Source organism: Ranitomeya imitator, chromosome 9 (assembly GCF_032444005.1).
Source record: "Ranitomeya imitator isolate aRanImi1 chromosome 9, aRanImi1.pri, whole genome shotgun sequence".
Classification (NCBI taxonomy): Eukaryota; Metazoa; Chordata; class Amphibia; order Anura; family Dendrobatidae; genus Ranitomeya; species Ranitomeya imitator.
The window spans coordinates 41,908,620-41,980,708 of record NC_091290.1 but is presented as its reverse complement, the minus strand read 5'-3'; the positions used below and the strand labels follow the sequence as shown (position 1 = coordinate 41,980,708).

The window sequence follows — 72,089 nt, the reverse complement described above, 5'->3', positions numbered from 1 at the left end:
AGAAACACGGTTTAGAGCTCCCCCTTCTGGTCTGGAGTCAGGAAAGGTGTTGTATGCCAGTGTACCTGCTAAGGGAATCCCTTCTTGCTTCCATGCATGGCATCACTCCCTGTGAGGGAGGTATTGCCACTGTGGCAACTGATCTCCTGGGGTGCCACACATGCAGCCGCGGGGACTCGGACATAGTATTAGAGCATGCCTAAGACACTCTATTAGCACTCGAGCATGCTCAGATAACACCTTATCAGAGCACGCTCGCTCATCAATACTCACCATCCCTGGGTCCGTCGCCAGTTCTCCATTGATTTACTAGCCTCAGTGTATTGACATCACATCGGCTAAAATAACCACTGGAGCCAATCACAGAACTCAGCGGCTTGGCAATGTAAGCGGCATGATCAACTGAGCTCAGTGATTAGCTGCAGCAGTCATTTGAGCTTTCAACATGATGTCACCGCTGTGGCCAAAACAGTGAGAACTTAGTAGCGGTGGAGAGCTGATGATGGACCTGGGGAGGGTAAATACTGTATGATTTTATTATTTTACAGTACTGGAAAATCCCTTAACTTACAAAAACAAAAATCGGACACTTTAAACAAATGTGACAGATTGGATACATGAATAGTGGCACTCCGAAGATGATGATGGAAATCGAAAATTGCCATACAAAAGGGGTAATGAGATTGTTGCACATTGTTGAACCTTATATGAATGATGTAAATATTTCTACATTTTCCGGGTCCTATACTCATGTAAGCACATTACCTTTAGAAAGGAAAAAAAACCATCTAGATATACCAGGCCCTGCCACAGCACGCAGCATTCCTTTCTTCAAGTTCCAACACCTTGAAGAACTTCTAACAAGTAAAGTGATCAGTTTAACTATATAGAAAACTAGACCAAAAGACTCATCAATCGTGCAGAACTTTATTTTTAAGGCTGGGCCTAATTGGGGGACATTTGTTCTTTTGGTGCAGGCGCTAAGTTGCTGTAATTGGGACATAACATGAGGCAGCATGTAGCTTTGAAGAGGGACAATATGGCCTCGCTTATTTATTCCTGGTCATCCTTTAGCCAGTCACATAACGCCGAGTTATAAGTCTATGTGGTTCTTTGTGATATCCACAAACTACATTCTGACCAATACTTTTTGGGGTCTTTCACCTTTAATGCAAATACTTTTTGTAATATACAAAATGTATGCCGGTGAGTCTACCTGCCCGTAGGAGGTATTGGCTTCTTGCTGATGATGGTGCTAGGGAGCAGAATAGAGATGCATGGCAGTTTTCTGTCCATTTTACAGCTGTGGTCTAGAGAATGGAGAGTGGTGGAGCAGGGAGCCAGCGGCTCCCTGCTCCACCATAGGATGAAACCTTATGGATATCATGCTGACAGCATCATAGATCAAAGTGGTGCTTGCCCAGAGATGTGGGGCACCCGGCCAAAAGTCTGGGGCATGTGCACTAGCCTGGATCTTCAGCGCTTGCATCGCCACTTCTTAGGCTGCCGTCACACTAGCAGTATTTGGTCAGTATTTTACCTCAGTATTTGTAATCCAAAACCAGTAGTGGAACAATTAGAGGAAAAGTATAATAGAAACATATGCACCACTTCTGTATTTATCACCCACTCCTGGTTTTGGATTACAAATACTGATGTAAAATACTGACCGAATACTGCTAGTGTGACGGCAGCCTTAGGGGCAAACATTTTCAAAAGGGAATATTTTTGTTTCCATATATTTTGCTTCTCTATGGCCCATTCTTAGGAGCCAATCGGTTTTCATTAAGGACAGGCGTTCTATAATGGATGGTTTCTGCACCGCCATGCACTATGTATATGGTGCCCATTGTTGTATGATGTAATAATGTCATCATACCAGCCAGCGTGAGGCTGTGGATTGCCCAGGGAAACTGTCCTTTAGAAAATGAGAATATGGGAGTATTGTAAATTGGATACTATTTATTGGGAGACAAACTCTGTATGTCACAAATGTACATGGCACACTAAGGGGGCACTGTATAGGGGGCACTTGTAATGGAATATTATTTGGAGCACTGTACCAGGCAGAAATTTGCATGTGAAAGTATATAAATCTATGAGGCACTATACATGTCACTTAGGGGGCATTATTTAGAAGGTTCAATGTTACATTAGGCACTAACGTTGTTATGGCACTATTAAATACAGAACTATGTACAGAACATCTCTAGAATCCGCCTTTTTCTCACCGTGAAACAACAAAAACCCTCACTGTCGCCCTGATCCACGCCTGGACTACTGTAACGCTCTATTAATTGGCCTCCCGGTTACTCGACTTTCCCCTCTCCAGTCCATCCTTAATGCAGCAGCCAGGGTCGTCCATCTGACTAGTCATTACTCGGACGCGTCCGCTCTTCCCCAGTCGTTACACTGGCTGTCCATTCATTACAGGATACAATTCAAAGTACTTGTTCTCACCCACAAAGCTCTCCACAGTGCGGCACCCCCATACATCTCCTCCCTCATTTCTGTCTATCGGCCTAACCGACCGCTGCGCTCTGCAAACGACTTCCGACTAACCTCTGCACTAATTCGTACCTCCTATTCCCGACTACAAGACTTCTCCCGTGCTGCGCCAATCCTCTGGAATGCTCTACCCCAAGATATTAGGACCATCCACAATTTGCATAGTTTTAGGCGCTCGCTCAAAACACATTTGTTCAGAGCGGCCTATCACATTCCCTAATCAAAGTCATTTTAGGTTTGTGTGTGTGTAGCCCATTCACTATCCCCATCTACCCCCCACCCCCTGAAGATGGCTGGACCCTCATTGTAAATACATCATTGTAAATACACACCTGTGCTTTGTATCTCCCCCACCTCACTGTAGATTGTAAGCTCTCACGAGCAGGGTCGTCTTATTTTGCTTTAATTATTGTATTGTTAATGTTGTTACTTATGACTGTTGTATATGAACTGTTAAACTGTAAAACGCTGCGGAATATGTTGGCGCTATATAAATAAAGATTATTATTATTATTGTTGTGGGACACTGGTCATATTGCGCTATTTACACTTTAATGGAGGTGCAATGGGAAATATGCTAATAATTTCAGAGCGCTTTCTCTATGGTGCCAATTACTGTGGATACTTTGGGTGGCATTTTCTATATGGCACTGTGGCACAGTAGTTGGAGAGATTTCCCAGATTTTGCTTCGCCTGGCAATAAGGGTATGTGCGCACGTTGAGTTATTTGCTTGCAGAAATTTCTGCATCTCTTGGCAGTAAAAATGCTGCAGACGATTTGCAGAGTTTTTTGTGCTTTTTTGCATGCGTTTTTTTTCCTGTGCATTCAATGGGTCAAAGATGCATCAAAAACGTGCCATGTGCACACATCCTTACAGCTGATCACTGAGGGGTAGAGGAACCAGAGATGCTTTCATCAGCCGATCACTGTGCCAGACTCATTTTAAAAATCTTATCTTTACGATAAAAACACATTTCAGTTGTTCAGACTAATCTAGAAATTAGGGTGGCTCTCCTGCTAAGGGCAGGCACAGATGACTGTTTTGTTTCCTCCATCTGAGAAAAATGGTCCAATTATGCTAATCCCATTGGATTAGAGTTTGATCAGAGTGGGATCTATTTTTCTCTGGAAATTGGATGGAAAAAAAAAATAGTTTCTCCACCTTTTCCATGCAGTCAGGATATAAACATTGGACTGCACTCGGATGTCATCCAAGTGCAGTCCAATTTTTTTTTCACAGACCCATGGACACAAATAGTTGAGTGCCATCTGGTTCTCGGAGGCAAATTGTGCATGCTGAGATTTTTTTTCCTTCAGCCACTCGGACCTAGGAGAAAATCGGACATATAGAATAACATGGGCAAGAGTGCTGGTCAAAACCATGGAGAGCACCTGTCCGATTTAAATAGTCTTCTGCATGAGCCCTTAGTGAGGGGCTAAGAGCGAGTTCCATTAGAGTTCCAGGAGCTTTACAAATACGGAGTGACAAGCGAACAGTTTGTAAAACTACCAAAATAAAAAGTTACAGATTACTCTTATCCCCACACCCTTCACCTAATAAAGCATGGCTTAATTATGAAAGAGTATTTTTTTTCCTCTACCTAGGGTGTATCCATTGAGTCAGCTGAGTTGTGATCTAGTGGAAGCGAAATTCTGCTAATGTCAGTAGGTCAGTGCTTGCAGGTGAGGAGGAGTTGGCGAAATACCAAAGTCCTAGTCATCATATTAAATTACATTGACTTCTCCATAAAAAAAAATTAGCTTCCCGCATAAAAACTATTCTAAGGAAAATTAATTACTCCTCTCATTTTCAAATAGGCCATGGGAAGATCTAAGCTGGAATTTGAATAATTAACTTTTTTTTTTTAGGATATTTTTATGCATGTGTTATGTCTCACTTGAAATGGTGGATCCTCGAAACCCTCGGTAAGGATGAAGAGTTGTAATGCAGCGCGGACTTAAGGTGTGGATCCAGCAGGTTGGTCTGGTTGGATGGACCAAAAAAGGGGGCAGAGATCAGACAGCAACTGGAGGAAGCCAGAGGTTCAGTGCAGGGAGACTGATGAGGCAAATAACGGCACCGCAGAGTAGATTTAGTGATGAGGCGGAGTAAAGTATATCATGGAGTCCTTAGGGAAACTATGGTCAGTGGTATAGTAGAGCCTAGCAGAGTTGAGTAGGGGAACTATTGTACCAATGTAGCAGAGGCCAGCAATGTAGTAGACTTGAGTAGGTCAGGAAACCCATTCTAGTAATGATGCAGAGCCCAGTGGTGCAGCAGGTTTGAATATGTCAAGAGGCTCACAATGTGATATAGCAGATTTCAACGAGGTAGCAGATTTGAGTAGGTCTGAAGACTCACTGCAGCGATGTAGTAGAGTTGAGTAGATCAGGAGACTCATTGCTGCGGTGTAGCAGAGTTAATTCGATCAGGGGATTCACACTAGTGATGTTGGGCTATGTTCACACTTTGCGGATTTTGCTGCGGATCTGCAGCAGTTTCCCATGAGTTTACAGTACAATGTAAACCTATGGGAAACAAAAAACGCTGTGCACATGCTGCGGAAAAAAAAGCGCGGAAACGCAGCGGATTACATTCCGCAGCATGTCACTTCTTTTCTGCGGATTTTCACCTGCTCCAATAGGAAACTGCAGATGAAAATCCGCAGAAGAAACCGCAGTAAAAACCGCAATAAATCCGCAGTAAAAACCGCAACGGGTTTTCACTGCGGATTTTGGAATTCTGCTGCAGAAAAATCCGCAGTGGAATCTGCAAAGTGTGAACATAGCCTAACAGAGTAAGGCCGGCGTCACACTAGCGAGTTTTATGGACGTAAGAGCGCATAAAATACGTCCGTAAAACACGCCTAACAAATGTCACAATTATTCTCTATGCCCCTGCTCCTATCTGCCGTATTTTACTGATCTGTATTATACAATCTTCTACGGCCGTAGAAAATTGCAGCATGCTGCGTTTGTCACCGTATTGCGCAAAAAAAGCCAATGAAAGTCTATGGAAGCCAGAAAAATACGGATTACACACGGACCAGCAGTGTGACTTGCGAGAAATACGCAGCGGTGTTAGAGAGAAAAGCCGGCAATTCAGTGCGGTGTACAGTAAAATCACACTGACAGGTTACAGTAGAATAGGTAGAATAAATGTGTACACATAGAATAGGTATATATATATATATATATATATATATATATATATATATATATATATATATATATATATATATATATATACAGTGGGGCAAAAAAGTATTTAGTCAGTCAGCAATAGTGCAAGTTCCACCACTTAAAAAGATGAGAGGCGTCTGTAATTTACATCATAGGTAGACCTCAACTATGGGAGACAAACTGAGAAAAAAAAATCCAGAAAATCACATTGTCTGTTTTTTTTAACATTTTATTTGCATATTATGGTGGAAAATAAGTATTTGGTCAGAAACAAAATTTCATCTCAATACTTTGTAATATATCCTTTGTTGGCAATGACAGAGGTCAAACATTTTCTGTAAGTCTTCACAAGGTTGCCACACACTGTTGTTGGTATGTTGGCCCATTCCTCCATGCAGATCTCCTCTAGAGCAGTGATGTTTTTGGCTTTTCGCTTGGCAACACAGACTTTCAACTCCCTCCAAAGGTTTTCTATAGGGTTGAGATCTGGAGACTGGCTAGGCCACTCCAGGACCTTGAAATGCTTCTTACGAAGCCACTCCTTCGTTGCCCTGGCGGTGTGCTTTGGATCATTGTCATGTTGAAAGACCCAGCCACGTTTCATCTTCAATGCCCTTGCTGATGGAAGGTTTGCACTCAAAATCTCATGATACATGGCCCCATTCATTCTTTCATGTACCCGGATCAGTCGTCCTGGCCCCTTTGCAGAGAAACAGCCCCAAAGCATGATGTTTCCACCACCATGCTTTACAGTAGGTATGGTGTTTGATGGATGCAACTCAGTATTCTTTTTCCTCCAAACACGACAAGTTGTGTTTCTACCAAACAGTTCCAGTTTGGTTTCATCAGACTATAGGACATTCTACCATAACTCCTCTGGATCTTCCAAATGCTCTCTAGCAAACTTCAGACGAGCCCGGACATGTACTGGCTTAAGCAGTGGGACACGTCTGGCACTGCAGGATCTGAGTCCATGGTGGCATAGTGTGTTACTTATGGTAGGCCTTGTTACATTGGTCCCAGCTCTCTGAAGTTCATTCACTAGGTCCCCCTGCGTGGTTCTGGGATTTTTGCTCACCGTTCTTGTGATCATTCTGACCCCACGGGGTGGGATTTTGCGTGGAGCCCCAGATCGAGGGAGATTATCAGTGGTCTTGTATGTCTTCCATTTTCTAATTATTGCTCCCACTGTTGATTTCTTCACTCCAAGCTGGTTGGCTATTGCAGATTCAGTCTTCCCAGCCTGGTGCAGGGCTACAATTTTGTTTCTGGTGTCCTTTGACAGCTCTTTGGTCTTCACCATAGTGGAGTTTGGAGTCAGACTGTTTGAGGGTGTGCACAGGTGTCTTTTTATACTGATAACAAGTTTAAACAGGTGCCATTACTACAGGTAATGAGTGGAGGAAAGAGGAGACTCTTAAAGAAGAAGTTACAGGTCTGTGAGAGCCAGAAATCTTGATTGTTTGTTTCTGACCAAATACTTATTTTCCACCATAATATGCAAAAAAAATAAAAAAACAGACAATGTGATTTTCTGGATTTTTATTTCTCAGTTTTTCTCCCACAGTTGAGGTCTACCTATGATGTAAATTACAGACGCCTCTCATCTTTTTAAGTGGTGGAACTTGCACTATTGCTGACTGACTAAATACTTTTTTGCCCCACTGTATATATATATATATGTCAGTGAGACACATATATGTATATATATTATTATTTCATACAGCGCAAGATAGCTTTAAAGCCGGTAATTCAATTGCCGGCTTTTGCTATCTCCTTCCCAAACCCGACATGATATGAGACATGGTTTACATACAGTAAACCATCTCATATCACCTTTTTTTTTGCATATTCCACACTACTAATGTTAGTAGTGTGTATGTGCAAAATTTGGCCGTTCTAGCTATTAAATTAAAGGGTTAAATGGCGGAAAAAATTGGCGTGGGCTCCCGTGCAATTTTCTCTGCCAGAGTAGTAAAGCCAGTGACTGAGGGCAGATATTAATAGCCTGGAGAGGGTCCATGGTTATTGGCCCCCCCCTGGCTAAAAACATCTGCCCCCAGCCACCCCAGAAAAGGCACATCTGGAAGATGCGCCTATTCTGGCACTTGGCCACTCTCTTCCCACTCCCCTGTAGCGGTGGGGTATGGGGTAATGAAGGGTTAATGCCACCTTGCTATTGTAAGGTGACATTAAGCCAGATTAATAATGGAGAAGTGTCAATTCTGACACCTATCCATTATTAATCCAATAGTAGTAAAGGGTTAAAAAAAAACACAAACACATTATTTAAAAGTATTTTAATGAAATAAAAACAAAGGTTGTTGTAATATTTTATTCTACGCTCAATCCATCTGAAGACCCTCGCTCTGTAACAAAGAAAAAATAATAAACCAACAATATACATACCTTCCGAAGATCTGTAACGTCCCACGATGTAAATCCATCTGAAGGGGTTAAAATATTTTACAGCCAGGAGCTCTACTAATGCAGAGGTACTAGTGGCTGCAAAACCCCGGGGAATGAAGGTAAAGTAGGTCAATGACCTATAGTTACCTTCATTCGCGGTGAGGCGCCCTCTGCTGGTTGTTCCTCGAGCGTGGGAACTTTCCTAGAAAGCTCCCAGGCTCGAGCTCATATGAGGACAACCAGCAGAGGGCGCCTCACCGCAAATGAAGGTAAATATAGGTCATTGACCTACTTTACCTTCATTCCCCGGGGTTTTGCAGCCACGAGCACCGCTGCATTAGCAGAGCTCCTGGCTGTAAAATATTTTAACCCCTTCAGATGGATTTACATCGTGGGATGTTACAGATCTTCGGAAGGTATGTATATTGTTGGTTTATTATTTTTTCTTTGTTACAGAGCGAGGGTCTTCAGATGGATTGAGCGTAGAATAAAATATTACAACAACCTTTGTTTTTATTTCATTAAAATACTTTTAAATAATGTGTTTGTGTTTTTTTTTTAACCCTTTACTACTATTGGATTAATAATGGATAGGTGTCATAATTGACGCCTCTCCATTATTAATTTGGCTTAATGTCACCTTACAATAGCAAGGTGGCATTAACTCTTCATTACCCCATATCCCACCGCTACACGGGAATGGGAAGAGAGTGGCCAAGTGCCAGAATAGGCGCATCTTCCAGATGTGCCTTTTCTGGGGTGGCTGGGGGCAGATGTTTTTAGCCAGGGGGGAGAGGCAATAACCGTGGACCCTCGCCAGGCTATTAATATCTGCCCTCAGTCACTGGCTTTACTACTCTGGCGGAGAAAATTGCGCGGGAGCTCACGCCAATTTTTTCCGCCATTTAACCCTTTAATTTAATAGCTAGAACGGCCAAATTTTGCATATACACACTACTAACATTAGTAGTGTGGAATATGCAAAAAAAAAAAGGTGATATGACATGGTTTACTGTATGTAAACCATGTCTCATATCATGTCGGGTTTAGGAAGGAGATAGCAAAAGCCGGCAATTGAATTACGGCTTTAAAGCTATCTTGCGCTGTATGAAATATTAATATATATACATATATGTGTCTACTGACATATATATATATATACAGTATATATGTTTTATGGGGGTTTTTTACACATGGATCCCTTGTATAGCCGTATGTCGGTCGGTTTTGCAAGCCTGCGATAAAAACACGCAGTACGGATGCCATACGGATTACATACGGAGGATGCCATGCGAAAAATACGCTGACACACCCTGCCTACGGAGGAGCTACGGACCACTATTTTGGGGACTTTTCAGCGTATTACGGCCGTAATATACGGCCCGTATTGTCTTACGCCGAGTGTGACGCCGGCCTAAGGCTATGTGCCCTCTTTGCGGATTAGGTTTAGGAATTATTGGTGCGGATTCTGCATCTCTTGGCAGAAAACGCAGGTGTGGATTTGACGCTTTTTTTGTGCGTTTTTGCTGCGGATTTTTTGCGGATTTTCTGCGTTTTTTACCCCTGCAGTTTTCCATAATGGAATGGGTACAAAAACGCTGCAGATCCGCAAAAAAGAAGTGACATGCTACTTCTTTTAATCCGCAGCGTTTCAGCACGGAATTTTCCGTACCATTAGCACAGCATTTTTTTTTTTCATTGATTTACATTGTACTGTAAATCACTTGCGGATCCACAGTGTTTCTGCACGGTAAAAAACGTTGCGGATATGCAGGAAACTGCAACGTGTGCACATACCCTTAAGTAGGCCTAGGGTCTCACTGTGGTAATGTAGCTGAGTTGCATAGTTGAGTAGCTGAGGGTTATACAGGGTGAGCCATTTATATGGATAGACATGGGTGGGCCGTGTATATGGATACACCTAAATAAAATGGGAATGGTTGGTAATTTCAGCTTCCTGTTTGTGGCACATTAGTATATGGGAGGGGGGAAAACTTTTCAAGATGGATGGTGACCATGGAGGCCATTTTGAATTCGGCCATGTTGGATCCAACTTTATAAATGGCCCACCCAGGTGTATCCATATAAATGGCCCACCCTGTAGTTACTAAGGTGATTCTATGACACAAAGCAAGTTTTGTATACACGACCATATGATCTGAGAATATCATACACCGATCCTATTCTAAATATTAGCACCGATGCACAATACTTGCTAGGTGATGAATGTAAACGTGCTAACTCTGATGGCAATGCTATGTGACCTGGTGACAAACTGTTCTCTGTCTTTTGGTAATAGTGTATAGTGCGCGACTGCGGTAGTAATGATCGAGCTTCTGTCCCGTTACGCTCTGGCACTTTACAGAAAGAAACCATGTCCCAGCCCCAGGGTGCGGTCAGGTGTGGGGGCATCACACTCACTTGTAGGCCGCAGGCCTCCTCTGTCCTCCATCTTCAGGAGCCACCACACACAACTTAGGGGACACTGAGTTAATTTCACCAAACAGAAGTTCACTAGACAGTGAAAATTCATCGGATTGTAACGTGTGATATGGAACAACACTTCTTATTCCTTAGTTCCTCAGCACAACACATCTTCAACCCTACCATTCATTCCTTCTGGACTATCTCTATGCTCACTGACTCCTTCAGCCACAGAGATATCTGGTCCGGTTCTGCAGTGCACCCGGGATCCATTAACTTCCCCTCACACATTTCCATGTCCATCTTCCTCTGTGCGTGAGAGGACACAATACACCCTTTAGCCCCTATGCCGGGCCTTCGGCTCTGTGCGTTGCCGGAATGTCTGCACAAGATTCTAGTACGGCCTCCCAAGTAACCTTTTCATTGCACTTCCCTAGCCGACTAACCACCAGGAAGTAAGTCCCTTTTCCAACCTTGCAAACCTCCACCCACCATGGGCTAGTCCCAACAATAACATTACTAACATTTTGCAACTTTAGGCGTTTTCACACCTTTTTTGCCTAGCTATAAAAAATGTGGAAAGAGTTAGGCAAAACGAGGGCTTTACGTGGTGACCCCCACTCATAAAATTCATGACAAGTGGCAGCGTTCCTTACGTCAGTCCTTGACTGTGGTAAGATTTGTGGTGAAGAACATACAGAGGCACAATCCACTTTGCGCCTCTCCTGATTCTTTAGAAGGCATCTGTCACGACATCAGGGCTGCAGGCAATCACTGAGCTCAGGGGCTCGTGCTGTCTACATCAGCTGCAGCCGATCAACAAAGACTCAGGCGGCAGTGGAGAAAGCTCTGTACCCATGGAGGATAAATAAAGCACAGTTTGTTATTTTACACATCACTGAGCCTGAAGGCTTCACATTGGTGAATGGGAAAAACCCCTTTAAGGCTAAGTCCAAATTGCCATTTGCATATTACGCTTCTTATACGTTGTGAGGAACCGATACAGGCTCAGGTACTGCAGAGTCACCATCTTCTTATACTAATATTATTTTAATAGTGCCCCCTGCTGGTATGATAGGAAGATGCGCTGTATACAGAGAGACAATGGTGTTGGTGCCGAAACCAAAGCAGTGACAATTTAAAAACCGTTGTACATTTTGTAACCAATCTCAAGCAATGAGGGTCTGGAGGTCTATATATCTTCATTTACAAGTGTCCTGGACGTGATAGTTGCAGCCAATCATTGGCCGTGGCATCATACTCCAATCGCTGAGCTGCGATGACAGTTGACCACTGCAACCACTGATTGCCTGCAGTGGTCACATGTCAGTTGCTAATAAGCAAAGACCGGAAAGAAGATGTAAATATATATTTTTTTGCAGCTATAATGTAAAAAAAAACAAAGTAAAGGTCAGATAACCCCTTCACAGTGGACTTGAATTTATCAATCAGAACTTGGAGGACAAAAGACTGAATGGCACTAGGAACATGGCCACTAGTAGAGGAAACTTTCTCGATTCACACCCTTTTGTTTAATTTTTTGCTACTGACATGCGGTGATACGCCCCACTGGTTGTTGGTGCTCTGCATATAAACATGTGGTTATTCAGTCTTCATTTCAAGAGAAAAGGAGAGAAAATATGCGGCACTCACCTAGCTTGCGTGAAACTGTGTATTTAATATACCAACGATCTGGTTACAGACATTTCATTAGGTTCGGCAGGTGACGCGAGGGGAGTGTGGATGGGACGACGGCCGTTTCGCGTGATTTGCGCTTCTACGGGTCCATGTGAGGCTAAAATGATGTCATGGACCCATAAATAATAAAGGCATAAACACTACCGCAGTGACAACGGACAATCCGGCCTCGATTGGAAACTTGGGCTTTATGGCATATCCACCTCCGGACATAAGAGATATTGAGGATACCCTATTACTAATAAATTTGAGTGAAAAATCATAAAAACTAGAAAAGTTAGAAATTGATTCATTTGATAATATCAATAACATTGAGGTTGCACCGTTTAAAGGGGATATTAAATCTAATTTCATTCCCCCTATATCCCCAGGTAACGTCATTGATGTATTTCACGATGCAGTTTTAAAGGACATTGAGGCAATTATATATCCAGAGCCCCTAAAAAATCTTTCAGCAAATGAACAAAAAGCACTTCGTGAAATGCAAAAATGGGATGACGTTATAATAAGAAGAGCAGACAAGGGAGGGAATTTAGTTATTTTGGATAAAAAATATTACATCAGTGAGGCTATGTCACAATTGAATGATACTGAAATATATCTCCCGCTCTGTAATGACCCAACAGCTAAATGTAAGGAAAAATTACGAACCCTATTAAAGAAATACGTGGAAAAAGGTATTTTAACATAAAACAGAGTCGAAAAATTATTTCCAGACTGCCCGAGTATTCCACACTGGTACAGCATACCTAAGATTCACAAATGTCCAAATAAAACCCCCAGGCCGCCCAATAATTTCGGGAATAGATTCCCTAACAGAACCCCTGTCACAATTTTTGGACTGGCTCTTAAAACCGTTGCTGAAAAAAATCCCCTCATTTGTAAAAGATAGTGGAGATTTCTTACTAGCTCTAAAAGGAGTAGAGTGGCAAACAAGCTTTTCACTAGCGTCTATTGACATAGTGAACTTATACACTAGAATTCCGCAAAAAAAAGGGAATAGAAGCCATACATAAAATCCTACTAAATACAGGTAAAGATTTAGGATTTATCTCCTTTGTGTTAGAGAGTTTAGACTTTGTCCTTTCCCATAATGCGTTCAAGTTTATCAATAAGTGGTATTTACAAAAGACAGGTACCGCAATGGGTACGCCGGTAGCATGCGTTTATGCTAATCTGTTCCTAGCAGCCTTTGAGGAAAAATTCATTACGAGTATTGACAACCCCTTCTTAAAACATATACAGACATATCTGAGATTCGCAGACGACATTTTTATTATTTGGGATGGGTCGGAAGAAGTTTCCACCGATTTAGTAACCAGTCTGAATAATAACAATGATGAAAATATGCGTTTCACCTCGAATTTTGGAAATAATTCATTAGAATTTTTAGATGTTAAAATAGAAGTTATTGAAGGATAAATAAATACTAAAGTCTTTAGAAAATCAACAGCAACAAACAATCTGCTGCATTTTAATAGTGCGCATCCAATGCGCACTAAAAAGAGTATTCCATACAGCCAAATGGTTAGGCTCAGAAAAATGAATAACGATGACATATATAATGAACAGGTCTCTGAACTAAAAAAAAATCGGTTCAGTAATAGAGGCTTCCCACTAAAGCTTTTAAAGGAAGCTGAAAATAGAGCAGCAAAACTGTCGCTCAAAAAGCATAAAAAAATGAACCATCAGAGAAACAACCAGAGATTCACCTTTGTTTTTACACACAGTCCAATGGATAAAAAAATGTATGCAGCTGTCAGAAAAAAACTGGCACATTTTACAAAGCGATAGGGAGCTGTCAAAAATCACAATGATGAACCCACAATTTGCGCATAAACGCACGAAAAATCTAAGTGACCTTTTGGTGCACAATAGATTGTTGCCAGTGCAAACCAATTGGTTAAATAAAGATATGCCACAGGGCAATTTTAAGTGCGGCAATTGTAATTTCTGTCACCTGCACAAATTAAGTAATCCTATGAAAATTGGACCGATAAATCATAAGATTCGTGATTTTATTACATGCAAGAGTAAACTTGTAGTTTATATAATATTCTGTCCCTGTGACTATTATTATATAGGGAAAACCATTGGGCCCCTAATGACTAGATTTGTGAACATTACAATTCCATACTGAGGGTATGTTTCCACGTTCAGGAAACGCTGCGTGTTTGACGCTGCATAGAGACGCAGCGTTAAACACGCAGCGTCCAGATGTTACAGCATAGTGGAGGGGATTTCATGAAATCCCGTCTCCACTATGCGTGGTAACACGCATCCGGCGGCCCTGCGATTCCGGACATGTGGCGCGTCTTTTCAGAACGCAGCATGTCCTTACATTGCTCAAACAAGGCATGAAAAACGCAGGTGACCTGCCAGTGACCTCTGGTACAGATTGGGGGAAATTTTTCCTGCGTAAAATCCTGACCAATTCCTGATGCAATCCTGAACGTGGACACATACCCTAAGGGTACTTTCACACTAGTGTCGTGCACTGCACGTCGCTATGCGTCGTTTTGTAGAAAAAACGCATCCTGCAAAAGTGCTTGCAGGATGCGTTTTTTCTCAATTGACTTGCATTAGCGTCGCATTGCCACACGTCGCAACCGTCGTGCGACGGTTGCGCCGCGTTGTGGCGGACCGTCGGCAGCAAAAAACATTACATGTAACTTTTTTGCAGCGTTGTGTCCGCCATTTCCGACCGCGCATGCGCGGCCGGAACTCCGCCCCCACCTCCCCGCAACTCACAATGCAGCAGCGGATGCGCTGGAAAAATGCATCCGCTGCCCCCGTTGTGCGGCGCATTCACTGCTAGCGTCGGTACGTCGGCCCGTCGCAGTGCGACGGGCCGAGTACGACGCTAGTGTGAAAGTAGCCTAACAGGCAAAGGATGCATGTGTTTAATAAAACACATGCAAGAAAAGCACAATGGAAATCCAGAGCTGTTGCAGTTTGCCGGACTTGAAATTGTTAAATTTCCTCCCCAGGGTGGTAATCATAATAAGCTGCTTTTAAAACACGAAGCTAAATGGTTAATGAAAACAAATGCCCAAGGACCAATTGGTCTGAATGACAAGTTAGATATGGCAATATTTTTGTAATTTCTGTATTGTTGCAATCGGCGAAAATAGAATTTTGTACTAATATTTATTGTGAAATGTATTTTGAAAAAAATGTAGCAATAATATTGGTATTATTTGATGATCACACCTTTTCTATAAAGGAAGTGACATCATTTTAGCCTCACATGGACCCGTAGAAGCGCAAATCACGCGAAACGGCCGTCGTCCCATCCACACTCCCCTCACCGTCACCTGCCGAACCTAATGAAATGTCTGTAACCAGATCGTTGGTATATTAAAGACACAGTTTCACGCAAGCTGGGTGAGTGCCGCATATTTTCTCTCCTTTTCTCTTGAAATGAAGACTTATCAATCAGAATGTTTTACATTTTCTGATAATGTTACTTGTATTTTTTTTTTCAAAGGTGCTTGTTCAGGATTTAGATAGGTCATCAAAATCAGATTGCTTGAAAGGAAGATAAAGTGCTGTACTTGGCAGCGGCCACTAAACAATGTATGGCGCTGTGGTGCTCCACATTTCTTACATCCGACCACTGCTGATTGGTATATGGGATCCCCAATGATCTCATATTGACGACCTAGTCTACTGATAGGTCATAGATACAGTATGTAAGTCCAGGATATTCTTGGACATTCTTTATAAAATTAAGTTTTCAACTATTATTTTTGCATGGAATATTTAACACGAAAAGTTCGTTTTGCTAACATTACCTGTTATTTAATGTATCATTTCTGAATAAGCCGTCATGCCTGGGTACATGAGGAATACCACTATTTTTCGATATAATATATGACATGTATCCTGCATTTTTCAGCAGTTTTTTTTTCTACCTCTAATCTCACTGAGCTGGTGACTATCTGCTATGTCTCCTATACACAGTACATGCAGAGAGATGGATTCCTGCTCTTCTTTCTCAGTAGCACACAGAGACAATCAGCAGCAGCATGGAGGATATTATACAGTAGTACTGAGCTGTGTGTCTGTGAATCCAGCACTGAAGTGAGTTGATTGAAGCTGTTGCCCAATCTGCATGGTCTCTCACTGCGCTGAATGCTCCTCACTCCTCCTCCCCCGTCCATCCCATAGTATCTACTATATAATTGTCTAAGGGTCACTTCCGTCTGTCTGTCACGGATATTCATTAGTTGCGGCCTCTATCTGTCATGGAAATCCAAGTCGCTGATTGGTCGCGGCAAAAAACAGAAGCAATGAATTCTGGATTCAGCACCCAAAGCAGGGGACAGCGCTTAACTCTAGCGCTGTCTCCTGCACGGTGCGTGTGGTACCCAGTCGGCACATGGACGGCACACGGCTGCCGCATGTGTGACACACTGATGTGCCACGTGAGCACACGGACACGGATAACTCCGGTACCGGAATTATCTGGATGTGTGGGACAGGCCTGAGAGGAGTGCTGAGCTTGTACACAATGGCAGACCCTGCTGATCTATTCATTGCCCCAGATCATACAGTACTCCTTTATCCAGCAGGTAGGCACGCATCAGAGACTGATGGAGGTCATATTTTTGACCAGAAATGTGAAACCTCAGATACACAGAGGGACAAAATTAAAAACTTGGACAAAGTCGCTGGCCAACCTTGATATTTATTAAAACAATGTCTACAATTGAGGACGGTTTCTCCTTATCAACAAGCATGTCATGTTGTGAAGGGGTTAAAGGTGTTGTCTGGTCTAAAATGACAAGTCTGCGGTCACTCCAAATGCTGTACTAGTTAGATAACTACCAGCGTCCACAAAAAAAATCTGGGCAAGTGTAACCCATCATTTCTGACATTATTTCCCTCTACCCTGAGAACGCCATTAGGTCACTTTCCCCAGGACAAATGAGCTATTAATTGTATTATTATTGGATAGCAATAATAGATTTTTTCCATTACATTATCAGCAGGTCACATTGCTTAAAGCTCTTTCACATTCCAGCTACACAGAGCAATAAACCGTGAGCCATTAAGAGGAGCATAAAAAAAATAAAAATACAATATCTCTTCCAAAAGAAGGAAGAAAATATATGCATTACTCCATATGTACAGTAGCATAGCATCCGTTTTTCTCATACATGTTCTGTCATTAATTTTCATGGATAGAACATGCACCCATTAGGCTGCCGTCACACTAGCAGGATTTGGTCAGTATTTTACATCAGTATTTGTAAGCGAAAAACCAGGAGTGGAACAAATAGAGGAAAAGTATAATAGAAACACGTCACCACTTCTGCATTTATCACCCACTCCTGGTTTTGGCTTACAAATACGGATGTAAAATACTGACCAAATACTGAACGTGTGACAGCAGCCTTATACTCAATGGGGCTGTTCACATTGGAGTGTTTCTGTGGATCGCATGTCCACAAAAGAAAAAAAAAAGTGTCCTTTTTTTTATCCTAGTCACAGATTAAAATGACCCTCAAAAGGTCTACGGGTCCGTGGACATCACATGGACGGCATCAGTGTACAATGCGTGTGCTGCCCGGGATTACCATGGAAGTGAATAGGGGAAACTATATCATGGACCAAACACTGATGAAGCTTGGATTAAGGCCATATTCACGCATTCAGTATTTCGTCATTATTTTACCTCAGTATTTGTAAGCCAAAACCAGGAGTGGAACAATCAGAAGGAAAGTATAATAGAAACTCGTCACCACTTCGGCATTTTTCACCCATTCTTGGTCTTGGCTTACAAATTCTGAGGTAAAAAATAAAATCACCAAATATGCAACATGTGAACGTGGTCTCAAGGATGATTTTTTCGAACTTTTTAAGTCTTAGGCCATGTGCACGTTGAGTATTTGGTCAGAATTTTACCTCAGTATTTGTAAGCCAAAACCAGGAGTGGAACAATCAGAGGAAACGTATAATAATAGAAACATATCATCACTTCTGTGTTTATCACCCACTCCTGGTCTTGGCTTACAAATACTGAGGTAAAAAACTGACCAAATACTGAACATGTGACCATAGCCTAAAAACACTGATGACCCTCGTAATGTTATGTAGTCGAAAAATCACTAATGTCTGAATGAGGAGTTACTACTTTGAACGTTAAAGCTACGTTCCCTATTAAAAATATCTGCTCCTCTATGAAAAAGGTATGAATATATATGCATTATCTGTCTATGAAGAAGTGTTCGGCGTGCCAAAATTAATTCACACGGCCGATGTTCTCGTATGACTGCTATCCATGTTCTTCACACATAGCTCTCGTACCTGTGTTTATTGGGCCATTCACATTTCCGTGATTTTTCGTTGACCAAGCAGTCCGTGAAAAATCGATGAGACATCTAATTTTGAGTGTCGGATCTAATTCCGCAATGCAAGTCTATAAGTCCGTGAAAAAGTCACACCATACTTGTAAGATATCCCAGTGCGGTCCGATTTTCATAAGACTGTCAGAAAGGAAAAGATGGAGAAAACTTTTTTTTTCTCCACTAGAAGAATTGATGACACTCAATCCAAACTCTGATCAAAATAATCGGTCTGTTTGGTTATATGAGGAAAAACTGATGTGTAAATGAGGCCTCACTTTTTATGTTGATTTTACCAAAATGCCTGAAAACTGTGTCTGGGAAGGATTAACAGCTAAATTCCCCATCATCTAATGTGTATGGAGACCTAAAGACCTTAGACTGGGGTAAAGACTCATGCACACTGCCCTATTACCAATAAATAATATGCATTACCACTCCCGACATTTCAAAACGCAGTGCACGGACTGGCTGGTGGCTCTCCTGACTTGTACATGACAGCTTTATGTATTTTTATGCAGCTGTCACGCAGGTGGGTTGAGCCACCGGCCAGTCCGAGCACTACGTTCAGATTTCGCTGATTTATACGGCTCTCTGACTGCGCTCTAAAGTCTTATACAGGAAGAACTACTTGGGCCGTGTCATGCCCAAATAGTGCTAATCTCTTGCCAATTTATTCTTTCCTTTCTGTGAAGGAATATCAGAAAAGGAAGACAATACAGAATTCTATTTAAAGATGCCCCAGAGTCATAATTTCATTAAAAATACAAGTACCGGTACCTATCTCTCAGCAGAGCTTATCGGGTTTCCTTAACTTTCTCCAGCTAGTCCAGTAGTATTTTTTTAAAGGCACCATTACATTTAACATATAATGTATTGTTTAAAAAAAGAAAATCTTTTGTACCGTTGACTGGGAAATAAAACAGCAATTCCTATTGTTTTGGGGTTTTCTTGTTTATAGCATGTGTACAACTGACATGTTAAGTGCATTCTGCAGATCAGTACAATTATGGCAGTACCAAATAGATAGGCAAGCAAAGCTGGAGATAGTGGATGACGTTAGATGTAGGAGAGTTGTTATATACACAAATGGCTAAGAAACATATAGAATCGGAGACATTTAGCAGGGATAGTTAACTGTAGGGTAGCAGCTAAATATGTGTAATCAGGAACTTGCCAAAGAGACTTGGTAAATTACAGGTTAGCAGCAATATATTGGCAAACTGGTAACTTGCTTACAGAGATGCGGCACACACAGAAATAGATGTTTTAGCATACTGGTAACTTGCTTGCAAAGACGCAGTAACATGTAAGTATTTTGAAAGCAGAAATGATGGTAAGAACAACAAAAAGAACAGTTGAGCTGGTAAATTGGAATCTTGATAGAATTGTAGGTGAATAACACCTACAGACGCTGAACCATGCTTACAAATAAATGCGAGAACTACAATGTAAAGCAGGAGTAGCAGAGGAGAATAGACACTTGGAGCAGCGCCAAGTGGAAAATGAAGCAACTTCTAATAAAAATGTGGTTGCAAAAGACTATGCTTTCTCAATACTCAGGCAATTGACAGCTGCTTGAGAAGGCATTAAATGATCACGTCAATAGTGAGTCCTGGGATACCACAATAACACGGCGTTGTCTAGCACAAACAGAGCCAGCTATAGATGGAGGAATCAGGACAGATGAGCAACATTGTCAATCAAGTAGAGGAGGGTGGGGCCAGGCACGGATAACTTAAGAGGAGCGGTCAACTGCAAGTGCATTGATAACCTCCCAATGCACTTGCAATTGAATTAGCATATTCAGAAAAATAAGATTTTTCAGCAATATAGCAATGTTAAAAAGTAGTTTTGATTGTTGAACCTTGATAAACAAAGTACAATCACTGTTTGCACACTTTATTGCGGTTGACAGTCTCCCTTTAATTTCGGTCCATGCATCTATGGGGTTAAATTGCCAGGATCAGAGTAATCAATAAGGATTTTATACGGAGCCATAAAATGGCACCCACTGAGGTTGTCCTATGATTACTGTATGCGGCTCACAACTTCATACAAAAGGTCATTGGTCATATTCTGAATGAAAGAAATATTATAATTTTTGTGTATTTTACTAGATGTTTGACTATGCAGGCACTCCCTGCTAAGCCACCATATAGCAAAACATGGAGGACCGACGGCCACATAGTACACAGTACTCGTGGCTCTCATTGGAGAAATACAACCTACATTAAATGCCATTAACACAAACTTTTAATAGTTTTATTAAATCAAATAAATATTACAATAGTGTTTCATTTTAATTAGCAATTTGTGATAAAAGGCAGGAATTGTTACTTCATAACTTCCATAATACTATAAAATAGGAAGAAGCGGCTGTGCCCCTCGCTCTGAAGAAGAGTCATCAATATTATCCCCTTGTCCCAAAACCACCAAATACAAACTTATCACTCCTGGAAAGTTTAGAGACTGTATTTTGTGCTCATGAAGCGCTGATTGATTTTGTCTGTAAAGTATACGTGACTGTATCAGTACATGTGTAATTGCCATTGTAATTTTGTCTATTTACTTTGGCGATCAGGGACTGCCAATGTTGAGTGGGGGCACCATGTTGAATGTTTAGGGTGCCAACCTCCGCAGGTAGGGTAACAGTTCTTTAGGGATTGAAACTGTGTAAACTATATGTTTTTCCCCCTTCTATACAAAATCCCTTCCGCAGGTTCCGCATAACCAATATATGCATTTTTGTGATTTACATTAAGTTATTTTTTTATGGCTTTCTATAGCCCCACAAATTGCCTTATGTGTGTTTAAGTTTTACAAAGCAAAGTCTGAAGTTAACTGGTACATTATGCCCTGTGCAAGGCCGGTGGGGGCGGTGCGAGACATTATAGGCCCTCTTACGCATTAGACTAATGTTGGCTAGACTTCCCGATATCGACAAGATTGCCCAACTGTCTGATGTGTATCGCGGATCCATACAAATGATCAACGGGAGCGATCTAGATCGGAAATGTCCGATTTTAGACTGCTGAAGGCATTGCGCTCCCCAAGATAAGCTGCGGGCCAAACTGTTGAGTAGCACCTTTCTCATAGAGAACACAGGAGCGCTCCTGTGTATGGGAGACTCGGCTGAGATGGTTGTCTGGCGAAGCTTCGTTTGGCCGACATCCATCTAATGTGTATGGCCAGCTTTAGAGACACCCAGAGAATCCGATGTTACGTGCCACCTCTCCCTCCTCAGGTCCAGTTATCAGTTTCAGTGCAGTTATTATAAAACATACAGAGCTGTACCGGGGGAATAATGAAGGAGAGTCAACTCTCAATGGAGCGCAAGGTCTTGCTTGACTGATCGGTGGAGAATTCGGGAGTCGGAGCCCCACCACTCTGATATTGATGGCGAACCCTGAGGACAGACCATTAGTGTTAAGGCCCTAGAAAACCTCTTTTCAGTTGTCCGTACAAAATGACTGTTCAATCCAAGCACAGATGCTCGGTGCACCTTTGGTGTGGCCAAACAGTTCAGTATACCTTCCCACCTACTTGGTTTCCGTTTGTCACTGCCAGTTTGCAAATCTAGAGCTATAAATCATGGAAGAGGCAATCAGAAATAGATGAAAAACAAATAGGTGGAAAAGTGAACTGAACTGTTTGGCCACACCAAGGGTGCACCGAGCGGAGTTATTTTGTGTTGTCTGACTACCTGGAACTGCATTCAAGAGACATGAGGGGGATCCCTCTGGGTGGAGTGAGACATAGCCTACTTATATCTCATGCTGCAGCATCTTTTCATGCTTTGACCTAGGAACAATCATACCAGCATTTCTGTCTCGCTTCTTATAAAAAAAATGTAAGACTGATAGGAGTGATGATCGGCCAACTGACCACAAGACATTGTCCTCACATCGGATGTGAGAAATATTTAGCTGATACACAAGATAAACGACCATTTTGTTTGACGATGGGTAAATTATATGTACCCAATTATTGACAAAGATTATTGTCTGCAAAAAAAAAAAGAAAAAAAAAGATTTTTCGGGTGTGATCATATGAAACCACATGGGTACAACATAACGGTCCAAATTGGGTCAATTAGTATTCAAACCATCCGTTTTTTTTTTAATTTATTTATTTGTAAAGCTGTCCAATGAGTAACATTCTGACCGATCACGTTCATTGTCAGCTTCGGTTTTGCTAGACCCCCAGGTAGGCCCTCACCCCAATTCCAGCAATGTTTTGACCGATCAGTGGGGGTCTCTGGAGCCAAACCCCCAGCGATCAGCAATGCTATTCAGAGACTATAACATCTAAAAACTTATACAAAATGATAGCTACATTTTGAGAGAAAAAAAAATTAAGAATTAATCACAATTCTGCTGGCCCAGCAAAAACTCAATCAACATTTCCTGCTGACTCCATGACAGTCCAAAACGTGTGCTGGTAATTTCTGGCAGACGTCATTTTCACACCATGTACTGTACAGTAATCTGACTTAGGTAAAACTAACCTTTCCACTGCCTTATAGGAGTTCAGCTGTGAATGCAAAGGTTTCAGCAGAATTGTGAATGCAGCACTGGGAGGATCAGTAAAGTTTCTTATAACTTCCTGCTTGTTCCAGATTTACCAAGTGCACAATATATAGGAGCTAACCTTTTTTTGTCTCAGCTTAGTGTCAGCCTCCTAGTGACAGCAGCATAACACCCATGGTCCTGTGTCCCCCAATGTGGCGAAGGAGAAATATAAGATGATGACCTTTTACGTACCGAATGAAGCCTGAATTGTGACTTTCCATTTATAGAGTAACGTTTAATTAGGATTCACTTCACACTTTCGAAAAATAATAATAAAAAAACAAAACAATGCAAAACACTCCAGTCCAGTGTTCCTCAATGGACCCCTGTATTCTGCCACCGGACCCATGCGAGACCCTATTCACCCACCGAGGATTTGAAATTGATTTCAGCAAAGATCCCATGTGTGAGGTCTCCGTAAATCCAGAGCGGATTTTGATCTGTGTGTTGGAGCATAAATCTGTGGGTTGTACATAGGAGAAGCTGGCGGCTTAGCCGTGCAGCACTTCTAGTGTCGGGATCATGTAGCAGCTACTTGTCTACATGTGTGAACATACCCTTAGGGGAATAGCAAGCATTCCTCATGTTTATAATCACTTAAAAATTCTTGACAAGTTTTTTTCCTCTAGCAAAAAATAAAAAAAATAAAATCAACAATAATCCGTGTCTGCCTCATTGTTAATGGGTTTGGTGCTGTAAGAAACTGCCCAAAAAAAACTTTTTTTTCCAGAAAATCCTCATATAAACTAAGGACAAACAGATAACGGCTTTCAGATTGTACTAACAGCCAATAGTTCTGCTAGCGGAAATGTGAATGAAGCTAGAACACATATCACGCCTGGAAACCAACTGTACAGGCCGATGAACGGTCATAAATGTGTATTTTAATCAACATCTATTAGTGATCCTTAATAATGCGGTCTTGTCTGGGGTTCTCACTTTCCCCATCGTAAGGTTGCGTTCATATTAGCAGATTTAAACGACCGCCAAGCAATAAGTATTTGCTGATCGGCGGTCGTTTAAAAGCATGTTTAGATAGGCAGGCAGCATATTAATATGTGCACAGAGCGATCAATAAAACAATTGTTTGGCGTACAGAGACTGGCATTGTTCTCGGCCGTACAGGATCTGTTTACGTCCGATGATGAGCTGCCGAGAATGATGATTTTCTGGGCAAACGGAAAGATAATGTCACCCGAAGAATGAGTGTTTTTCTTATCTGTTGGGTGATCGGCAGCTCATTTACACTGCACAATTATAGGGAAATAGAGTTCCTAAAATGTGGGAAAATATTACAGAATATTCACTAAAAAAAAAACAAAACTGTACACCGAAGGTTACAACCGATCATACTTAGTTTATGTTATTCTCTTGGAGAGAGATAATTCCACTATACACAGAAAATTATTAAATTAAACTAAGGAGCAAATATGTCATCCACGACACCTCTATGATGTTCAACGTGTGTTGTGTGCCATCTCTAAAGGCACGAAAGGATCCCACAACAGCCCACGCCCCCACCGATGCCTCCATACATCTAGATCTCCACATTGGGAAGAGAAACCATTATAGTTGAATAACAAGTCAGTTCTCCATAAGAGCTTTGCAACCATCCCATTAAACGAGACCACCAATGTACTTTTCCACCTTGAAATCTGGGATTTTTTTTGGCCTTCTATCTAATTTGCGGTGGAGACGAGGTTCATTTCTTCTATCTTTCCCTGGAATGCTGCAGATTATCTACTACTGCCCAACCCGGATATGAGGGTTGAATAGTGGGTCAAGGTTTGGGTCATTGTCAGCAGAAGCTCTGCCCCATTTTGACATGAGAAGAATTAGAGTTAGAAAGACCAATACACCAATAATGAGAATAATCAGGAACCGCTGTTTGGAGGAAATAGGTCGGGACTTGGAACCGGTGCGATTGCTGCAAGGAAATAGAACAGAATTATTCTCCAATCAGACTAAACGATTATAACTAGAAATCCAAGTGTGAGATGGCATTGGTGGCGAGGTACCCACCAGATGTCAGTAGAGGCATAGCTATATACAATAATAATTGGCTCATTTTAATATTATAATTAGTTTCAACAAGTAAATTAGGATACACTTATTATTGGCAGAAGACTTGGCCAACTAATGGTTAAACCCACGCATTTCCAAAATCTGGACGGTGGGGGCCTGGTAAAAAAAATAATAAAGTTTGAGAAGCCCTAGTGTAAGGAAAAAAGTATAAGACGATACATCTTTCCACTTAGAAGACAGATCACCAATTTTCCTATATTCAAAAGACAAATGTCTGTTTCTCAGATGAAGAATAAAAACATGTAAAATAGCTAAAAAAAAACAAAAAGCAAACCAACCCTGAAATTAATGGTGGCAGTCAGCTTACCGGAGTATTCGTGCCAACCAACTTAGAGTTGGTCTCCTCCTGTATTTGTCATCATCAAAGTCAATCACGGCATCTTGAGAGGCAGCAACATCCCGAGTGTCGTAAATCTTTCTAGGAGTGGAGGCTACAGAAGGAGAATAAAGAAAAATATACATTAAAAGGTGTTTTCACAATAATTAACACTAGAGTTGAGCAAAAATGTTTGCAGGACCTTAGTACAGCAACCACATTAGTGGATTGTGGCCACCAGACCAGATCCCTGAGACCCACCTCCTGCTTGTTAGCAACTCCGGCATCTCCCCGGATTAGTAGGCCTGGCGTGACATCACCTTTGTGACGTGACACACACGCATGACGTTGTGATAGGCTAACTATCAGAAGAGGTGCATAGGATGCAGACAGGTAGGAGGTCGTTCTCAAGGCTCTGGTCCACTGACCACTTGTTAAAGCTCCTGCAAGTCTTTTTGCTCAACTCTACTCATCACCTACATGCAAAGAATAGGCACCAAGTGACTGATCGTGAAGGCCCCACCGGTGTAACCCACAAGCATCCCAAGGACAGGGGTCCCATGTCCCCTGCTGGAATGGAAGACAGCATGTGTAATGCCTCTTTACTCAAAGTCTATGGAATGGCTAAAATCAGAGGACAGTTTTTGCCTAATTTCCCAACAGTAAAACATGTTTGTGATGCAACACCATTTATTCCCTATAAGTAAAAAAAAAAATATTATATACACAACCTTGGAATTAAAATGAAATTTTAAACCCCAAAACGCAATAAATTTAATTGCAGTCACAATTTTCTGTCACTGTATAGCCGTATGTATTATTCCAGTATTTTCCTGCATTACCTGCATTGATATTAACATTGTCCGCTACTGTATCTCCGATCATCACATTGTGGTCCTTAGACATGCTGCCCGATAAGCCATGCTGTGCTGTGGGGGCAGGCACTGAACTGTAGAGATACCCGGACTGTTGCTGTATTTCCGAGCTTTCTGACATATGATCAGAGGAGGAGGCTGAAGACGAAGCAAACAGAAGAGTCACTAACACACAATTGTACCCTGCATAATAAAAAAAAAAATATATATATATATATATATATATATATATATATATATATATATATATATATATATATATATATATATATATATATATATATATATATACATACATACATATGTATATATATACATATGTATATATATATATATATATATATATATATATATATATATATATATATAGCTATAGTTCATACAGGACAACAAACTTTACAGTTTCAAAATGAAAACAGTCCTTTCTTCAGCTGAAATAAATAGCAAAAAACAGTCATTTCTCTGGCCAAGGGAAAGTATAGCAAAGGGTCTCACCAACTTGGTTTTACAGGCACATCTCAGTCTCTACAAATAGACGACTATCCACCATGAACAGTCTTTCTCCAGCTCCAACACAACTCACACTGCTTGGCTATACCCAGTTGCCTGCTATTGGGCCTGTAAGACCCAGACTGGAATGTGGGAGCAACCTTTCCCACTCAAGCTCTTTTGGTCGCTCCTAAATCCTGGACCCAAAATCCAGTCAAAATAAGAACCAGCTCAGTAACACATAATTGTCATCCAGTACCTTGCCCCCTGCTTTTTGAGAAAATACACCACACCTTCTCATTTAAAGATTTTTCTGTATTTTCACGACTATGAAAATTGTAAATTCACACTGAATGCATCAAACTATGAATTAACACATGTGGAATTATATACTTAACAAAAAAGTGTGAAACGGCTGAAAATATGTCTTATATTCTAGGTTCTTCAAAGTAGCCACCTTTTGCTTTGATGACTGCTTGGCTCTTGGCATTCTCTTGATGAGCTTCAAGAAATAGTCACCGGGAATGGTCTTCCAACAATCTTGAAGGAGTTCCCAGAGAAGCTTAGCACTTGTTGACCATTTTGCCTTCACTCTGCGGTCCAGCTCACCCCAAACCATCTCGTTGGGTTCAGGTCTGGTGACTGTGGAGGCCAGGTCATCTGGTGTAGCACCCCATCACTCTCCTTCTTGGTCAAATAGCCCTTACACAGGCTGGGAGGGGTGTTTGGGTCATTGTCCTGTTGAAAAATAAATGATGGTCCAACTAAACACAAACCGGATGGAATAGCATGCCGCTGCAAGATGGTGTGGTAGCCATGCTAGTTTAGTATGCCTTCAATTTTGAATAAATCTCCAACAGTGTCACCAGGAAAGCACCCCCACACATCACACCTCCTCCTCCATGCTTCACGGTGGGAACCAGACATGTAGAGTCCATCCGTTTACCTTTTCTGCGTCACACAAAGACACGGTGGTGGAACCGAAGATCTCAAATTTGGACTCATCAGACCAAAGTACAGATTTCCACTGGTCTAATGTCCATTCCTTGTGTTCTTTAGCCCAAACAAGTCTCTTCTGCTTGTTGCCTGTCCTTAGCAGTGGTTTCCTAGCAGCTATTTTACCATGAAGGCCTGCTACACAAAGTCTCCTCTTAACAGTTGTAGAGATGTGTCTGCTGCTAGAACTCTGTGTGGCAGTGACCTTGTCTCTAATCTGAGCTGCTGCTAACCTGCGATTTCTGAGGCTGGTGACTCGGAAAAACTTATCCTCAGAAGCAAAGGTGACTCTTGGTCTTCCTTTCCTGGGGCGGTCCTCATGTGAGCCAGTTTCTTTGTAGCGCTTGATGGTTTTTGCCACTGCACTTGGGACACTTTCAAAGTTTTCCCAATTTTTCGGACTGACTGACCTTCATTTCTTAAAGTAATGATGGCCACTCGTTTTTCTTTACTTAGCTGCTTTTTTCTTGCCATAATACAAATTCTAACAATCTATTCAGTAGGACTATCAGCTGTGTATCCACCAGACTTCTGCACAACACAACTGATGGTCCCAACCCCATTTATAAGGCAAGAAATCCCACTTATTAAACCTGACAGGGCACACCTGTGAAGTGAAAACTATTCCCAGTGACTACCTCTTGAAGCTCATCAAGAGAATGCCAAGAGTGTGCAAAGCAGTCATCAAAGCAAAAGGTGGCTACTTTGAGGAACCTAGAATATGAGACATATTTTCTTTTGTTTCACACTTTATTGTTAAGTATATAATTCCACATGTGTTAATTCATAGCTTTGATGCCTTCAGTGTGAATTTACAAATATCATAGTCATGAAAATACAGAAAAAATCTTCAAATGAGAAGGTGTCCAAATTATATATATATATATATATACACACAAACAAATCCATGATAAAAACACTCACAATTGACAATTGACCAGTCCCTGTAATCCGTGACATCGTTTTCTGTGATCTCCTCAACAGCTGTAGTCTCTTCAATCTACCCATAGGAAAATATATAGGTTACATATCTATAGACTCTATAGACATAGAATACAATATCGAAGCTCTGAGATTACAAAGTGATTTAGTATAATCAGAGTCATCTAAATATCCTTAATTGAAAAGGCTCATCCTGCTTGTTTAGTGGTAACTTACCAGAGGGAGGCCCAGTCCAGCCCGTGCCCAGTTAACTGTGGAGAGTTTTTCCCGCAGGGTGGAGGCCACCGGACTGACAAGGTTTCCCGGGGGAAAGATGGGTGCTTGACAGCTTGGACATTGGTACCCAGCTGGTGCAGTGTTTGGTGGAAGCCGTGAGGCCAAGTCGTTCAAACAGGACCAGTGGAATAAATCTGGAGCAACATAGAAAAATAATGGTCATTTCTAAACTGCAAAGTAGGGGTTCACTCTCTTGTGTTATATGGTGAAATTAATTAAGTGCTTTGTACACGGCATCCTATAGATGCTGTGTAGGTGGTATAATAGTGCTCATGGACATTTGTCAGTATCCCATTTGGCTCAGTCAGATGCGGCAATCACCTAATCTCTATCAGCATCCGTACGATCAAACATTTATTTTTCAAGATAAAAAAAAAAAAAAAAAAAACATTGATGGTGGGACTGCAAAGGGGTAACAATCAGCGTCTTCCCATAGTTATGTTTATGGCTAGCACTACAAGGTTATCCTCATCCTACCTTCAGGAGCACAGCCGCCATGGCCTCATGGCTTCCTGCTTGCCAGCGGCTGGTGTGCTCCTGCTTGACTGACAGATCACAACAGCCTAATCAAAGCTTTGCTGGCCCGGACTGAGCATTCTCCAGTGCACACAAAAGCATCAATGGAGGAGTGTAGTGACACACTAGTTGGCCAGATGCAGTGTCAGAGGAGTGTAGGGGCAGGGAAGGTGTCCGGGTCAAACATCAGAGCAGAGCTTACAAGCTCTACATTACCAAGCTTGTAAGCACAGTGTTCTTTGCTAGGATACTGGCCATCACTGATGGACTACAGTGGTGGCCGGTAACCTAGGCAAAAAGCACTAAACAATAAAACAGAGGACTTTTAAGAAAAGTTATATTGCAAAGCTGCTTGTTTAACAAGTAATTTCCAATTTTAACCATTTATGATGATGAGAAAACCCCTTTAAATGTTCATTTACATGCACCTCATGTACAAAAACTGCAGAGCCCCTGTGTAGAGACAACAACTTCTTTACATTCAGAGTTATTAAAGAATATAAAATAGTCTTGTACCATAACACACAAGGCGGGCGGTCTCTTTAGAAGACAACAGGGTGTTACATAGCCGGCAGTTCGGATTGTAGTCACTGTCCTGAAGCCACTGTAGGTACGACTGAACAATGCACTGGAACACAATGAAACGTTTTTACAGGGTTAGTCCCAGCTCAGATATACATGGCAGGTCCGCAGCAAGCGTCGGAGGCCACTGCCACAATGCTCATAATGTGAATAGAGGTAGTCCGACGTGTGGCCACCAGTAGCCACAAGCAGGGCTGTGGAGTCGGAGCCCATTTTGGTGGAGTCGGAGGTTTGGCTTACCGGCTCCACAGCCCTGGCCACAAGACCAGCCTCCTTCACGAGACAGATGAGGGGCCCACCAAAGAACCTGCATCTATCAGAGATGTCCTGTGTATGTACCAAATGTCAGAATACTCCTTTAACGGGGGGCAGGAGATTCTGGACTCTGTGGATGATATTAATCACAGATTCGGCACGATGGCTACCAGCCTCACCTTTGGATGATTGGCCACCAGACAATGTTCACAGACATTTACACGGTGTTCGAAGCAGAAGAGATTTGTCACTTTCCTCTTAGGACATTTGCAGAGACCCATGATGGCAGCGACACCTGTTAAGACAGATTGGGAACAAAAAGAAAATGATCAGATATAAAAATATTATCTAAAGGGGTTTTCCACTTTTTTTGTTAGACAGATCTCCTACCAACAAGACAGTCAATGTAATTAGATTCTTCGCTAATCAGTTTCAGTCTGTAATGGAAATGGGCAACAAATGTTATCCCCTGAAGAAGCACCGAAAGCGAAACTAAACATTTCCCAACCTTCCACTAAAGCCCGTATGTCAAACAAATTTAACTAGCAGGATGATATTTGGTACGCGACACAGAACGGGTCCCCCAATTATTTTGGCCCATGACACCGGCCGGTTCCCCTGCCCAGCATTGCGACTTCAACTACATCGGCATCCTAAATACCAATACAGCTGAAAGCAATGATGGAGGAGGACGCTCCCTCACCTATCACTCCCCGTCTGTGCGTGATGTCTCAGTGCAGCGGGTGCGATAACGTCATTATAATGCGCCCGCTGTATCAAGATGTGGGGAGGATCTGAAGAATTTTTTTTTTTTTTTTAATATAAATTTCAAGGTTGTCCCACGACTTTGTCCAAGCTTTTAATTTTACCTGTACTTTTTTATCCAACCTGTGGATAAGATTTGGCAAAATCTCATCCTAAATGCTAATACTGTAATTCTCTGTGGATTTTACATCCGTCTCATGTGAACGTTCCCCAAGACGTTCTTCATTTCATTTATTCTGCTCAGTTATAGGAGCAGAAAACCAAACACGACAGCAGTGTAGCCGCGCCATTCCGCAACGCACACTAATGGCGCCTGACGATGACTATGATGTGCGTCGTCGGGTTTACATCATGGCGTTCTCCTCCTTACACACAAAGTGTACCAGCGAAATGTGCAAAATTAAGGAACGAAATCCATTATACAGGTCAAAACTCAAGTGAAAAACATAACAGTAATCACTTAATAAACCAGAGCAAAATGACGCAAATAACAATAAGCACAGGAAGAACTGGAGCAAATGAGATCCGGGTTAATTATATTACAGGTCTGTCAACTAGGGTGACTACAGAAGTGATTCAACAAAGCCTGGGCACACCTATAGGAGGTGCAGACACCGGGGAGCAGCGCCTATGTTATAGCAGGATGCGAGTACGTCCTGGGGAGCGTGGAGGATGCGGAAGAAACGGCCAAAAGTCACGGAACGTGATAAAACAGCAATGCTCACGTTGTAAAGTCGCCGACACTCTGGTGGTCTGCTTATCTTTGTTAGCCGTCATGATTTTCTGTTAGCTGCAGACAATCACTGTTGTCACTGGTCATGGTAGCAAGGTGGGTCCGTCACCACCGAGGGCAATGATTGTCTGCAGCAGTCACGTGCGGGGAGTTGGAACATCTTAACTGCATGAGAAAGCAGCAGCGCTGGAACGGAGGGAAACCCCACAGGAGTAGAAGTTACTTACGGTAATTCTTTTATAACATTCCCTCCTTTCCTTGGATTACAGCCTTCTAGGGGTCGAAGACATTCGCACACGTCCATTTTTAATGGAATCAGGTGGGAAAAAAACAAATGTAAAAACCTGATGCAGCGGATTTTGTATCCAGTTACATGCGAATTTGTGCTGTTTTGATCCGTTTTTACTGGAGGTCGTTGTTACTTTTATTTATCTGTGCAGGTGCAGAGCTTAATAACTGATCAGATAAATGGACGATATAACTAATAATCCCTTATGATCTGTTTCCAGTAGAAAAACGACAAAGTCTGTTCTGCCTGCTATGCATATTTTATTAAAGAATGAAAGGATGTGCAGTCTGCAAAAGACGAAACGGATGCAAACTGGTGACATTTTAGGGAAAAATAAAACCAAGACAAATGAAAGGCTCCTGTAACTGAGCGTTTTATTTCCTCCACAAATGGATCATAAAAGAAGGAAATCAAAACTAGATTGTGAACACAGCCATTGTGTGGCCAGGGAACTGGTGGCTGTGAAATCATCTCTAGCAGTGTGGCAGGAGGGTAGGGTGACCACACGCATCAGAAAGCTGGTTGTTGACCACTTGTGCTGAGCATGCGTTCTGAACTCCATGCTGCCAGACCCCCCAAAAAAAGAGAGAGAAAGGAAAAAAAGAGAGAAAAAAGAGAGAGAAAAAAAGAAGAAAAAAAGAGAGAGAAAGAAAATGAGAGAGAAAGAAAAAGAGAGAGAGAGAAAGAAAAAGAGAGAGAGAGAAAAAGAGAGAGAGAGAAAAAGAGAGAGAGAGAAAGAGAGAAAAAGAGAGAGAAAGAAAAAGAGAGAGAGAGAAAGAAAAAGAGAGAGAGAGAGAAAGAAAAAGAGAAAGAAAAAGAGAAAAAAAGAAAAAGAGAGAGAAAAAAAGCGAGAGAGAAAGAAAAAGCGAGAGAGAAAGAAAAAGCGAGAGAGAAAGAAAAAGCGAGAGAGAAAGAAAAAGCGAGAGAGAAAGAAAAAGCGAGAGAGAAAGAGAGAAAGAAAGAGAGAAAAAGAGAGAGAAAGAAAAAGAGAGAGAGAGAAAGAAAAAGAGAGAGAAAGAAAAAGAGAAAGAAAAAGAGAAAAAAAGAAAAAGAGAGAAAAAAAAGAGAGAGAGAAAGAAAAAGTGAGAGAAAGAAAGAAAAAGCGAGAGAAAGAAAGAAAAAGCGAGAGAGAAAGAAAAAGCGAGAGAGAAAGAAAAAGCGAGAAAGAAAAAGAGAAAAAAAAGAGAAAAAAAAGAGAAAAAAGAAAGAGAGAAAGAAAGAGAAAAAAAAAGAGAGAAAAAAGAAAGAAAGAAAGAAAGAAAGAAAGAGAAAAAAAGAGAGAAAAAAGAAAGAAAGAAAGAAAGAAAAAAAAAAGAAAAAGAGAGAGAAAAAAAGAGAAAGAAAAAGCGAGAGAGAAAGAAAAAGAGAGAAAGAAAAAGAGAAAGGAAACAAGAATGAGAAAAAAATGTAATAAGAAAGAAAAAAAAAAAAAAAAGAGATAGAGATTTTCCAGCTCTGAACTTCAGATCCCTATTGATTTCCATGGGGTCAGGATAAGTTCTGGTAGTTCCAGGTTCCGCGCATCCAGCGCGTCGGCCCATTCATTCCTATGGGGCTCTCCGGAGCGGCGCTCCATTCTTATGGGGGTAACAGGGCCCCAGTCTGCAGAACAGTGCAGGCCCAGGGGCTGTGACTTCACTACAGAGCCCCTTTAACAAGCCCAACACTTGGGAACTGGCAGTAATTTTATAGATTTAGTTTTTGTGTTTTTTTCTTTTTACAGCCAAATGAAATGGCTGATAACAGAGAACAATAGACATATTACATGGATTGTATGTCTGGATCACTATAAGCAAGACCCCACACTGATGACCCAATGGATATCCCACCCCTGTGCCAGCAGCAGCTATAGAAGCCGGAGATGGCTGATAACAGAGAACAATAGACATGTCTGGAGCCCACATACCTTACACTGCCAGGGTCAGTCACGCCCCACTCCCGTGTTGTCCTCCTTCTTGGGATCACTGTGTCTTGCCCTTTCCGCCCCCTCTCCCCATTACACCCCACACTCGGTGACTCTCGCCCTTTCCCCCTTCGGGCTGTTTTCTATTTTTGCTTCCCCGCTATCAAGTCTGACTTCTGCCACGTCTCTTCCGGGTGACAGTGACAGCCTCGGTGTCAGGGCGCAGCTCAGTCTCGTCACTTCCTCCACACCCAATATGGCGGCGGATTGGGTGTTATGACGTCACTTCCTGTTCCGGAGGCAGAACGGTCGCGCGCGACGTTTGAACGGATTCAGCTTTATGCAGAGTTCAGCGATTTATAGGAGGTTTCACAGCGAGGAATCCAAAACCGAAGCTGCGACCTGGGAGAGGTGCCCGCGCTATGTAACCCGGTGCGGTACCGCAGCGATATACAGTCACTGGTGAAGATACCTGGAGCCGCGACCATGTCCGACCTGAAGAAGAGGAGCGGCAGCCGGGGGACGGTCACCTGGGGGAAGGACAGTGAGTGTCGCCTAATACTGTAATGACCGTCATAGAGGCTGCACCGAGGCCTGGAGGTCGTGTTCTCCGTGCCCCCCCTGGTCCGAGCCGCGTCGTTGTCTCCCCTAGGGCCGGCTCCAGGTTTTTGAGGGCCCCGGGCGAAAGAGTCTCAGTGGGCCCCCTTCCCCTTTAACACATACCACGATTCATGATCGCATATAAACACAGCCCATATAGTATATAAACACAGCCCATATAGTATATAGCACAGCCCATATAGTATATAGCACAACCCATATAGTATATAGCACAGCCGCATAGTATATAACACAGCCCATATAGTATATAACACAGCCCATATAGTATATAGCACAGCCCATATAGTATATAGCACAGCCGCATAGTATATAGCACAGCCCATATAGTATATAGCACAGCCGCATAGTATATAACACAGCCCATATAGTATATAGCACAGCCGCATAGTATATAGAACAGCCTATATAGTATATAGCACAGCCCATATAGTATATAGCACAGCCGCATAGTATATAACACGGCCCACATAGTATATAGAACAGCCTATATAGTATATAGCACAGCCCATATAGTATATAGCACAGCCCATATAGTATATAGCACAGCCCATATAGTATATAGCACAGCCGCATAGTATATAACACGGCCCACATAGTATATAGCACAGCCGCATAGTATATAACACGGCCCACATAGTATATAGAACAGCCCATATAGTATATAACACGGCCCATGTAGTATATAGCACAGCCACATAGTATATAACACGGCCCATGTAGTATATAGCACAGACATGTAGTATACAGCACAGCCCCCTCCCCCCAAGAAGGGCCCAATAGTCCAGTACTCACTGTTAGTTACAGAAAAAAACACTCCTCACCTCTAAACGTTCCCGCGCCGCGCTTCTCCCTCCCTGTTCCGGTCTCGGCGGCTGCACTGCCTGACACACAGCGAGTGCGAGATGACGTCATCACGCAGTGGGAAATGATCATTTGCTTTGCTTTGAACTTTACCGGCAAACGCCGGTAAAGTTCAAAGCGGCGGGGGAGTTGGCGTTTGCGACAGGGGGGCCCTACCTCACAGGTGCCCCATAGCAGCTGCGTGATGTGCCGCTAGCTGAGGGCCCCTGGGGGAGCGGGGGCACTGGCAGCTGCCTGCCCCTAACACCGGCCCTAAATGGGCCCCCCTGTCTCGCCAGGGCCCCGGCACTTGCCCAGGTACGCCGAGTGCTGACGCCGGCCCTGGTCATCATCCCCCCCTGGCCCGAGCCGCGTCATCATCCCCCCCTGGCCCGAGCCGCGTCGTTGTCCTAACCCCCCCTCCCCCCCAGCCCAAGCCGTGTCATTGTCGCCTCCCCCATCCTGGCCCGAGCTGCGTTGTCGTCATCCCTCCTTGGGCCGCGTCGTCGTCATCCCCCCCCTGGCCCGGGCCACTGCGTCGTCATCCCCCCCTCTGGCCAGGGCGGCCGCTGCGTCGTCATCCCCCTCCTCTAAACCCCTGGCCCGAGCCGCGTTATCGTCATCACCCTCCTCCACACCCCCAGCCCCCCTGGCCCGAGCCACGTCATCGTCATCCCCCTCCTCCAAACCCCCGGCCCCCCTTGCCCGAGCCGCGTCATCGTCACCCCCCTCCTCCAAACCCCCTCCCCGGCCTGAGCCACCTTGTCGTCCGTCCCCCTCCAACCTCCCGGCCCGAGCAGCGTCGTTGTCCATCCCCCCCTCTGGCGCGAGCCGCGTTGTGTATAGTACAGTGTTCTACCCATAAATCTTGGTACTAAGAAAGAGAAATAATCCTGCCCCCGCGCCGTAGATTGGGACATGAGAGTCTATAATGTTCCTCCTTTCCCCCCTGCAGGTATCGCTCCTCCTGCCAGAAGATCCCAGAGAAATTCTGCATCTCTCAACAAACCTGCAGACACCCCGGTAAGTTTAAGGCAAAGACCTATCACAAATGTTGTGTATGGGCCGCACCAGCAGCTCATTGAGAGTCTTTAAAGGGTTAGTCCTGCTGTCCTCCACAGTAAAAGGGGAGTGTGACAGGTGACGCCATGTTAACCTGCACTTCACACTGCAGAGGCGAGTGGGTCAGGGCGGAATCTTTAAGATGAGTTATCCTTCGTTTTTTAATTTTACTTTTTAAATCAATAGGACATAGTGATAATAAGCAGCGTTCTAATAATCTTATCAGAGAAATCTTCTCCTCCCGGACTGATCACTCATTTTCACAATTCTGATCAAATCCGTATTCAGTGATGACAGATTGTTACATTGCTGAGATAGGAGATGACAGTCCGTGCTGATAAGATTCTATGTAGAGGGGGGGGGAGGGGATGGAAGCTTTACCTCTGGCTCCTCTCCCCTCCATCTACATAGACTCTTATCAGCACCAGCTGCCATCTCCTATCTCAGTTATGACAAAATCCTTCTTTACTGCAGCTGCTCCTGCCTCCCTCTATCCAACTCCGCCGCAGCAATCCTTTGGGGAAAAAATGTATCTTATGGTCTAAAAAATGCAGTGATGTTTGTTAGAAAATATTCAGATTAAGGCTGCATTCATACATCCGTGTGACACGTCCTATTTTTTTTTTTTTTCGGACACACATTCACCCATAGCATACACAATGTATGGATTTTTAAAAAAATGTCAGTGAGACTTGGACCTCATCCTATTCTTATCCAATTCGGCTGTGAATGTTGCCTAAGTTATAGTTACATTTTGAATCCCGGCCCCTTTATACGCTTAGGAGTCCAGTGGGCGGTCCTACTCTGTGATCACAATCCTTCCCTTCTAGGTCTGTGCATAAAGACAGCTGTTAATCGCACTGGTGCACAGAAGGCAGTGAGAATAATAGAGTTCTCTCATCTTACATGCCCTTTATTCTAGGTGGCTGCACCAGTAATGAAGCGATCCATCACCGCAAAGAAAATCCTCCCCCGCAAAACACTGGTAAGTTCATTCATACACTATTTACCTCGCACCATAATTGTCTTTCTGCACTGATTTCTGATTATTTCTTTTCCAAAATCAGAGAATGTCACCTATGTACGTATCTGTCCTCAAATGTCCACTTGGCGTCAGATATCCTGAAATAGTCAACTATAGAAGAAAAAAAAAAAACTGTTGGCCATTGTTTCCGCTTTGTTTGTGAATGACACTGTATTCGAATTAGTGTTATGAGAAAATGAAGTCCTTAGTAAAATTTGCCAAAAAGTAAGGATAGACATCTGGAAAAGAAGTTACTCTACCCAAAGGAAAGTTAAACGGATTGGCCACTTAACTTTTAAAATAAAATCTGGGGGATATGACAAGACCTGTCTATCAGTCTCCTTTAAAGGGAACCTGCCACCTGGTTCATACTAAATCTACAAGAGGAAAAAAATGAGCTAAAACCCTGCTGTAGCTAAGTAAAAAGCAAAAAGTGCATCTAAATAACACAGAACGCTGGTTCATACTGCCTGAACTGCGGTGACTGCAACCAGGTATGTTTCAGAGTCCATATACTTTAAAGATTCAACCGCAGATGAAAGGAATGGACGAGACTGGATGAATGGACGGTGCACCATCGGATGGCTATTTTATGTGCCACTTCTGGTGACAGGCAGATCTCTTGCATAGCGAGACACATGTTAATCATCTCTAGAAGTGCCTTTAAGAGCTAGATGTGGGCAACACCGGACTAGTCTTGTTTATTGCTTTGGTCCTCAGCCATATTTTCCGTCTATATTTTCTCTGAAATGCTGGGGAGAATTTCACAAAAAAACATACACTGCTGCAATCATGCAGCAAGGCGCTGATTCTTGCTGCCCGCGGTTTAGGCGGTATGAATCAGATTCTCTTTAATTGATAAATTGAATTTCAATATGAAGTTTTTCAATAGCAAGAGTCCTATTGACAGGTCTGATCACATGCTCCTCCAGGAGCACACTGTGGTTTATGATGAAGGCTGTACTAATGGTTGCAGGAGGAGAACTTGTAATATTAGTCAGCACCACAAAATCATGTCCCCAACACATCTTTTAAAATGAAGCGGCTAACCCTTTTAAGATGGCCATACCTGTCAGATGGCTATATGCCACTGCTATCTCTCCTGACTACCCAAAGGGATGTAAACTGAATAATTTAGGTAGGTAGAAGAGAGAAGCCAGTATCTGACATGTCTAAATCAATAACTTGAGAAACAAAGGATCAGGCTTAGGCGAGGTTCACATTGCGTTAATGGCAGTCCGCTAGCGGGATCCGTTACAAAGCGACACTAACGCTATGTAACGGATCCGTTAGCGCACCCATTGACTGCCATTATGGAGCACATCGCTAACACATGCCATAATCGGCATGCGTTAGTGATTTAGTGATGTACCGTTATTCTGTGACGGACCCTCGGACGCAGTCTGCAGCGTTTTTGGGTCCGTCACCGCTAGCGCAGATAGAGCATCTGCTCTAGCGCGATCGCATAAACGCGATCCTTTTCGGCACTTGCGTTAGCGCAGTCCGTCAGCGTATGCGTTGAACGGACTGCATTAACGCAATGTGAACCTAGCCTTACTGAAAACTAACATGTCCAATTCTTTTCCCCACTGTCTTTCACTGCAGGACAGTCTGGCTGCCCCATACCCTATATTGGTCCACCAGTCCATATGGAATCAGTTAACATTTATATAATGTTTATGGACAGCTTTAGAAGATCTCTCAGCATTATGTAATGGTCCGTTTACTAGGGTAGATTGGCGGCTTGTAGGTAAGGACCCTCTTTTACATGGGCCGATGCAAATTGCAGGGGGAGAAATGATCGTTAATACAATTGTTTGGTTCCCTTACAGTTTGCATATTGTCTGCAGCACATCTACAGTTTCCACAGGGGGATGTGCTGCCAACAATTCGTTTTTAAGCCACTTAAAAGATGCAGCCTGAAAGCTAGGCTTCTTCTGACCCTTTTTTCAGCAGTGGGCATTTGCTTAAGATTCTCATTTACACACTGATGTTGGGTCTTGTCATAGATGTAATGGTAAAATGGGGCCGATATCAAAACCATCTCTTGAGTGGGATCATCCTCCTATTGAATATGGCTTCACCATAAATTGAAATGTAAAAAAGAGCTAACACTCCCATCTGACCCTTGTTGCTTTATGTCCTCCTGCTGTGAACAGGTAATTGAAGTAGGTTATCTGATGGAGAGCAGACATGAAGTCTGTACAAGAGGCCGGGAGGTGTTACTTTTTTGCGCCTGGAAATAAGTTTCAGCTCTTCAAAGCTACATTTGGCCAAGAATGTCAGACAGGAAGGCACTGTTTCCAGTTATGAATATTATTTTTTTTTTTTTGTGTGACCGACATAGGCCATATAGTTGTGGGAGACTTTGTGGTGAACGTAATACAGTTACTTACATTACTGGGTGGCCTGCGCATCAGCTCCAAATTAATATCTGCTCAATGGATCACATATATGCCATGTTTCCTATCTATAGGGAACTAAGATCATGATAGTAAATATGGCATTAATATCTCCTGCCTGGGTCCTACGGGAGGGGGGGGGCAGATATCCTGAAAGTTGGCAATCTCATAATTTTTGGAACCGGAGCCACATCCCATTGATCAGCCCCCTCTAAGCTCACCAAGGGGAGGTATGTGGGAGTGACTATTATCTAATAAGTTTTAAGCACTGGTAGATAAATCTTGCTGTAGGACTTCAACATTTTCCAATCGAAACGCCCCCTACGCTAAGATCTGCACAGTTTCCGTGACATTTTCTTCTATCTTTTTTTTATTATTATTTTATGTGATTTATACATACTGTATTGCTTTGTCCATTTTTTTCTTTATAAACACTGCCCAACTTTTGGGATTAAATACCGTATGTAATATTTAATAGGTTGATTCCACTTGCTGTATAAATGGCACCCCTGAAGCCTCATGAGGCCATACGTTACCTGAAACCTGTATAAACGACTGGTGGTGGCATATAGTGTTTTGTTTTTTTTCCTCCTGGGTTATTTGTAGAACTTGACGGTGTCCGTACCAGAGTGTACACCGTGTGCAGAATTATTAAGCAAGTTGTTTTTTGGATGACATGATACTTTTTATACAATGTTGTCCTACTCCAAGCTGTTCAGGCTTGAGAGCCAACTACCAATTAAGGCCGGGTTCACATTGCGTTATGGGCGTCCGTTAGACGGACTACGTTACACCGCGGCATAAACGCGGTGTAACGCAGTCCATTAAGGCCGCCATTAATTCCTATGTCGGACGCATCGCTAGCGCACGCCCACAATGGGCGTGCGCTAGGGATGTGCCGTCATTGAGTGATGGACCCCGAGACGCGGGCTGCAGCGTTTCCGGGTCCGTCACTGCTAGTGCAGATAGAGCTAGCAGATGCTCTATCTTCGCTAGCGTGCTGCCATACCGGCACCTGCGTTTACAGCAGCCCGTTAACGTATGTGTTAAACGGGCTGCTGTAAACGCAATGTGAACCTAGCCTAAGTAAATCAGGTGATGGGCATCTCTGTAATGAGGAGGGGTGTTGTCTACTGACATCAACACCCTATATAAGTGCTTAATTATTAGGCAACTTCCTTTCCTTTGGCAAAATGGGTCAGAAGAGAGATTTGACGGGCTCTGAAAAGTCCAAAATTGTGAGATGTCTTGCTGAGGGATGTAGCAGTCTTGAAATTGCCAAACTTTTGAAGCGTGATCACCAATCAAGCGTTTCATGGCAAATTGGCAACGGGGTCGCAAGAAGCGTGTTGGGCAAAAAAGGCGCAAAATAACTGTCCAAGAATTGAGGAAAATCAAGCGTGAAGCTGCAAAGATGTCATTTGCCACCAGTTTTGCCATATTTCAGAGCTGCAACGTTACATAGTTACATAGTTATTAAGGTTGTAGGAAGACTATAAGTTCATCTAGTTCAACCCATAGCCTAACCTAACATGCCCTAACATGATGATCCAGAGGAAGGCAAAAAAAACAAACCATGTGGCAAAGAGTAAGCTCCACATTGAGCGATACTCAGGGACTTGGCCAAGGTAAGGAAGGCTGAAAAACGACCACCTCCGTACAAGAAACATAAGATAAAACGTCAAGACTGGGCCAAGAAATTTCTTAAGACTGACTTTTCAAAGGTTTTATGGACTGATGAAATGAGAATGACTCTTGATGGGCCAGATAGATGGGCCAGAGGCTGGATCAGTAAAGGGCAGAGAGCTCCACTCCGTCTCAGACCCCAGCAAGGTGGAGGTGGGGGACTGGTATGGGCTGGTATCAAAGATGAACTTGTGGGACCTTTTCGGTTTGAGGATGGAGTGAAGCTCAACTCCCAGACCTACTGCCAGTTTCTGGAAGACAACTTCTTCAAGCAGTGGTACAGGAAGAAGTCGGTATCGTTCAAGAAAAACATGATTTTCATGCAGGACAATGCTCCATCACATGCCTCCAACTAGTCCACAGCGTGGCTGGCCAGTAAAGGTCTCAAAGAAGAAAAAATAATGACACGGCCCCCTTGTTCACCTGATCTGAACCCCATAGAGAACCTGTGGTCATAAAATGTGAGATCTACAGGGAGGGAAAACAGTCCACCTCTCGGAACAGTGTCTGGAGGCTGTGGTGGCTGCTGCACGCAATGTTGGTCGTAAACAGATCAAGGAACTGACAGAATCTATGGATGGAGGCTGCCGAGTGTCATCATAAAGAAAGGTGGATATATTGGTCACTCATTTTTGGGGGTTTTGTTTTTGCATGTCAGAAATGTTTATTTCTAAAATTTGTGCAGTTATATTGGTTTACCTGGTGAAAATAAACAAGTGAGATGGGAATATATTTGGTTTTTATTAAGTTGCCTAATAATTCTGCACAGTAATAGTTATCTGCACAAACAGATATCCTCCTGAGATAGCCAAATCTAAAAAAAAAAAAAAAAACACTCCAACTTCCAAAAATATTAAGCCTTGATATGTACGAGTCTTTTGGGTTGATTGAGAACATAGTTGTTGATCAATAATAAAAATAATCCTCTAAAATACAACTTGCCTAATAATTCTGCACACAGTGAATATATCATTGTTTGATGGCTACCTTTTTCTTTTCCAGGCTGCACTTGTCTCTGCTGAATCTCAGCCTAATGCTACATCCACAGGAGAACAACCCAGACCTTCCTCTGGTTCTGCTCGATCCAGCGCTCTACAGGCTGCACCACAGTCCACCCCAAAAGTAAGTATTTACAAGAGTGCCTGAAGAAGGCCGGTCTTTTGTGTCTGAATATTGACATCATTGTTCGGACCGGCTGATATTCCACGGACTCAAACAGAGCACATACTCAGACTGTGAATGTCAGACCTATGAAGGCGCCTAATGCTTACAGAAATTTGCTTCACTGCCGTCATGTGTGTACACGCTCCTAGGCTGAATACACCAGCTGGCGCAGAACCACACCACTGCTATAGCGCTGACACTATAAAGCACTTCCTAAGTTAGAGTAACCGTCAGCTACCGTATATACTCGAGTATAAGCCCCCCTCCTAACCCTCCCCCCCCAATTTTGCAACAAAAAACTGGGAAAACTTAATGACTCGAGTATAAGCCTAGGGTGGAAAATGCAGCAGCTACTGGTAAATTTCAAAAATAAAAATAGATACCAATAAAAGTAAAATTAATTGAGACATCAGTAGGTTAAGTGTTTTTGAATATCCATATTGAATCAGGAGCCCCATATAATGCTCCATACAGTTTATGATGGGCTCCATAAGATGCTCCATACAAAATATGCCCCATATAATGCTGCACAAATGTTGATTATGACCCCATAAGATGCCCCATACAGATATTTGCCCCCATATCATGCTGCACATGGCCCCATAAGATGCCCCATACAGATATTTGCCCCCATATCATGCTGCACATGGCCCCATAAGATGCCCCATACAGATATTTGCCCCCATATCATGCTGCACATGGCCCCATAAGATGCCCCATACAGATATTTGCCCCCATATCATGCTGTATATGGCCCCATAAGATGCTCCATACAGATATTTGCCCCATATGCTGTTGCTGCGATTAAAAAAGTTACATACTCACCTCTCCGACCCCGGCACTTGCTATAGTCTCCTGCTTCACGTTCCACCGCTAACCGCCGCTGTGTCTTCCCGTCATCTGCACAGACGTTCAGGAAGAGGGCGGCGCGCACTAATCACGTCACCACGCCCTCTGACCTGAGCGTCACTGCAGAAGACACAGCGGCGCCGAGGGTGCAACGAGGAACGGGTGAATATCGCGCACTGCCCCCGCCATACTTAACCTGCTCCTGGCGCCGTCGCTGCACCTCTGTTCCCTGTCGCCGCATTTTCTTCCCTATGGGAGGTGGAGCCGTATATTCGTTACTGTAATGAGCGGTACCATGTGACCGCTCACTACAAGATGAAGCTGAAGTCGGGAAGCGGGGACCGCGCCAGGAGCAGGAGAGTATAATTAGACAGCCCCCGCTCCCCCTCCCCTGCCGACCCCCGGGTATGACTCGAGTATAAGCAGAGAGGGGGATTTTCAGCCAAAAAAAAGTGGGCTGAAAATCTCGGCTTATACTCGAGTATATACGGTAATTGCTTTTCCTAAATTAATAATACACATATATCTTATCAGAGAAAATCTGCTTGTTTCTCCGTCAAGACTGGTCTTTTACAATCTAAAGTCTCAATTCGTGGGCAAAATCTGTCCCCATTGAAGACAGTCTTTCTAAGGGTACGTGCACACGATGCAGATTTAGTGCAGAACTGCAGCAGATTTTTCTGCAGCAGAAACGCTGCAGAACTGCACTGTGATTTACAGTACAATGTAAATCAATGTGAAAAAAAAGCTGTGCAGAAAAATCTGCGCAGAAACGCTGCAGATTTCAAAGAAGTGCATGTCACTTCTTTTGTGCAGTTCTGCAGCGTTTCTGCACCCCTCCATTATAGAAATCCACAGTGGTAAAATCTGCACAAAAAACGCATAAAAAACGCACCTGTGGATTCTCCCAGGAGATGCAGATTTAGTGCAGAAAATTCTGCACCACATTTCCTACGTGTGCACATAGCCTAATTATTGAGATAGATGACAGTTGGTGCTCATAAAGTTCTATGGAGAACCTGCAGCGGAATGTCTGTCGGCCTCTAGCTCCTCCCCTCTCCATAGAACATTAAAAGCACCAACTGTCGTCTTCTATCTCAACAATGTGAAAGTGTCTTCACTGAGTACAGATTGGACAGATTTTACTCATGAATTGAGTGAATGATCAGTCCGAGAGGAGAAAGAAGCAGATTCCTCTACGATAGATCAAAAAGCTTCTTATTTTCACATAAACCATTTATGAAATAGAAACTAAAACAATGATATTTAATTGTCTGTGAAAAATATGAATTGGTCGAGAACTAGATAGATTTTTACAAAGTTTGTTTTCAATTTTAGATGTCAAATGTTGCAGCCGCTCCAAGGAGAAGCGCACGGGTGAGTCCAGCGGCCCTTTCATCCTTGCCGGACATTGAAGTCACTATATGCCGCTCACCTGGATTGTGTCGGACCTGTCATAATGTTTTCTTGGCTTACAGATGTGAAAGAAGTTCTTTGAAATTAAACAAAATAAGACAATATATATTTGGCTGTTAGTTGAAAAAGGACGTGGCGCTCTCCTGTTTAAAGGGAACCTGTCACCTGAATTTGGCGGGACCGGTTTTTCGGTCATATGGGCGGGGTTTTCGGGTGTTTGATTCACCCTTTCCTTACCCGCTGGCTGCAATATTGGGTGGAAGTTCATGCTGTGTCCTCCGTAGTACACGCCTGCGCAAGGCAATACTTAATTCTGCTCAATGTTTAGTAACACAGGTAATAATATAACACAATTATGATAAATAATATTGAGCAGAATTAATTTGTCTATTGGTTTGACCCCCGATACACCACACACCTGTAACGGTCTCTCGTATAGCCCCCTCAGATAAATTAATTGCCCACCCCTAATGTAGTCAGCTGGAAATGTTTCAATTTCTATTTAGCTGCAGATTGCCACTATGTCTGCAGGTATATTCAGTTTTAATTTTGTTTTTTGTTTTTTTGCTGACGGGTTCTTTTTTAATGTGTCCCTTTGCATGAGCCAATGTTTCTCGCTTCTACCAAACCAAATCTGCCCATCTGTGATGGATCCATCAGCTCGATCCCTGGGATCTAAACTATTGACTAGATGTGCTTTCTGCAATCGTGGTCCATTCTGGACCCTCCGCTCACGCAGTCACTTTATTTTCTTACAACTTGTCGTTCCCTTACAGGTTTCTCCACACACTGGGAAGGAGAATACAGTACTTGACAAGTCCCAAAATATTACTAAAAGTGCCTCTGACCAATCCACAGCCTCCAAAATAGACGTCCTGTCTCCTATTCTTCTGAACGTCCCCCAGTCGCCCACCGCTGACGACCGGCGGGAGGTGATGTCCCAGAGGGTCCGGCGCTCCTACAGCAGGTTGGACATGTCTATGAGCAGCAGCTCGTTCCTGTACAGTCCCACCAAACACTCGGATTCATCGGACACCTCCACCCCAAACTTGGCATCAAAACCGGGGCGGAAGTCACTTTTTGGATTTGATAAACTGAACACAGAAGATGATGTGGAGATCAAGAAAGCTGGTGAGAGATCGAAACAGACATTTAATGAGAGCTCAACGGGAGCCTCCATGCGTCAGTCTGCGGACGAGCCGGATCTGAACATCCCCGGGGTGGCTCTCGCCAAGCAGAAGAGGAGGAAGCGCAAAGTTCCACAGATTGAGGTACGAGTGGCAAACATGGATTTATTTATTTATTTTTCTTGGAGGGGTGGGATCCAATGTTAGACATGATCTACAGGAAACCACTTGGTCTTTCCATGAATATCAACAGAGCGGAATAAAAGGGAATCTGGTGCCTGGTGTTACCTGCCCAAACTGTTCCTAACAAGTTTTTTTTTTGCTGCTTTAAACACCTACCTTATTTTTTGGACTAGAATATGAACCTTTATTATGAGGTCTGGACAACAAAAAAAGGAGGGGGGGATTCATAGTAATTAACTTTTTTGGTGGTCTGAGGAGGCTGAGGGGTTAATGCATTAACATCAACGGTTTAGTTGGGGGTCATGAAAAGTAGGTAAGGTAAGAGTGGTGTAGGCATATATGCCGCAGGTAGCTCAGGTCAGGAGACCCCCAGTCAAGCTGGGTCTTACAATGCAAGAAATCTGCTGGGATTTTACGCAGCTTATACACCTACCGTATTTAAAGTGGCTCTCAGGTTTTGGAGAACTCCCTCTTCCCTGGTTGCAGTTTATTTAAAAAAAAAAAAAGCATACTTTACTCATCCTCCCCTGGTCCAGAACAAAGTCTTCACTGCTGCTCTTGAAGTCTGGCTGCCGTGCTGCAGTTAACAATCAGTGGCTCTAAGCAGCTCGTGCTGTCAACTCCGGCAGAAATGTGGAGCCCCATATGGACCCAGGGACAGTGAGCAAAGCATCTTTTTTTGTGTCTCTATCTAATCTCTCTATATAATCTCTCTATCTTAGATAGAGAGTGAGATAGATAGATATCTCTAAGAAAAGATGGAGGCAGCACACCGTCTGAGTGAAAAAGAGCTTATTTAATCAGCCCAGAAAGCGACGTTTCGATCCCAACAGGAACCTAAAGGTTCACCATGCACAAATATCTTGTGCATGATGAAAAAGAGACATCTTTTAGGCCTCCACAACAGATGATAGTTTTTTTTTATTATTATTAATTTTTCTCCATAAGTTTCAAGCATTTTTTTTCCTTCTCTTTTGGAGGTTTTTGTTTTTATGCATCCAGAAGGCAGCTGCGCCCAGCAACATCCTTTTAAAACTTTAATTCCTATGTAGAAGCTTAGAAGTGAAAGCTACAAAAAGTGTCCACACCAGAGTATGATGCCACTTGCTTAGCCCACCTCACATTGTTTTTGACTCTTTAAAAAAATTTTTTAAAAAAAAGTAAAAAATGCCGCAAAAAGGTGTGAATTCAGACTTAGGAATGTAGCCTAAGACTGCAGGTAATTCAATGGTGCTATGTGTTTTAGTCCACACTAATGGTCAAAGCGGATTAGTAACCTGCATACATTATTGTGTACATCTTAGACCTGATGAGGCTGCTGTACTTTCTGTTAGACTCAATGTCAGGCCGACTGTATAATCCTTATATTAAAGGGAACCTGTCACCCCCTCCCCCTGGCGTTTTTACCTAAAAGCCACCTTGTGCAGCACTAATATGCTGCATTCTGTAAAGGTGGCTCTTTTAGTTGGGGTCCCTTTCAACGCTGCAATATCCGTTTTTATAATTTGTCCCTCATACCTGTAGTTTGTCCGGGGGGCATGTCTTTTCCCCCTGGACACAAATGCCTGCCAGCCATCACTCAATACTCTGCGCGCCGGGTGCCGCCTCCTCTTCCTTCATTAACGTCCCCAGCGCCTGCGCTGTAAGTTCCCATCGTGTGATGGGAGTCGAAGGGCAGCCCAAACTGCGCATGCCCGAAAAAAAAAAAAAAAACTTACAGCGCCGGGACGTTAATGAATGAGTGGCCGTACCGTACGTGGAGGATATGTACGAGTGGCTCTACCGTACATGGTGGGGACGTACGAGTGGCTGCACCGTACATGGTGGGGATGTACGAGTGGCTGCACCGTACGTGGTGAGGATGTACAAGCGGCTGCACCGTACGTGGTGGGGATGTACGAGCGGCTGCACCGTACGTGGTGGGGACGTACGAGCGGCTGCACCGTACGTGGTGGGGACGTACGAATGGCTGCACCGTACGTGGTGGGGATGTACGAGTGGCTGCACCGTACGTGGTGGGGATATACGAGTGGCTGCACCGTACGTGGTGGGGATGTACGAGTGGCTGCACCGTACGTGGTGGGGACGTACGAGTGGCTGCACCGTACGGGGTGGGGAAATACGAGTGGCTGCACCGTACGTGGAGGATAAGTACGAGCGGCTGCACCGTACGTGGAGGATATGTACGAGCGGCTGCACCGTACGTGGAGGATATGTACGAGCGGCTGCACCGTACGTGGAGGATATGTACGAGCGGCTGCACCGTACGTGGAGGATATGTACGAGCGGCTGCACCGTACGTGGAGGATATGTACGAGCGGCTGCACCGTACGTGGAGGATATGTACGAGCGGCTGCACCGTACGTGGAGGATATGTACGAGCGGCTGCACCGTACGTGGAGGATATGTACGAGCGGCTGCACCGTACGTGGAGGATATGTACGAGCGGCTGCACCGTACGTGGAGGATATGTACGAGCGGCTGCACCGTACGTGGAGGATAAGTACGAGCGGCTGCACCGTACGTGGAGGATATGTACGAGCGGCTGCACCGTACGTGGAGGATATGTACGAGCGGCTGCACCGTACGTGGAGGATATGTACGAGCGGCTGCACCGTACGTGGAGGATATGTACGAGCGGCTGCACCGTACGTGGAGGATATGTACGAGCGGCTGCACCGTACGTGGAGGATATGTACGAGCGGCTGCACCGTACGTGGAGGATATGTACGAGCGGCTGCACCGTACGTGGAGGATAAGTACGAGCGGCTGCACCGTACGTGGAGGATATGTACGAGCGGCTGCACCGTACGTGGAGGATATGTACGAGCGGCTGCACCGTACGTGGAGGATATGTACGAGCGGCTGCACCGTACGTGGAGGATATGTACGAGCGGCTGCACCGTACGTGGAGGATATGTACGAGCGGCTGCACCGTACGTGGAGGATATGTACGAGCGGCTGCACCGTACGTGGAGGATAAGTACGAGCGGCTGCACCGTACGTGGAGGATATGTACGAGCGGCTGCACCGTACGTGGAGGATATGTACGAGCGGCTGCACCGTACGTGGAGGATAAGTACGAGCGGCTGCACCGTACGTGGAGGATAAGTACGAGCGGCTGCACCGTACGTGGAGGATATGTACGAGCGGCTGCACCGTACGTGGAGGATATGTACGAGCGGCTGCACCGTACGTGGAGGATATGTACGAGCGGCTGCACCGTACGTGGAGGATATGTACGAGCGGCTGCACCGTACGTGGAGGATATGTACGAGCGGCTGCACCGTACGTGGAGGATATGTACGAGCGGCTGCACCGTACGTGGAGGATATGTACGAGCGGCTGCACCGTACGTGGAGGATATGTACGAGCGGCTGCACCGTACGTGGAGGATATGTACGAGCGGCTGCACCGTACGTGGAGGATATGTACGAGCGGCTGCACCGTACGTGGAGGATATGTACGAGCGGCTGCACTGTACGTGGAGGATATGTACGAGCGGCTGCACTGTACGTGGTGGGGATGTACGGGTGGCATTATATGGAGCAAATCCTTGTGTGTACGGATTTAGATGTATTGATCAGTCTCTGCTCTCTGTGCCCGGGCAGTGTTGAGGACAGCAATCCATTATTGGACTGGGCTGTTGGCTGCTCCCTGCTCGGGTCAATACCCGGCGCCCGCGGTACATCACACTATTATACATTGTTCTCGTCGCCATCATACAGCAGCAGGAGAGATCTGCCTTCCCACAATGCAGGGAATCTGGTACATTTCCAGCACAGAGCTAAGGCTAAACGGAAATAACCACATCTGTACGATTGGGGGGAAAAATGTTTTTATTGTGTGTCTTTTGCATTAAAGGTAATGTATTATTAGAAAATGACCTATTGGTTAAGTCAGGTTTCAGTGATTTCTTTTAAAAGTTTTGGCGAAGTTTTTTTTTTTTTTTTAATAGATATACAAAAAAATCTTGCAATCTTCATATTGGCCACTTCCTGTGCTTTACAGATGAGTTTTCAGTAGTCTTATTATCACAGACAGGATTACAATAAAAGTTAACACCTCTATACCCAGCTAAAAACACAAAATCCACCATTCAGAATAAGCGATGTCACAGCTTCCCTTCCCTCCATAATGACCTACACACAGGCTGATTACATGCTACGAATGGGAATCAGTCTATTGCTGCTAATGTACATGTTAATTTCCAGAAAGGACAAGAAGAATCAGTCTAGAAAAAATAACTTGGACTATGTGCACACGTTGCAGATTAGGCTTAGGAATTTCTGGTGCGGATTCTGCCTCTCCTGGCAGAAAACGCACCTGCGGATTTGTCGCATTTTTTGTGCGCTTCCGTAGTGTTTTATGTGCATTTTTGCTGCGGTTTTCTTGCGGATTTGCTGCGGTTTTTACCCCTGCGGTTTTCTATAATGAAATGGGTACAAAAACGCTGCATATTCACAAAAAAGAAGTGACATGCTACTTCTTTTAAATCGCAGCGTTTCCGCAGCAGATTTTCCGCAAAGTGTGCACAGCATTTTTTTTTTCTCATTGATTTACATTGTACTGTAAATCAATTGCGGATCTGCAGCGTTTCTGCACCTCAAAAAACGCTGCGTATCCGCAGAGAATCCGCAGCGTGTGCACATACCCTTATTTACTGTTTTTTCATACATATGAATTGTAATATGATAAAAAGGAAAGAAAATAAGGCCTACCCCCCATCCTCTTTTACATTGTATTTGATTCCTTTTGTTAGGGATCACGTATGCGCCTGCGCTGTAAGTTCCCATCATGTGATGGGAGTCGAAGGGCAGCGCAAACTGCACATGCCCGAAAAAGGAACTTACAGCGCAGGCGCCGGGGATGTTAATGAGGGCACAGGAGGCGGCGCCCGGAGGGGCTGAGGGATGGCTGGGAGGCGTTTGTGTCCGGGGGAAAAAGACATGCCCCTCGGACACACTACAGGTATGGCGGGCTAATTAAAAAAACAAATATTTCAGTGTTGGAAGGGACACCAACTAAAAGAGCCACCTTGACAGAATGCAGCGTATTAGTGCTGCACAAGGTGGTCTTTTAGTTAACAATGCCTGGGGGGGTGACAGGTTCCCTTTAAAAGGGTTGTACACCAATTTCGGCTATGGCTATTCCAGAAAAGCATTTTTTTTTTTTTTCCTCCAGTACTGGTGCCACTCATGGTTATAGGCAGCGTTTGGTATTGCAGGATTTTTTTCTGTTTTTTAACATTTTTCTAATCCACTAAAACTCATGTAATAATTACTTATTAAACACTATCTGTGCAGTTCCAGTCCTTCCAGTTCAGTACTGGGCTCTCGCTATTCGCTTCCACTCTGCTTGTCCACTGGTAAAAGCAGCAGCATTGTGGACGACATCTCATCAAACCTCCACATTCTGCAGATCAGATCCACAGTGGGAACCGGCGGCCGTTCACAGGGTTCTGCCGCTGGCCCCCCGGGGGGCCCAAGAATCAATTTGCTTATGTCTGAGATACGAGTTTATTACATATGATTATGTAAAAATTACATTTTTTTTTTTTCCTCCCCTTTTTTTCAGGTTTCGGTCCTGGATGAGTGGGCGGCATCCATGAATGCACAGTTTGAAGAAGCGGAGAAATTTGACCTGTTTGTGGAATGACCGAACCGTGCAGATTGGACTCTGCCTGTACATAGACTTCCTCCAGAACCGTCTAGTCCCTTTTTGTGTGTGTGTGTGTATATATATATATATATATATATATATATATGTATTCGTTGCTTATTTTATGGCGGCAGGTTCTTTTACTGGAGACGGATTGTGTCTTCTGCTCTCCATTACAGCTCTGATTTTCGGGCAGAATTGCTTATAAGATACTAACTACTCAGCCGAAAACAAATGTTAGAAGTTGTCTAGTGAAGAGAACGTAACACTTGTCAAAAGGATATGTGATAACTGAATAGGTTGGTGGGGTTCTACCCCCAGGACTGGCACTCATTTGACAGAATAGGTCAATTTTTATTCCTGTGAGAATGGAGCGGCTGGTGGAGCACTTGTAGTGCCACTCCGGACAGATGAAGGTGCCACGGACCCCCACCGATCCCTTATTGTCACTGGAGAACCCCTTCACTGGGTTTGTAACTGGTAATCTAATGCTGGCGCTGTGTGGAGTCATGGCGTGGGTGAGGGCAGGAGCTTCCACCTAGAGACATAGCAGAGCTGACTTGGCTTTCTTTCTGTTACATCAGCATATGGAGGGGGGCAGGGAATATCCCCACACCCAATGAACTTCAGTATATGTTGGTCATGAGCGAGCGTGCTGGGATAAGGTGTTATCTGAGCATGCTCAGGTCCTAACAGTGTCTTTGGTGTGCTCTAATACTATGTTCGAGTCCTCGTGGCAGCATGTCCCATGGCTGTTAGACAATTCCTACATGTGTCGCTGCTGTTGAACAGCCACGAGACATGCTGCCACGGGGACTCGAACTTCGTGTAAGAGCACACCAAAGACACTCTGTTAGGACCCGAGCATGCTCAGATAACACCTTATCCCAGCACGTTCGCTCAACAATAGTAAATTTGCAAAAAGCTAACTTTTTATATAATTCGTAAGTACGACATGTACCATAGTGACAAGTGGTAAACGGCAGAGTGGCCTATATTACACTGTAAGGATAAAATCCAGATCTATCACAAGAAAATAATACATTACTCAATGTCAGCATGTGCAGGCAAATAAATGAAGCGTGGCACTTACTGACAAATGGAATAGGGGTGGGGGGCAATCCTGTCTGGTTAAATAAGGGGATTTGGCAGAGATTGAGTAGATTATGTGCAGCACAAATGTTTCTATGGTTGCACCAATCTTTGACTTAAATTTTACAGAGGTTATCAGAGAATAGAAGAAATATATATATTTAATATCAAGAAAAAGGCATTCTGGATACATTTCTAAATTTCTTTGATTAGCATGTGCTGGAAACGTTTGCTATTTGCAGTGGAATATTATGTATAACCAGAAGAGAGTGCAGCAGGGAACCTGACAACGGATACGTGCTGGCAGACCTACAGATGGCATGCGTCGGTCACTGTCTGATCCGCAGACTGCGTGCGCCGGTCACTGGCTGATCCGCAGACGGCGTGCGCCGGTCACTGGCTGATCCGCAGACGGCGTGCGCCGGTCACTGGCTGATCCGCAGATGGCGTGCATCGGTCACTGTCTGATCCGCAGACGGCGTGCGCCGGTCACTGTCTGATCCGCAGACGGCGTGTGTCGGTCACTGTCTGAGCCGCAGACGGCGTGCGCCGGTCACTGTCTGAGCCGCAGACGGCGTGCGCCGGTCACTGGCTGATCCGCAGACTGCGTGCGCCGGTCACTGGCTGATCCGCAGACGGCGTGCGTCGGTCTCTGGCTGATCCGCAGACGGCGTGCGTCGGTCACTGACTGATCCGCAGACTGCGTGCGTCGGTCACTGGCTGATCCGCAGACTGCGTGCGTCGGTCACTGTCTGATCCGCAGACGGCGTGCGTCGGTCATTGTCTGATCCGCAGACGGCGTGCGCCGGTCATTGTCTGATCCGCAGACGGCGTGCGCCGGTCACTGTCTGATCCGCAGACGGCGTGCGTCGGTCAGTGTCTGATCCGCAGACGGCGTGCGTCGGGCACTGGCTGTATGATCTCATCCAAGGTATGTTTAACATTGCGGTATTTCAGAGAAAAACACCTTAAGAGCCGTCAGGGACTCCTGTATGGCTCAGACCCCGGCAGCTTCTCCACCCGGTCCACTGGAGTGACAGGTCTCTTCCTGTGTATAGGGGGAGACGTGGCAGCAGGAGGGGGCCCACCTGTCCGACTAGTCTCCAGCATGGCTCTTCCTCGGCAGCACATCACAGCCGCTGAGTCAAATATACCTGATTGAAATCATCCAGCCAGTGTCTGATCCTTACTGCCTGTGGATCGGACTGCATGGATCAGCTGTCAGGTTCCCTTTAATATGCGGCAAAAGTTTACAAGTTAATTAAAAAGTTTAGATGTTATTGGCACTGCAGAAATTTGAGTTAGAAATCTTTAAAAGGGTTGGTAATTTCTGTCACCATAATAAATTCGCCTCTTATAAAACTTTACACATCCACAATCATATAAAAGTGCTGTAATACACAGACGTAGAATGCTGAAGACTGCAATTATATCTGTCAAAATTCTTAGTTTTATTGATTTTTGATCTTTTGTACTTTTTTTTTTTTTTGTAGTTGTACTTAAGGGGGTTGCATGAGGACAACTCGCCACCTGTATTCCCTGTTTGGACATTTGCGTTCTCGAATAATTCATCACGGTCTTCTCAATGATTGTCAACCATACATCATAGTTTTTACTTTAGTAAACCTAGCCATGCTCCATTAATTGTCTGCTCGTTTATCCGACAAGAACTCATTAATTTTACATACGAATATATATATATATCTATCTGAAATGAGCAGTCTGCCGCTGAAATAATATGGTAGATGGAGAACAAGCGAACAGGAACATTATTGAAAAAAATGTTACCTGATTCTAAAGGCTAGTGGCTGACAAGTGTAAGGCCGTGTTCACATGCTGCTTTTTTTAATGCAAAAAAAAGCTTTGTGTTACAGTACCAACAAAAACAGAGATTTCAGAAATCTCATGTACACGCAGGTTTTTATTTTTGCTGATCGTATTTAAGAACTGAAGCATTTGTGAACTATGCAACAAGTCCATTGGATCAGTGTTTTTTTTACACAGAAAGCAACAAAAAAGATAGGAAAAAAACCCTGTAAACTTAATTAAACATGTACTGGATGCAAAGCACACCTGCAATGTGCAACCAAAAAATGCCGCAGAACAGGCGTTTTGAGCGCAGCATTTTTACTGCCAAGCGAGCAGGTTTTGGCTGCAGAAACAAAAATCGTAGCGGGACCATAGCCTAAGGCTGCAGCGTAGCCTAAACATCTATGATGTTGCTGACAAAGAAATTGAGGAAGAGTATACAAGGAGGCAGGCAGAATATGGCCATGTTCACACATAACATAATTGCCGCATTATTTTACACTTTGTTTAACAGCTCAAGTAAAGTTAAGGCAAAAACTGAGTTTTTGTTGCATTTTTTTTTCTCTATAGACTTTTATTGAGTGCCTGAAAAAGTGTGTAAAAAAAAAAAAAAAAAATGCAGTTGTGTTATGAAGTGCAAATTCCCAGCAAATTAAAATGCATTCAAATCTGCAATAAAAATGTACAAAGAAAGGTGGGAAAAAACAACCTGCGGGCAGATTGCTGTGACGTATTTTTCTATAGTCACCTGCATAAGGAAACAGAGTTACATGGCTTATACTTTGCTGGCCATAGTTTCTGATTCCCAGCTCCTGCTCCACACAGGTCCTTCTTAAAGGGAACCTGCAAGCAGGGATTGTGCACAGTAAGGCCCCTTTCACACATCAGTTTTTTGTTGTCAGTCGCAATCCGTCAAATTTTGAAAAAAAACAAAACCAAGATCCGGCGACTGATGCCGCCGGATCCGTTATTTTCTCATAGTCTTGTATTAGCAACGGATGGCCTCACGTTTCATCCATTGTTCGCCGGATCAAAAATCGAAAATTGTTTGTCCGGCGGCCGGAGACAACGGAGAAAGTAACTTTTTTTTTTGTGTACATCGAAAACCGACGGATCCGTCGTTTGCTCGAATGGAAGCCTATAGTGCCAGATCCGTCAAATGACGGAATCTGACGACTGATTCCGTTTTATTAAATAGAGCATGCTCCGATTTTTATTTATTTTTTTTAGGATCCAATTAGCCAGATCTGCTAGTCGGATCTGGTGAAAAAAATCTGGTGAAAAAACTGATCCGTCGCATCAGTTTTTCACAATCTGCAACGAATCCGTTGAGCCAACGAATTGTGACTGACAGCCAAAAAACTGATGTGTGAAAGGAGTCTAACCTACAGACAGCGTCAGGTCGGCGCCGAATGTGGTTGATAGTTGGACGTGTTGGGGCAAAGAATTCCAGAGGATAGGGGATATTGGGGAGAAGTCTTGGAGGCGATTGGATGAGGAGCGGATAAGTGTGGAGGAGATAAGGAGGTCTTGGGAGGACAGGAGATTACATGAGGGAAGATATCAAGAGATTAGTTCAGAGATATATGGAGGAGACAGGTTGTGGATGGCTTTGTAGGTTAGTATTAGGGTACCGTCACACTAAGCGACGCTGCAGCGATACCAACAACGATGTCGATCGCTGCAGCGTCGCTGTTTGGTCGCTGGAGAGCTGTCACACAGACAGCTCTCCAGCGACCAACGATCCCGAGGTCCCCGGTAACCAGGGTAAACATCAGGTAACTAAGCGCAGGGCCGCGCTTAGTAACCCGATGTTTACCCTGGTTACCAGCGTAAACGTTAAAAAAACAAACACTACATACTTACCTTTAGCTGTCTGTCCTCCGGCGCTCTGCTTTCCTCTGCACTGTCAGCCGGAAAGCAGAGCGGTGACATCACCGCTGTGCTTTCCGGCTGGCCGGCGCTGACACAGGATGCAGGAGAAGTGCAGAGAAGCAGAGCGCCGGGGACAGACAGCTGAAGGTAAGTATGTAGTGTTTGTTTTTTTAACGTTTACGCTGGTAACCAGGGTAAACATCGGGTTACTAAGCGCGGCCCTGCGCTTAGTAACCCAATGTTTAACCTGGTTACCAGTGAAGACATCGCTGGATCGGCGTCACACACGCCGATCCAGCGGGAAGTCCAGCGACGAAATAAAGTTCTGGACTTTCCTCAGCGACCAACGATCTCCCAGCAGGGGCCTGATCATTGGTCGCTGTCACACATAACGATTTCATTAACGATATTGTTGCTACGTCACAAAAAGCAACGATATCGTTAACGATATCGTTATGTGTGACGGTACGTTTAGTAATTTGAACTGGATATGCTGAGGGAATGGGAGCCAGTGAAAAGATTTGCAGAGGGGGAAGCGGAGGAGTAGCAAGGAGAGAGATAAATAAGTCGAGCAGCAGAGTTAAGGATGGATTGGAGAGGTGCAAGGGTGTTAGCAGGGAGGCCACAGAAAAGGATGTTGCAGTAGTCAAGGCAGGAGATGAAGAGGGCATGCACAAGCATTTTAGTAGATTGACGGTTGAGGAAAGGACGGATCCTGGAGATATTTTTGAGCTGGAGGCGACAGGAGGTGGAAAGAGCTTGGATGTGCAGTTTGAAGGACAGGGCAGAGTCAGGGGTTAATCCGAGGCAGTGGACTTCCAGTACGGGGGAAAGCGTGATGTCGTTAATTGCGATAGGTCAGGTAAAGAAGATCTATGAGATGGAGGAAAGATGATGAGAAAGATTTGTCCACATTGAGTTTGAGGAAGCGAGAGGAGAAGGAGGATATGGCTGATAGGCACTCTGGGATTCTGGACAGCAGAGAGGTGACGTCTGGGCCAGAAAGGTAGATCTGAGTGTCATCAGCATAAAGGTGGTACTGGAATCCATGAGACTTTGAGTTGTCCGAGGCCAAGTGTATAGATTGAGAAGAGTAAGGGTCCTAGAACAGAGCCTTGGGGGACTCCAACAGATAGAGGGTGGGAGTGGGAGAAGCTGAATGTGCGGTTGGAAAGATATGAGGAGATCCAGGATAGGGCGACGTCTTTGATACCAAAGGAGGAGAGGATCTGTAGTAGGAGGCAGTGGTCAACTGTGTCGAAAGTAGAGGACAGGTCTAGAAGGAGGAGTACAGAGTATTGTCCGTTAGCTTTGGCTGTAAGTATGTCCTTAGTGATTTTGGTGAGGGCTGTCTCAGTTGAGTGATGGGGGCGGAAACCAGATTGTAGATTGTCAAAGAGCCAGGTAGATGAGATGTGGGAGGAAAGTTCAGCGTGGATGTGCTGCTCCAGGAGTTTGGGAGCAGCAAAATAGTTTCGGGGCATAGTGCGCCGGCGCATGCGCACTAATGCTTTTCGGCTTTGCCTGCAGTTGGGCAAATCATACTGCACGTGCGCAAGGCGCAGGCGTGTATTACGGAGGACAGAGAATGAACTTCAATCCAATATTGCGGCCAGCATGCAGCCAGCGGGTAAGGAAAGGGTGAATCAAACACCCGAAAACTCCACCCATATGACCGAAAACCGGTCCCGCCAAATTCAGGTGACAGGTTCCCTTTAAATGGAAAAAGTTTGCGACCACCAGAAGTCTTCCTAGACCTGGCCGTCCAGCCAAACTGAGCAATCGTGGAAGAAGAGACTTGGTGAGAGAGTTAAAGAAGAACCACAAGATCACTGTGGCTGAGCTCTAGAGATGCAGTAGGGACATGGGAGAAAGTTCCACAAAGTCAACTATCACTGCAGCCCTCCACCAGTCGGGCCTTTATGGCAGAGTGGCCTGACGGAAGCCTCTCCTCAGTGCAAGACATGAAAGCCCGCATAGAGTTTGCTAAAAAAAAAAAAAAAAAACACACATAAAGGACTCCCAGACTATGAGAAATAAGATTCTCTGGTCTGATGAGATGAAGATAGACCGTTTTGGTAATAATTCTAAGCGGTATGTGTAGAGAAAACCAGGCACTGCTCATCACCTGCCCAATACAATCCCAACAGTAAAACATGGTGCTGGTGGCATCATGCTATGGGGGTGATTTTCAGCTGCAGGGACAGGACGACTGGTTGTCATTGAAGGAAACATGAGTGTGGCCAAGTACAGAGATATCCTGGATGAAAATCTCTTCCAGAATGCTCTGCAACTCAGACTTGGCCGAAGGTTCACCTTCCATCAAGACAATGACCCTAAGCACACAGCTAAAATAACACAGGAGTGGCTTCAGAACAACTCTGTGACCATTCTTGACCGGCCCAGCCAGAGCCCTGACCTAAACCCAATTGAGCATCTCTGGAGAGACCTGAAAATGGCTGTCCACCAACGTTCACCATCCAACCTGACGGAACTGGAGAGGATCTGCAAGGAAGAATGGCAGAGGATTCCCAAATCCAGGTGTGAAAAACTTGTATCATTCTCAAAAAGACTCATGGCTGCACTAGCTCAAAGGGTGCTTCTACTCAATACGGAGCAAAAGGGCTGAAGACTTAAGACCATGTGAGAATTTAGTTTTTCTTTTTTAATAAATTAGCAAAATTTTCTACATTTCTGTTTTTTTTTTCAGTCAAGGTGGAGTGAGGAGTGTACATTAATGAGAAAAAATAAACTTTTTGGAATTTACCAAATGGCTGCAATGAAACAGTGAAAAATTTAAAGGGGTCTGAATACTTTCTGTACCCACTGTACATCACATAGAAGACATTGGGGCTGGGGCAGATATGTCACAGGAGATGCTGGGACTCAAGAAATGCTGAGGCACATTTGTCACAGGAGATGCTGGGACTCAAGAAATGCTGGGGCAGATGCATCACAGGTGACGTTGCGGACGCTGCTGTCTTTGTCAGTGGGATTGAAGTGCAGTTTGCTGATTCCGCCCACAAAGTACGCCAGGGTCAGGACGCAGCAGCGTTCAGTAGTGAATGCTGCATGCACATGCTCGTACTGCAAGGAGGCTGCCAGGCTGAGCACTACGGTCCCTGGGAATCTTCCCTGCAGCCAGAGTTCCCCACACCTGTCCTACATTATGGTGCTCTCAGATTACATAGTAAAAACCTGCTGACAGATGCCCTTTAAATAGCCAAAGACACAAGATTGTAGTTTTTTATTATTTTTAGTTGGGTAACAAAACCATCCAGCAAATTAAATAGTAAACAAAAACCAACCAGTCTAGGTATGAGAGGGTAAATTAATGTAAGCTAACACAAAATAATAAAATAGTAAAAAACTAAAAAAAAAATAGGCAAGACATGGTTTATTTTGGTCCAAAATCTCAACTGATCAGTGAGTAGATCCGCCAAAACATTGGATGGTACATTGAAGACATCCATGTTTTATCAGTTTTTCACTGACTTGTTAGCAGAAGCTTGGGAAACCCATCAGGTACTTTTTTGCATATAAGGAAACCAAATGACAAATGGATGGTAAAAACTGATAAATGCACCAGAAACAGATAAAAAAAAAATCTGATCCTGATTTAAAAAAAAATATAAAATTGTGCTAATGGTGCAGAAAAATCTGCACTGAAAACACAGCAGATTAAAAAAAGGAGCATGTTACTTCTTTGTGCAGTTCTGCTGCGTTTCTGCACCCATTCCATAATAGAAATCTGCAGGGGGAAAAAAAGGAAGAAATCTGCACAAAAAATCTGCAACGTGTGCACATACAAAAAAAAAAAAGAGCAAAGTCTGACCTACGTTTTCTGTCAAGAAATTCAGAATCTGCTCAGGAAATTCCACAGGCAAATCTGCAACGTGTGCACATAGCCTCAATGATTCTGAAATACACTCTATACATTGTTAATGTGGTAAATGACTATTCTAGCTGCAAACGTCTGGTTTGTAATGCAATATCTTCATAGGTGTACAGAGGCTCATTTCTAACAACCATCACTCCAGTGTTCTTATGGTACTTTGTGTTTGCTAACTGTGTAATAAAGCTAATAGATAGTTAGAATACCCTTGAAAACCCTTGTGCAAGTATGTTAGCACAGCAGAAAACAGTTTGGCTGATTAGAGAACCTATAAACCTGACTTTCCTTTGAGCTAGTTGAGAATCTGGAGCATTACATTTGTTGGTTCCATTAAACTCTCAAAATGGCCAGAAAAAAAAGAACTTTCATGTGAAACTCGACAGTCTGTTCTTGTTCTTAGAAATGAAGGCTATTCCATGCGAGAAATTGCCAAGAAACTGAAGATGTACAACGGTGTGTACTACTCTCTTCAGAGGAGAGCACAAACAGGCTCTAACCAGAGTAGAAAGAGAAGTGGGAGGCCCCGCTGCACAACTGAGCAACAAGGCAAGTACATTAGAGTCTGTAGTTTGAGAAATCGATGCCTCACAGGTCCTCAACTGGCGGCTTCATTAAATAGTACACGCAAAACGCCAGTGTCAATGTCTACAGTGAAGAGGTAACTCCGGGATGCTGGCCTTCAGGGCAGAGTGGCAAAGAACATTGGACAGAGGAAGATTGGAAAAAAGTATTATGGACAGACTAATCCAAGTTTGAAGTGTTTGGATCACACAGAAGAACATTTGTGAGTCGCAGAACAACTGAAAAGATGCTGGAAGAGTGCCTGACGCCATCTGTCAAGCATGGTGGAGGTAATGTGATGGTCTGGGGTTGCTTTGGTGCTGGTAAAGTGGAGGATTTGTGCAAGGTAAAAGGGATTTTGAATAAGGAAGGCTCTCACTCCATTTTACAACGCCATGCCATACCCTGTGGACGTGCAAGAACTATTTAGGGTAGAAGCCGGCAGCTGGTATTCTATCTGTAATGGAGTGGCCAGCGCAGTCACCAGATCTCAACCCCATTGAGCTGTTGTGGGAGCAGCTTGACCGTATGGTGCAAAAAACGCCATGAAGCCAAACCAACTTGTGGGGGGCTTCTGGAAGCATGGGGTGAAATGTCTCCAGATTACCTCAGCAAATTAACTGCTGGAATGCCAAAGACTGCAATGCTGGAATTACTGCAAAGGGAGCATTCTTTGATAAAAGCACTGTTTGAAGGAGAAAATTATTATTTCAAATAAAAATCTTTTTTCGAACCTTGTCAATGTCTGGACTAGATTTTCAATTCATTAGGCAACTCATTTGATTAATAAAAGTATGAGTTTTCATGGAAAGCACAAAATTGTCTGGGTGACCCTCAGTGGCGTATCCAGGGGGGGCAGCCGGGGCATGTGCCCCGGGCGCAGCCGACAGGGGGGCGCCAGCAGGCTGCCTGATGATGCGGCGGTCCAAGGAGGCTCCTCGGCGGCGGCATTCTGCCGCCCCCACACTGAGATAGTCCCGTTCTCTGAGCCGGCTGTCAAATTGACAGCCGGCTCAGAGAAAGTGCTGCGCGTCGAATCCCAAGTGTCAGCAGCGTAACTACCGCGGTCGCAGCTGCAATGGGGCCCAGAGTGCCTAGGGGCCCGCCCAGTCCAGCAGAGACTGGGCGGACCTGTAAGCACTCTGAGCTACAAAATGGACCGACGGCCCTTTAAATCTTCTGTACAGGCCCTGGTGCGCGTGCACTCTCTCAGTGCGTGTGCGATCACGGGTGGGACTGCACTTGTCCCGCAGCAGAGCATCTTCACCGCAGAGAGCCGCACACCGCAACTATGGCTGCCGCTGCTCTGTGCGCACAGGACCTGTGATGAGGTCACAGGAGGGGAGGAGTCATGAGTCACATGATCAAGGGCCAACATGTAGTGCAGGACTCTGCTGGTTGTCATGGTGCTGGACGAGGGTAAGCTTTTGTGTGGGGTCAGGAGTGGTTTGTGTGGATGTAGCAGAGCCTTGTGTGTACGAGGTGTACAGAGCGGAAGCCATGTGTGCAAGGTGTATGGAGCAGAGCTGGGTGTGTACGAGGTGTGAGGCCGTGTGTGGAGCAGAGCTGGGTGTGTACAGAGCGGAGTCGTGTGTGTACGAGGTGTACAGAGCGGAACTAGGTGTGTGCAAGGTGTATGGAGCGGAGCCGTGTGTACGAGGTGTACGGAGTGGAGCCGTGTGTGCAAGGTGTATGGAGCGGAGTCGTGTGTGGGGGAGAAAAGTGAGTGGGCACAGAATAGAAACTGAGTAGTGGGGGCGTAGCATGGGGGACAGTGTAAGGGCATAGCCAGGAGGGGACAGTATACTAAGGAGGGGGAGTATGATGAGAGAGTACAGTATAAATACTGGGCCCTATAGAGGGGGACACACTGTGAGAGGACAGTGTGAAGAGGGGCCGGTATGGAAAGGAGAGGTCAGTGTGAAGAGCATGTACCATAAGAGGGACAGTGTGGGGGTCATATTTTGTGCAGACAATATAGCGAGGGGCAATTTTTTATTCAGGAGCATTATAATGACACTTGTATCTTTAAGGGCATCATGTGGAGATTTTCTTCAAAAGAGCGGAGAAGATGGAAGTCTGCAGAGACGGCTGTGGATGAGAAAACTCATCATGGGGTCTGGACAAGATGAAGAAAAGGAGAACGGCTCCAGAGATGACGTCATCTATAAGGTACCTGGATGTAAATGTTTGTGATACTAACTAACTCTCATGTTTTTATTTACAGTATGTTAGGAGAATTAAAGGGAATGTCCAGGTTTGTGATGAGTCTGCAGTCATTCTTTGTGACTGCGGACTTCTGACTTCTCACAGTGCACCCTGCACACTGTCAGGATTCTCTCATGCTGGCGATTTACATACATGCGGTCACGTGTTGACTAGATATATGTGGCCTCAGTCAATGAAAATGAACTGAGAGAGTCTAGTCGGAATGTGGTCAGAAGTATACAAATCACATGCTTCTGCTGACCTGACTGTCCACCTGTATTAGTTTTGAGAATTCAGAAGCTGCGATGTCAGGATTCAGCTCTGCAGGTTCCATAGTAGTCGTCACATGGACACTTCACTCATATGCGACCTTCATACTTGTGGTCCTGTGACAGCGAGCTTCTCTTCTGCTTCTCTGTTTTTGACTGAATATTGAGAGCATTAGGGAGAGCGGCTCGTGGGTGCATGACTAATTGTGAAGATCACACATGTCCGGGGGGGGGGGACAGACAGCTGAAGGTAAGTATGTAGTGGTTTTTTTTTTTACTTTTACGATGGTAACCATGGTAAACATCGGGTTACTAAGCGCAGCCCTGCGCTTAGTAACCCGATGTTTACCCTGGTTACCGGCATCGTTGGTTGCTGGAGAGCTGTCTGTGTGACAGCTCTCCAGCGACCAAACAGCGACGCTGCAGCGATAGACATCGTTGTCGGTATCGCTGCAGCATCGCTTAGTGTGAAGCTACCTCTAGGCTGGTGCCCCTGCTGTGTCCTGTATAATGGCTGTTTCTGACCGTACAGGAACATGGTCTGATCGTATCACAGCTCCTGGGAAGGGGAAGACACAAAATAGAGTATACAGACATTACAGGAGAGGATCACAAATGATTCTTTGCAGTAAACTTTGGTTAAAAACAGGCAGGGAAATGTTTTATCTCACAGAAAGAATCAGCTGTGATCCCATACTGTCCTGTCTGTATACTCTTTTGCTTCCTCCCCTGCCCAGGAGCTGTGGTATGATCAGACCATGTTCCTGCACGGTCAGACACAGCCATTACACAGCAGGGGAACATTTATAAGATTATCTCGGCACAGGAACATTTTATTTAAACACATCCAATTGTGGAAATGATTATTATTCCAAGATCTATTGATTAAAATCCACTTTTGTTCTTGGGAAAACTTATTTAATGTAACTCATTAAATAATATATATAGGATATAGATAACTAAACCTATGTACATTACATAGTGAAGTCAAGTTATATTTCGGATGCTTTGTGTGCGGTACCCGATAATAACACAACGACTCAATACAGAATAGAATGATTTTTGCTTCCTAAAAAAAGAAATAGTTCTGCTGCCAAATGATTAGTATATCAGGGGTTATGTAACACTACCTTGTACATATTCATGCTTCATGGGTTAATTGATTAAATGTCAGGTCAGATTTTCCCAGCCAGTTACATTTTGTGCTCTCCTTCTAATGGAATGGATTTTTTTCTTTTTCTCTGTGCCCATAGGTGTTTTTTTTTCACAGCGGCAATCAATATTGCTCAGTGTGATGTGATACATTTTCCACTCCTGCCTTTCTGTACGTCAGCAAACTTCAGTCCTGTATTCATATTGTGAAACAGTAGAGGAGGGGGAACTTATTTGGTTTGCGGTGGGCTCGCAGATGTTTTGAGAAACCATGAATACTAAGCGAGAGGTTAAAAGAAGCAGACTATCAGATCCGAGGGCGACCTGGGACGATCAAGGTGGTTCTGAAGTGGCAGCTGGAAAACTGGAAGTGATGGAGAAGTTTTTTACGCCATTGCCTCATTCTTCCGGCCATAAAGAAGGGAAGGGTCGGAGAAAAGAAGAAACGCGTTGGGAAGGGATCAGGGACCAATATTATAAGGAGTGTATCTCGTCCTCCTCACCTTCATCCTCTTCTTCTCCCTGGTCATCAGAATCCAATTTTGGAGTTTCAGGACGGTTTTCTGGTTACCATTCTCTCGCACCCCAGTCACGTTCTTGCAATGATCTGTCTGCAGCAAGAGCGAGAGGAAATGTCGAAAAGAGGGATTACATTGTGAAGCAGAAGGATGGCGCGAATATGAGAAAAACTGAACGAGATGGCGCAGAACAGGAATCGCCAGGAATATCCAAAAGCGAATCAACTCAGCTGATCCATGGTGGACGCACCAGAGATGTGGCACCCAACATGAAAAGTCGACAAGACGATAAAAAAATTCTAAAAATTGGAAATCGCAGGGCAAAATCCATGGAAGCACTGGCGGAAAAAGAAACAAGGAAGGGACAAGGAAACGATCGGAAAAGGGGCACAGAAGAGAAGCAGAGATTTTCTCGTTTTTTAGATGAAATTACAATACAAGTGTTAAGTCCTTCCAACCTCACTTCTCTAGGAGTAAAAGAAAGACGCAGTTCACACGGCAATAAAGAACAGTGGAAGAATTCGAGCACGGATAGCTCAGGCTCTAGAGATAAGAGACCTCAGCATGGCACTGCTGTAGAGCAAGAGGTCCGAAGGAAAGGAAAAGGCAAATCCTTGTCTTCTGTAAAAGCAAAAATTGCCGCAGAACCGACTGTATTCCGGAGAAGAGACTTAAGCACCAGCCCCGATTCGGCATCTTCCTCAACATGGCGGAGAGGAGAAAGGGAAGAACTTAATGCTTCAGCCGTGAGCCACCAACCGAGAAGGGCGACCCGCAGATTACCACCGGAGAAAGGACTGAAAAGTGGAAACGTAACGGAGCTGCCCAAGGAGAAAAAGGAAGCCGTGATAAGTGGGGGAGGGGTCTTTAAAGGAAAGGCAAGTTACCGGCATCTCAGCTACTCTTTGTGAATGCTTATGTGTAGCTATCCATCTACATGTAGCATTAAACTCTACATTATACAAATGCTTGCTGTAACTAAGAGTTTACGTTTCATGGTGTTAACGCTACAATTAATTTCCGACTATCTTCAAATATGATGAGGCAAGAGATTATGGAGGAAAGATACTTTGGAGCAAGCATAAAAAAATCAAAGTGCGCAGAGGATAAAGAATTCAATACACGTAGACAGTGCAGGATGACTCTCATTAACGGCGCAGTCAGACGGCCGTATAAATTGGAACGATGTTGGAACGCAGTGCACGGACTGGCCGGCGGCTCTCCCCACCCGGGTGTGACAGCTTCAGTTATTTGTATGTAGCTGGTCGGGAGAACCGCCAGCCAGTCTGAACATTGTGGTCCGATCGTTACGGCTGTCTCACTGCACTCTCTTATGGAGGAGGTATTCAATAAGACAAAAAAGCCCTTTAACACTAGAAGTCCCAGAAATTTCTAGCTCCAAAGGTTCCAAAGGTAGAAATGTTAAATGACCCCTCTCTGGGACTTCTAGTGTTAAAGGGAATCTGTCACATAGGATAACGCTATTCTCCTGCAGATATAGGGTCAATCTGTAGGTTAGTAGCATTAGAAAGGTACGCGGCCACCGAACTCAAAATGCAAGGGAAAATTGAGGTTAGTCCTCCAGGGAGCCGCTGACTGTCAGTCATACAAGTGTTCCGGCACACCACCTTTATGACTGAAAGCCGGCGGCTCCCGGGAAGACTAAAGCTCATGTTCTTCCAGATACCGCACTTTCAGTACTGTAGCTGGGCACCTTTCTTACATTACTACTCTGCAGATTAACCCTATATTTGCAGGTTAATAATGTTATCCAACGTGACAGGCTCCCTTTAAAACCCTGAAAGAAAAGACAGAATAAATATAAGTATATTGTCATATAGTGCCTGTAAGAACAAGTACTTTTGCAATTTCCTTTTTATTAAAATTTGCAACCGTTCATGAGATATTACCACTTTTCTTTTCTCTACAACTCGTTACCTAGGAGACCGACCACCTCTGCTGTCTAGCTTGCAAGCACTACGCTGAAACTGGCCTGGATTAGGAGGCAACAGCGATCCTGTCCAGCATCACAGCAGTGCTTAGAAGCTTCACAGTGAAGAGCTCACAAGTACCACACATATCCTGCTGTCTAGCAGTGGTGGTCGGTCTCCAAGGCAACGACCTGTAAGCAAAAGAAAAGTGTTAATATCTCAAGAATGGCTGAAAATTTTAATAAACCATAAAAGACAAAACTGCTTGTATTTACTAGCACTAACCGATAAAACCAATTTACAAAGATGGGAATAACACCTTTAAAGGGGAATTAAATGTACACTGCACATATATGCACGTTACTGCTCTACTCACACAGGGAAATTTAGAAATTTCCTCCAGGATCAGTGGAGGTCCCTGAAGTCAGACCTCTGACAATCACAAATAAATGTATTTAAAGGGAAAACACCTTTTAAGTACGACGCAAGATTTTTGGTTGGCTATAGAGTCTCTGTTATCAATATCGGATTATTATAAAACATTTATCAATATTTTCTCTCATATTTTTAGGTTCAGTATTCTGATGAAGCTCAAACCAGGTTTGTTTACTTTAAAAGTGAAATATTTTCTTAAAGGGGTTGTTCCGCCTTGTGACGGCAGACTTGTGAATCTTCACAGTGTGTAGTGTGCGCACTGTCATGGATTCTCTGGTGCTGGGAGCTGGTGGGTGTGTGTCAGCAAGTATGTGATTTGCTTACATGTGGTCATGTGACAACTAGACGTTCGTGACCTCACTCGATACAAGTGAATTGAGCAAGGTCAGACATGTCTAGTTGGAATGTGGCCCGGGAGAATGCAAATCACTTACCTGCAGTCACATAGTAACATAGTAACATAGTTAGTAAGGCCAAAAAAAGACATTTGTCCATCCAGTTCAGCCTATATTCCATCATAATAAATCCCCAGATCTACGTCCTTCTACAGAACCTAATAATTGTATGATACAATATTGTTCTGCTCCAGGAAGACATCCAGGCCTCTCTTGAACCCCTCGACTGAGTTCGCCATCACCACCTCCTCAGGCAAGCAATTCCAGATTCTCACTGCCCTAACAGTAAAGAATCCTCTTCTATGTTGGTGGAAAAACCTTCTCTCCTCCAGACGCAAAGAATGCCCCCTTGTGCCCGTCACCTTCCTTGGTATAAACAGATCCTCAGCGAGATATTTGTATTGTCCCCTTATATACTTATACATGGTTATTAGATCGCCCCTCAGTCGTCTTTTTTCTAGACTAAATAATCCTAATTTCGCTAATCTATCTGGGTATTGTAGTTCTCCCATCCCCTTTATTAATTTTGTTGCCCTCCTTTGTACTCTCTCTAGTTCCATTATATCCTTCCTGAGCACCGGTGCCCAAAACTGGACACAGTACTCCATGTGCGGTCTAACTAGGGATTTGTACAGAGGCAGTATAATGCTCTCATCATGTGTATCCAGACCTCTTTTAATGCACCCCATGATCCTGTTTGCCTTGGCAGCTGCTGCCTGGCACTGGCTGCTCCAGGTAAGTTTATCATTAACTAGGATCCCCAAGTCCTTCTCCCTGTCAGATTTACCCAGTGGTTTCCCATTCAGTGTGTAATGGTGATATTGATTCCTTCTTCCCATGTGTATAACCTTACATTTATCATTGTTAAACCTCATCTGCCACCTTTCAGCCCAAGTTTCCAACTTATCCAGATCCATCTGTAGCAGAATACTATCTTCTCTTGTATTAACTGCTTTACATAGTTTTGTATCATCTGCAAATATCGATATTTTACTGTGTAAACCTTCTACCAGATCATTAATGAATATGTTGAAGAGAACAGGTCCCAATACTGACCCCTGCGGTACCCCACTGGTCACAGCGACCCAGTTAGAGACTATACCATTTATAACCACCCTCTGCTTTCTATCACTAAGCCAGTTACTAACCCATTTACACACATTTTCCCCCAGACCAAGCATTCTCATTTTGTGTACCAACCTCTTGTGCGGCACGGTATCAAACGCTTTGGAAAAATCGAGATATACCACGTCCAATGACTCACCGTGGTCCAGCCTATAGCTTACCTCTTCATAAAAACTGATTAGATTGGTTTGACAGGAGCGATTTCTCATAAACCCATGCTGATATGGAGTTAAACAGTTATTCTCATTGAGATAATCCAGAATAACATCCCTCAGAAACCCTTCAAATATTTTACCAACAATAGAGGTTAGACTTACTGGCCTACAATTTCCAGGTTCACTTTTAGAGCCCTTTTTGAATATTGGCACCACATTTGCTATGCGCCAGTCCTGCGGAACAGACCCTGTCGTTATAGAGTCCCTAAAAATAAGAAATAATGGTTTATCTATTACATTACTTAGTTCTCTTAGTACTCGTGGGTGTATGCCATCCGGACCCGGAGATTTATCTATTTTAATCTTATTTAGCCGGTTCCGCACCTCTTCTTGGGTTAGATTGGTGACCCTTAATATAGGGTTTTCATTGTTTCTTGGGATTTCACCTAGCATTTCATTTTCCACCGTGAATACCGTGGAAAATGTATTGCCTGATCCCGGCACTGGAGAATCCTGACAGCGAACACACTGCGCGGTGTGAGAATTCAAAAGATTGAAGTTACAGAGAGTGACTGCAGACTTGTACCCCAAGGCCAGAAGACCCCTTTAAACTTCAGTCATGTTAAGGTTTTAAGATGTTTTCAACCCGTAACATAGATGAAGATACTTATGTTGAAATAAATTGTATAAATTGAGGATTGGGGGGTATATAGGGATGTGTGTGGACACCATAACGTCTGACAGATGGTGATCACACCTATGGAGCCCGAATCCAACCCCAGACGGACCCTTGGAGTAGCTGTGCATATGAAGTATTTGGGAGTTAAGAGCCAAGCAAGCTCGCGCAGCCCCCTCTTCATTCAGTCTGGCAAAATAGGGACTCCTGTTCTCCCAATAGGTGGAGGTCCCGAAAATAGATATGTCATTAATCGCTTAGCACACTATATACTATGTTTATTCTATGTATTTGTAGCTATATGTCGTCCGTAGCTGATCTAATGTATCTTCATTCTGCATCACCACGACGTTCCATCAGCGAGCGGCCAACGTACCCCAATACTGAAGCTCCCATCACATCTCAGCCATCGTGGTGGGGCGGCTCGGGAGGCCCAGTTTTATCTTCTCACTCGGAGAAGAATGTGGAGAACTTCCCGAACACATCCAGAAGGTGCGATAGTAGTTGTAACCTAATTTGTAAAACTCAAATGTTCTTTTATTGATAGTATTGTACTAACACAATCCCACCCTCACCCCCAAAAAAATTGTATCCCCTATTCGCAGGATAGGTGGTTAATTGCAGACCAATGGGGGTCCGACTGCCAGGATCAATGGCAATTCTAAGATCAGGGCTCTGAAAACTGAGCCTCATCCTGCAGGTGCCTATGCTCAGTCTCCGCTCTGTTCATTGTCAATGGGACGGCCAAGTGCAGCTCTTGGCTATTCCTGGCAATCCCATAGACAATGAATGGAATGGAGATCGAGCATGTGAATTTCTGCTAGATTCAGGATGGGGCTCTAGAGTCCCATTCTCAGGGTTCCACAACACTGATTTGGGGATTACTGGGGATGCCAGTAGTCAGACCACCAGAAATCAGCAGGTTATTCCCTATCCAAGGAATAACTTGTTTTTTTTTGGGGGGGAAGGAGTGAATAACCCTTTGAAGAGATAAGGGATAAACGAATAGTGTAAACTTAGCACATAGCATTAGAGGGGAAATTGCCCCTATAAAAAAATGACACCTTTCATGTTCTAATCGCTGTGTCCGTTCTACAGAAACTGAAGTTTGACCAAATATACTAATTAGGATGCTTGGTGCACCCCTGGTGTGGCCAAGAGGCTTGAGGCACCATCCAACCCACTGGCCTTGCATGCCCCTCCCTCACTAGTCATTGATAGCACTGGATTGGCCGAGCTTTCTCTGCTCACTCCAGGAAAGCCAGTACTACCAATCACCATTGAGGGAGGCGGAGACATGCAAAATCAGTGGGCAGAACAGTGCACTGAGCCTCTCGGCCACACCAGGGGTGCACCGAGCATCCTAACACTAAAGTTGCTATTTTTCTAGAGTTATATTCCCTACAAGGTCACCTGCTTAGTTTATACTGTCAGTTTGGACTGACAGACTCCCTTTAAAGATAGGTTGAAGGCATCATCCACTAAGGTCATCTGTGGTTAACTATAGCATCCATTTTACATTTTGGTTAGCGATTTTTTTTATATGCCTTATTCCACCCAGCAAGCTAACCAACAGTTCTAATAGAAACCATATTGGTTGTCACTTACGTAAATTACAAATAGACTCATGGAATAGTTAAAGGGAATCTGTCAGCAGGTTTTTACTATTTAATCTGAGAGCAACATGATGTAGGGGCAGAGACCCTGATTTCAGGGATGTGTCACTTATTAGGATGTGTTCTGTAGTTTCAATACAATCAGTGTTTTATCAGCAGGAGTAAGATGA

General features: G+C 44.0%; 3 protein-coding genes across 3 annotated transcripts in view; 2 read left to right on the top strand and 1 right to left on the bottom strand.

The window, feature by feature from the left end:
• Positions 1 to 24,487: 24,487 nt before the first annotated feature.
• ZFPL1 (zinc finger protein like 1) lies at positions 24,488 to 34,391 on the bottom strand. The gene is made up of 8 exons (XM_069739687.1): positions 34,176 to 34,391; positions 30,662 to 30,777; positions 30,162 to 30,273; positions 29,070 to 29,263; positions 28,836 to 28,911; positions 26,394 to 26,564; positions 25,543 to 25,666; positions 24,488 to 25,077 (listed from the first exon to the last, which is right to left on the bottom strand). Exons 2-8 carry the CDS (start codon positions 30,761 to 30,763, stop codon positions 24,894 to 24,896), a joined length of 963 nt encoding a protein of 320 aa, XP_069595788.1. The 5' UTR covers positions 30,764 to 30,777; positions 34,176 to 34,391; the 3' UTR covers positions 24,488 to 24,893.
• An 81-nt stretch (positions 34,392 to 34,472) lies between these two features.
• CDCA5 (cell division cycle associated 5) lies at positions 34,473 to 52,977 on the top strand. The gene is made up of 7 exons (XM_069739689.1): positions 34,473 to 34,716; positions 36,589 to 36,656; positions 37,618 to 37,680; positions 42,810 to 42,929; positions 45,159 to 45,197; positions 46,013 to 46,507; positions 52,124 to 52,977. The coding sequence occupies exons 1-7, from the start codon at positions 34,659 to 34,661 to the stop codon at positions 52,202 to 52,204; spliced, it is 924 nt and encodes a 307-aa protein (XP_069595790.1). The 5' UTR covers positions 34,473 to 34,658; the 3' UTR covers positions 52,205 to 52,977.
• A 12,323-nt stretch (positions 52,978 to 65,300) lies between these two features.
• Positions 65,301 to 72,089, top strand: part of LOC138649822 (uncharacterized) — a 13,290-nt gene continuing 6,501 nt past the window's right edge. Inside the window, exons 1-3 of the mRNA XM_069740530.1 lie at positions 65,301 to 66,464; positions 68,089 to 68,117; positions 70,664 to 70,795. Coding sequence (XP_069596631.1) covers positions 65,340 to 66,464; positions 68,089 to 68,117; positions 70,664 to 70,795 — 1,286 coding nt within the window. The 5' untranslated portion in view covers positions 65,301 to 65,339. The remainder of the gene's footprint in view (positions 66,465 to 68,088; positions 68,118 to 70,663; positions 70,796 to 72,089) is intronic.

Excerpts from the sequence above, each read along its gene's own strand:
- ZFPL1 (XM_069739687.1), bottom strand. The coding sequence starts at position 30,763 with ATGGGTCTCTGCAAATGTCCTAAGAGGAAAGTGACAAATCTCTTCTGC. Across the intron at positions 28,912-29,069 it reads CTGGACTGGGCCTCCCTCTG|ATTGAAGAGACTACAGCTGT; the intron begins GTAAGTTACCAC and ends TCCTATGGGTAG. Across the intron at positions 25,078-25,542 it reads TGGTTGGCACGAATACTCCG|CAATCGCACCGGTTCCAAGT; the intron begins GTAAGCTGACTG and ends ATTTCCTTGCAG.
- CDCA5 (XM_069739689.1), top strand. The coding sequence starts at position 34,659 with ATGTCCGACCTGAAGAAGAGGAGCGGCAGCCGGGGGACGGTCACCTGG. Across the intron at positions 37,681-42,809 it reads TCCTCCCCCGCAAAACACTG|GCTGCACTTGTCTCTGCTGA; the intron begins GTAAGTTCATTC and ends TTTCTTTTCCAG. Across the intron at positions 45,198-46,012 it reads CTCCAAGGAGAAGCGCACGG|GTTTCTCCACACACTGGGAA; the intron begins GTGAGTCCAGCG and ends GTTCCCTTACAG.